The sequence below is a fragment of the Hypanus sabinus genome, chromosome 14 (genome assembly GCF_030144855.1).
Source record: "Hypanus sabinus isolate sHypSab1 chromosome 14, sHypSab1.hap1, whole genome shotgun sequence".
Lineage (NCBI taxonomy): Eukaryota > Metazoa > Chordata > Chondrichthyes > Myliobatiformes > Dasyatidae > Hypanus > Hypanus sabinus.
Genome location: NC_082719.1, coordinates 95,518,269 through 95,584,824, shown reverse-complemented (window position 1 = coordinate 95,584,824; position 66,556 = coordinate 95,518,269). Strand labels below are relative to the sequence as shown.

Sequence of the window (66,556 nt, the reverse complement as noted above, 5' to 3'; positions counted from 1 at the left end):
TATCCCTTCACGTCCTGACCAGGCAAGAATCTGTCAACCTCTGCCACCTCAATCTGTGTTGGTCGTTGATGCAAGGCAATAGATGTTGACGTACACATGACAAACTTTAACCTAGATGCTGCCTGACTTGCTCAGTTCATCCAGCATTTTGTGTGCATTGCTCAAGCCTGCATCCTCCTTTTCTAGTATATCTATTAGATTATGGTTAGCATACAGCCCTCCACAGAACATGCACTAAAGTGCTATTTGAAAAGGGGTTTATAAACTCCTCAAGACTAGATACGTGCTTTGGTGGAGAGCAGAGTTACATCAAAAAAGCTTCTGATCTGGGCTAAGTTTCTGATCCGTAGGTCAATGGCAGAGGACGTTCAGGAAAGAAGAGCAGACCAGGGAAAAAAAAAACTGCAAAGAAAATTCACAAGGATGTTGACAGCAATTGAGGACCTGGGAAAGGCTGAGTAGCTTGGTACTTTATTCCCTGGAGCTTTAGAGAATGAGGAGAGATTTGATAGAGCTATACAAAAATTATGAGGGGTATAGAAAGGGCAAATGCAAGTAGGCTTCTTTCCACTAAGATTGGGTGAAACTAGAACTAGAAGTCATGGGTTAAATGTTTAAAGGAGACATGAGGGGGAATTTCTTCAATAGACAATAGGTGCAGGAGTAGACCATTCGGCCCTTCAAGCCAGCACCACCATTCAATGTGATCATGGCTGATCATCCACAATCAGTACCCCGTTCCTGCCTTCTCCCCATATCCCTTGACTCCACTATCTTAAAGAGCTCTATCTAACTCTTTCTTGAAAGCATCCAGAGAATTGGCCTCCACTGCCTTCTGAGGCAGAGCATTCCATAGATCCACAACTCTCTGGGTGAAAAAGTTTTTCCTGAACTCCATTATAAATGGCCTACCCCTTATTCTTAAACTGTGGCCTCTGGTTCTGGAATCACCCCCCACGCCCCCCAACATCAGGAACATGGTTTCTGCTAGCGTGTCCAATCGCTTAATAATCTTATATGTTTCAACCAGATCCCCTCTCATTCTTCTAAATTCCAGTGTATACAAGCCCAGTCGCTCCAATTTTTCAACATATGACAGTCCTGCCATCCCGGGAATCAACCTCGTGAACCTACACTGCACTCCCTCCATAGCAAGAATGTCCTTCCCCTGATTTGGAGACCAAAACTGAACACAATACTCCAGGTGTGGTCTCACTCGAAAGGTAATGAGAATGTGGAATGGGCTGCCAGTGGAAGTGGTGGATACAGGTCCAATTTGAACATTAAGAGTACATTGATGGGAGGGGTATGGTCTGGGTGCAAGTCGATGGGACTAGTTCAGGATGGACTTGATGGGGCAAAGGGTCAGTTTCTGTGCTGTGGTGCTCTATGATTCCATGACTCTAAAATGGTTTGGTCGTGAATATCTGCTGATCTATAAGAAGGCTGTCAGGGTGATGTCATTATGGCCTAGCTGCTTACAGTTATACATGAACAGTTAGCACCCATGCTGGTGAAACTATGTCCCAAATGATGGCAACTTCAAGACTGTTATATAAGGTTGTAACATGTACAATCTGTCACCTGCATCCTTAAAGACAGCTGCCTGATGGATATAGAGCAACACATGCTGAACATACACTCAGTGGCCACTTTGTTATGTATGCCTATACTCCTGCTGGTTAATGCAAATATCTATATCAGCCAATCGAGTGGTGCCATCTCAAAGTATAAAAGCATGCAAGAGGTTCAGTTGCTGTTCAGACAAAACATCAGAAATGGGAAGAAATATGATGCAAGTGACTTTGACTGTGGAAGATCGTTGGTGCCAAACAGCGTGGTTCGAATATCTCAGAAACTGTGGATCTCGTGGGTGCATAACAGACTCTGGAGTTTACAGAGAATGGTACAATAAACGTAAAACAGCCAATGAGCGGCATTTCTGTGGGTGAAAATGCCTTGTTAATAAGAGAGATCAGAGGGGAACAGCCAGACTGGTTCAAGCTGACAGGAAGGTGACAGGAACCCAAATAACCACGTGTTTCAACGGTGGTGTGCAGAATGCACAGAATGCCGAACCTTGAGGTGGATGAGCTACAGCAGCAGAAGACCACAATCTCAGTAACTGCTGTACTGGGTATAGGTTCATTCATTGTGTGTTTTGTTGTATGACATGGACAATTATGGTCTTTCCATGACTGTGATTGTTCTTGACAAATTTTTCTGCAGAAGTGGTTTGCCATTGCCTTCATCTGGGCAGTGTCTTTACAAGACAGGAGACCTCAGCCATTAGCAATACTCTTCAGAGAATGTCTGCCTGGCGGCAGTGGTCACATGACCAGGACTTGTGTTTACTCTTTTTCATAGATGATGCCTGACCTGCTGAGTTTTTCCAGCATTGTGTGTGTGGTGTTTTGGATTTCCAGCATCCGAAGATTTTCTTGTATTTGTAAACAACATTCTAGTTTTTCTGAGGACTACCTCTGAGAGTACTAGATCAGTGAACATACATCCTTCTAGTTCTGAAGCATAATAACTTCACTTGCAGATTGGACTTAAGTGTTGCAATCTAAATTGGTGGGAGGGGATGCCACGGTTGTCTGCTTAGAACCCGCTCTCTCATCTTCAGATACCCAATCCCAATGACTTCATTGGAATATCGAACATAGAACACTACAGCACAGTACAGTCCCTTCAGCCCACAATGCCGTGCTGACCTTTTAACTTTCTAAGACAGGGGTTCCCAATCTTTATTGTGTCATGGAGCCTTACTATTAACCAAGGGGTCCATGGACCCCAGGTTGGAAACCCCTGCTGTAAGATCAATCTAACCCTTCCCTCCTACATCACTTTCCATTTTTCTTTCATCCACATGCCTGTCTAAGAGTTTATTAAATGTCCCTAATGTGTCAGTCTCTATCACCACCCTTAGCAGGGCATTCAAATAACCTCACCACTCTCTGTGTAAAGAACAATACCCCACCATACTTTCCTCCAATCATCTTCAAATAATGTTCTCTAATATTAACTATTTCCACCCTGGGAAAAAGTCTCTGCTATGCAGTCAATCTACGCCGCTTATCTTGTACACCTCTATCTAGTCACCTCTCATCCTCCTTCACACCAGAGAAGGACTCCAGCACACTCAACCTTTCCTCATACGACATGCCCTCTAATCCAGGCAGCACCCTGCTAACTCTCCTCTGCACCCTCTCTGAAGATTTCACATCCTTCCTATAATGGTGTGGTCAGATCTACAATTGCTACCAGTTCTTGCAAAGCTATATTGATTATATTTTAGTGAGTGCACCTCGTAATTTTATTTCCTTGCTTCATTAAGCTTATTTTATTCTACAGTACATCATAGATGTCCTAGACAGAGTATAGAGGAGCAGAATTAGCCCATTTAGCCCATTGATACTGCTCCGCCATTCCATCATGGCTGAACCTAATCATAGAGTCACAGAAAAGTGCAGAGCAAAAACAGGCCATTCGGCCCATCTAGTCTGTGCCAAACCATTTAAACTGCCTACTGCCATTGACCTGTGCCGGTACCATCGCCCTCAATACCCCTACCTTCCCTGTACCTTTTCAGACTTCTCTTAAATATTGAAGTCGAGTTTGCATGCACCACTTGCGCTGGCAGCTCGTTCCACACTCTCATGACCCTCTGAGTGAAGAAGTTTCCCCTCACGCTCCCCTTAAACTTTACACCTTTCACCCTTAACCCAGGACCTGAGTGGAAAAATCCTGCTTGCATTTGCCCTATTAATACCCCTCAGATCTCCTCTCAGTCTTCTACACCTAGTTATCTAGTCCTCTGCATCTAGTAGTTTGCTGCAAAGTTTTCAGATTTACACTCTCATCTGGTTTAGTTGGAAACACTGAAGCTGTTCCTTCATCGTCCGTGCTTCTTATTTATTCTAAAATAGTGATCTTGTTTCCAAGTGTAATCATTTCCTTCTCCTTCCTGATTTTAATTTGTATTCTTGATTTCTTGCAATATGGAACACCCTTGGATTTCTTCACCTTAAAAAGAGGGGCAAAATCAACCCAGCCCATGACCTAATGTAACAAAGTCAAAAAAAAAACAACAGATAGTAGAAAACAAAGAATACAAAATTTCACTGAAACATCTTAACTGGGGTTTGTTAACTGTTGTTTCTCACAGATGTGCTTGACCTGTTGTGTGTTTCTAGCATTTTTGTTTTTTATGCCAATTCTATGCCATCACAACCTGGTATGGAAGTTGTCCTGTCCAAGACCAGAAGAAGCTGCAGAAGATTGTGAACACAGTCCAGCGCATCACACAAACCAATCTTCCATCCTTGGACTCAGTTTACACCGCACGCTGTCGGAGCCGTGCTGCCAGGATAATCAAGGACAAGACCCACCCAGCCAACACACTTTTTGTCCCTCTTCCCTCCGGGAGAAGGTTCAGGAGCTTGAAGATTCATATGGCCAGATTTGGGAACAGCTTCTTTCCAACTGTGATAAGACTGCTGAACGGATCCTGACCCGGATCCGGGCCGTACCTTCCAAATATCCGGACCTGTCTTGGATTTTTTTGCACTACCTTACTTTCCCTTTTCTATTCTTTTAAATTTATGATTTATAATTTAAATTTTTATTATATTTACTATCGATTTGTACTCCAGGGAGCACGAAGCACAGAATTAAATATCGCTGTGATGATTGTAGGCTCTAGTATCAATTGTTTGGCAACAATAAAGTAAAGTAACAAGGGGGGGGGGGCAACTTAGCATAATGCTATTCCATTACCAGTGATGCAGGTTCAACTCCGTCGCTGTCTGTAAGGCATTTGTATGTTCTCCCTGTGATCATGTGGGTTTCCTCCCATATTTCAAAGATGTACAGGTTAGGAGGTTAACTGTTCACATGGCTGTAACTAGGTAGCACAGGATTATGCTGTATCTCAAAAAAAATAATTATTAGAGTCCATATATATAAATATTTTCCAATAGCAGTTATTAGCAAAAAGTAACTTGAACTATAAAATCTTAAACATTTGTTCATTTTATGGTAGGTAGTAGTGACATTCTTTTCATTATGTTGAGTTTATCTTATGGAATCCCATATTATAATTATAGAGAGAGATTCAAACGAAAACGAATTTCTGTCTTGCACGCACACACACACCTTCCTCACCTGCCAGCCTGGACCCCTTTCCTTATCCCACCTTCATATTCTGGCTTCTTCCCTCTTCCTTTCCTGTCCCAATGAAGGATCTTGGCCAAAAATGTCGACTTTTATTCCCCACCATAGATGCTGCCTGACCTGCTGAGTTCCTCCAACATTGTGTGTGTGTGTTGCTCTGGATTTCCAGCATCTGCAGAATTTCTTGTGTTTATTCTTCACACGAGTCTTTTCTCACCCCACGTCTCTTAGCCATAAGACTACAAGGTATTGGAGTAGAATTAAGCCATTTGGCCCATCAAGTCTGCTCTATCATTTTATCATGGCTGATCCAATTTTCCTCTCAGCCCCAATCTCCTGCCTTCTCCCTGTACTCCCTAATGCCCTGTCCAATCAAGAGTATATCAATCTCTGCCTTAAGTATAAACAATTACTTGGTCTCTACAGCTGCCTGTGGCAAAGAATTCCACAGATTTGCCACTCTGCCATCAAATTTCTGAACAGTCCACGTACTTTCACCCTGTAACCTCTGATGACATGTCCAGTCAAGAACCTATCAAGCTCTGCCTTAGATACACCCATCGACCTGGCCTCCACAGCTGCCTGTGGTAATAAATTACACAAATTCACCACCACACAGCAAAAGAAATTTCTCCATTCTCTGGCCAAAGAAATTCCTCCTCATCTCCATTCTAAAAGGATGCCCCTCTATTCTGGAGCTGTGTCCTCTAGTCTTAGACTTCCCCGCTATAGGAAACATCCTCTCCACATCCACTCTATCAAAGCCTTTCCCCATTTGATAGGTTTCAATGAGCTCACCCCTCATTCTTCTGAATTCCAGTAAATAGAAGCCAAATCTCTTCACATGACAAGCTATTCAATCCTGGAATCATTTTCATGAACCTCCTTTGAACCCCCTCCAGTGACAGCACATCCTTTCTAAGATAAGGGGCCCAGAAAACCCATAATCTTCTATTCCTTTTCAAATGTGGTCAGATCACTTTCCTTTGACTTGTATGTTGTTTACAGACACAAGAAAATCTTCAGATGCTGGAAATCCAAAAACAACACACACACAATGCTGGAGAAACTCAGCAGGTCAGGCAGCAGTCAACATTGCAGGCTGAGACCCTTCATCAGGACTGGAAAGGAATGGGATGGAGTCAGAGTCAGGTGGTGGGGGGAAGGGAATAAGAAGTACAAGATGACAGGTGATAGGTGAAAGTGGGAGAGGGAGAGGGATGAAGTAAAGGGCTGGCAAATTGATTGGAGGAAGAGATAAAGGGATGGAGGAGGGGAAATCTGATAGGAGAGGACAGAAGACCATGGGAGAAAGGGAAGGGGGAGGAGCAACAGAGGGAGGTTATGGCCAGATTAGATGCAAGAGGGAAACAGGAATGGGGAATGCTAGGGGTGTGGGGGGGGGGGGGAGAGGGGAGAGAGCCAACTACCAGAAGTTCAAGAAATCGATGTTCATGCCATCAGGTTGGAGGCTACACATATAGAATACTAGGGGTTGCTCTTCCAACCTGAGTGTGGCCTCATTGTGGCCGTAGAGGAGGCCACTGACTGACATGTCGGAATGGGAATAGGAAGTAGAATTGAAATGAGTGGCACATTTAACTTCTCTGCCTTGTGTTCCCAACGCTCATACTCTGGGATTGACATGTCAGTCAATGTTAGTTAGACATGTAAATTTTTTACTTGCTTTAATAAAATTGACAAAAAGCATTGTCGCTGAAAATTACGTACTTTATTACAATAATTAAAAGATACAAAGCTCAAAAGGAAGCAGAAATGAATGTTTCCAGGTTTTATAAATACTTTTGTATACTTCTGTCTCCAGGAATGCTTTTTGCCTGAGACGTAAAGTTCCTTACTGTGTTTGTTGGGCTCACTGGCATTTTCTGTGCTGAAGCTGGGGCTGCTCTTTTCAGTGGTGTCTTCATTGCTGGATTCCTCCTGGGCTTGTGTTGAGATAAGTTCAGAGATTTCAGACCCATAATTTTGCAGTATATATTACACTGATGTAGAGCTTTGAACTGATCAATAAAGGAAACGGAACAGTTTCCTTTAAATCCTTTGTACCTGGGAAAAAATAAACGTGATATTAGATTACGATTTATGGGGCCTGTCAATGATATCCTAAACTCTGCAGCCACACCAATCTCGATCTACTTTTTGCTTGGCTTTCATTTACCCAATTCCATACCTATACCTTCATAACAGATGTTATGCAGTGACCCGTCCATTCCAGCAGGTATGGAGGGGTCACTGCACAGAGTTGGAAAAACTTACAAAGGTGTGTAAACTCAGGCAGCTCCGCCATGAGCACAAGCCTTCCCACCATTGAGGACATCTTCAGGAGATGAGGTCTCAGCAACACGGTGTCCATCATTAAGGATCCTCACCATCCAGGACATGACTAATTATTTCTACCATCAGAGAGGAGGTACAGTAGTGTGAAGACACACACTCAATGATTTAGAAACAGCTTCTTCTCCTCAGCCAATAGATTTCTGAACAGGTAATAAACCCATCTCTATTTTTGCACTACTTATTTATTTTTTCTTTTTATCTGTTTTTATTACAATTTTAGTACATTTTATGTATTACACTCTACTGCAAAACAGCAAATTTGCAACATATGTCAGTGACAATTATCTAAAATATGTTTTGTTTTAAAATTACCTTTTATTATAGCTGATAAATCCTTGTCGTGTTGAGATGTGTACACCTGGAAACTTTTGAATTTATCAGATTGGGTCAGAAGCATTTGTCTTTCAGAAGACTTTCATTTTTAAAACTGTATTGCTCTACTTGTAATAGCATAGACTTGTCACTACGTGGCGCTGTTGCACTTTTCGTGAGCAGAGAACTTGCATAAATTATCCCTCAGAGAGTTTCACAAAAAAAGAGTCACATTTCCTTCCCAATCTGAACTCTGGATGGCCTTTGACAGCTATTCACCTGAGAGAATGGCATGTTCAGTTTTGCCCTTCTCCGGCAGAATTCAAAAGTTTAAAAACATCTACATTAATGAAGTCCTGATCTTGGATCTTAGCCTGAAAATTTGACTCTTTATTCCCCTCCGTTGATGATGCCTGGCCTGTTGAATTCTTCCAGCATTTTGGGTGTTGCTGAAGATTTGCAGCATCTGCAGAAACTCTTGAGTAATAGTACTCTGGAGGTGGTCTCACTAATGAGCCATGCCACTAAAGCATGATTTTATTATTTTTATATTAATTTCCCACAGTATTAATTAATAACAGTTATAGAGAAGTACAGCATAGAAATAGGCCCTCTGGCTCATCCGTACTGAACCACTTAAACTGCCTACTCCCATCATCCTGCCCTTGGACCATAGACCTCTATTTTCCTACCATCCTTATACCAATCCAAACTTCTCTTAAATGTCGATTGAGTTTGCATGCACCACTTGTGCTGGCAATGCGTTCCACATTCTCACCACCCTCTGAGCGAAGAAGTTTCCCCTCATGTTCCCCTTAACCTTCTCACCTTTAACCCCTAACTCATGACCTCTGGTTGTAGTCCCACCCAACCTCAGTAGAAAACACCTGCTTGCATTTACTCTATCTATACCCCTCGCAATTTTGTAATTCAGAACCAAGTTTAATATCATTGTCATTTGTCATTAAATTTGTTAACTTTGCAGCAGCAGTACAATGCAATACATGATAATAGAGAGAAAATACTGTGAATATATATATATATATATATAATAGTTAAATAAATAGTGCAAAAATAGAAAATAAAATGCAGAGGTAGTGTTCATGAGTTCAATGTTCACTCAGTAGTTGGATGGCAGAAGAGGGGAAGCCTCTATCTTTTGTTTGTATACATCTATCTTTACCGTATCTATACCTCTCATAATTTTGAATACCAGTCAGTTAGCTTTCCAAATTACTTGCTACACCTGCATGCTAGACTTTCCCAAGTCATGCACCAGGACCACCATTTCTGCCTAAATCTCAGAATTTTGTACCTGCTGATAATTTACATATAATATTTTTTCAAAGAAAATTTCTGCCAAGGAGGGAAACAACACATTTCCCACTGTATTCGCTGGATTTTGCCCCTTACCCAATCTCTTAGTAGCCTCTTCATGTCCACTTTACAACTTACTTTCCCACCTACCTTTGTGTAATCAGCAAATTTAGAAATCATGCCTTTGAATGCCTTTACTCAAGTTATTTACCAGAGATTATAGATGTTAATCCTCCAGAACAGATCCCCATGGCATACCACAGGTATCATTTTACCAAACAGAGAGAAGGCCAATTTAGGCCTACTTTCTGTTCGCTAGTTAATCTTTTATCATGATAATCTCTTGTACACCATGGACTTTTATTTTTTTTGGATTAATCTTTGAATTGACTCCTTTCAAATGCATTTTAGAAATCTATAGGGCAAACTATGTATTTTTTGTAAAGAAAGCTTTTGGCACATTGGCCTTCGTAAATCAAAGTATTGAGTACCGAGGATGGGATGTTACGTTGAAATCGCTTAAGGCGTTAGTGAGGCTTAATTTGGAGCTTTGGTCACCTACCTACAGGAAAGATGTAAATAAGATTGAAAAAATACAAAGAAAATCGACATGGATGTTGCCAGGAATGGAGGACCTGAGATATGAGGAAAGATTGAATAGGTGAGGACTTCTCTATGATTCTATGACTCCAGTTTTCCTTTATCCACAGGACTGTTATATCTTCAAAATATAAGATGGCCAAAGAGGATTTCCCTTCTGAAAACTTTGCTAAACCTGAGCTACTTTAAGTGCAAGTTATTTTAATATTAACCGGTAACTTGTGTGAGGTCAAGAGTCCAATTTTTTCACAGTAGGGAACCATTCAACAGTGGGGTAGAAGCTGCCCTAGAGCATGGTGGTATGTGCTTTCACTGATAAAATAACTGGAAAGTATCAATTCTGTGTGTCTGGAACATTGCAACTTTGTGAATTTTTCAGTTCACTTTGGCTATATCCGCTTCCATGCCCCTATCATTATTTATGTTTAAGTTTATTTTTTAATTAGTTTTTTAAATACATTTTACAGATTAAAAAACCCCAAATCACAATGAGGAACATTAATACGGTGCAAAATTAAGCATACAATGACAATATGATACAGAGAAAGAGAATTTTAGAAAAAGCACCTAAATTAAAGACAAGTAAACTTAGTGTCCTCCCCAAGCCCCACAACACAAAAAAAAAACAACTCCAGACCAACCACAACACAATATAGAGAATATAAATCAGGACAATCAAACTCCCAGACTGTGAATACACTTAGCAACAGAGGATAGTAATGCCTACTACCAGAAAAAAAAAGGAGCTGAAAGCAAGGGACCGAAAAGAAAAAAAACCCTAGTCAAGAGGAAGGTTATGAAAGTACTCGATAAAAGATCCCCAGACCTTATGGAACATTAGGTCCGAATTAAGAACTGAATAATGAATTTTTTTGAGGTCCAAGCAGGCCATAATGTCATTAAGCCATTGAGCATGAGTGTGCGGGGCAACATCTCTCCATCTAAGGAGGATCAAGCGTCTAGCCAAGAGAGAGGCAAAGGATAATATTCGGCATTTGGTCGGACCCAGACATAAATCTGTCTCGCCCCAGAAACCGAACAAAGCAATTAAGGGGTTTGGTTCTAGGTGCTGATTCAGAATATACGATAACGTAGTGAAGACATCTTTCCAAAATTTCTCCAAGCTAGGACAGAACCAGTACATATGAATGAGAGCGGCCTCGCCCCTCTTGCATTTATCACAGAGCAGACTAATGTCAGGGTAGAATCGAGATAGTTTAGATTTACACAAATGGGCTCTATGAACAATCTTAAACTGTAAAAGGCAATGGCGAGCACAAAGAGAGGTTGAGTTAACCGATTTGAGAATCGAGGTATGTTTAAGTTTAAACTACTAGTTTTGGACTAGTCCTCCCTCCGAAAGCTGAATGAAAAATTCCGTCGTATTTTGTTCACTGTAACCTAAGCATGCCTTCATGATGAGGTTAGTTATTAAACTTATCTTGTTGCACAATCCCTGGGCTCAAATAACAATCCCTCTGTTTAGCTCCATAAAGTGCCAATTCTAAGAAATTTATCCTGAAAACCTATGAACTCCTCATCTGGGCCAACTTTGCATTTGATCTTTCTGGACAATATTTAAACATCCTCCATGATTTCTATCTTTATACTTTGTCCCTTTTCCCAGGGTGGAAATGGTTAATACAAGGGGACATAACTTTAAGGCATTAAGTTTAGGGGAAAGGGGTGTATGGGGTATCCAGGGAGGGGTAGCATCTCTGGTTACACCATTTCAACGGCAAGTCTAAAACAGGTGAGGGTAGCCAGCAGCCTCATACCCCGGTGAGATAGGGACACGCCTATCCTAGCGTGCGAGGTGAGCTACAGCAGACAGAGTGAGTGAGACCTACAGTGAGGTCCAACGGCTGGGAAAGTGGCATTATAACACTCCACAGAGCATCTACTGCAACCAAGGAAGACCCCAATTTGTGACGCTAGTTTGTACCACTGGACCTGCACTTCTGAGGACGAGGGAGTGGAACTGCCCCTGTGCAATGCTTTTCCATTTTAAACCCCTACCCCCCACACAGGTTCCCAGCCAATGTTGGAAATTTTGGACAACAGCCACAGGGGAGATGTCAGAGGTAAGGTTTTTACACAGAGAGCAGTGCGTGTTTGAGACACACTGCCAGAGGTGGTGGTGAAGGCAGATACATTAACGATATTTAAGAGATTCTTAGATAGGCAATTGGATAAAAGAAAAACGGAGGTGTATGTGGGTGGGAAGGGTTAGATTGGTGTACGTAAAAGGGTCGGCACAACATTGTGGGCCAAAGGGTCTGTACAGTGATGTAATCTTCTATGTTCAGGGTTACTGTTAGCAGATGGATTTGTATACCACACCTACAAATTAATTCTTACCTAATTATTTATGTACTTACATCAATGTGTAAGATACAGGTTCCCTGGAGAGGCAGTACTGCACTTTGCAGAATGTTCCAATCTATATTTCTAACATTTTTTTAATGTCTGTTATATTATATGAATACATGAACTTCAAACATGTTAGAATTACTAGTTCAATTATTAAATGGTTCTATCTGGGCTGTAAGGAGGGGAAATTTTAATTAGAATTATAATCCTGTCATACAGTTCTGCACAGAAGCCTTAGGCATGTGTAAAAATATTCTGTAAAGCAAACAACAACACACACAAAATGCTGGTAGAACACAGCAGGCTAGGCAGCATCTATAGGGAGAAGCACTGTCGACGTTTCGTGTTTGGTCTGTAAAGCAAAGATGCTTACAAAAATACTGAAATGAAAAGTTTCTAAATATCGAAAAAATTACTACAAAGTGCAGTTAGTAGTTAAAAAAACTAAATCAAAACAATATTTGGTGTGACCACCTTTTGTCTTCAATTCTCTCAGGTATACTGTCCTGCAGTTTTTTAAGAAAATCTGCTGAACATACATAAGAACATAAGAAATGGGAGCAGGAGTAGGCCATCCGGCCCATCGAGCCTGCTCCGTCATTCAATAAGATCATGGCTGATCTGTCCAGAAACTCAGCTCCATCTACCGGCCTTTTCTCCATAACCCTTAATTCCCCTACAATGTAAAAATGAATCTAACTGTATCTTAAATATATTTAGTGAAGAAGTCTCATCTGCTTCCCTGGGCAGAGAATTCCACAGATTCACCACTCTCTGGGAGAAACCATTTCTCCTCATCTCTGTCCTAAACCTTCTCCCCTGAATCTTGAGGCAATGTCCCCTAGTCCCCTACCAATGGAAGCAACTTTCTTATTTCTATCTTATCTATCCCTTTCAAAATTTTGTATGTTTCTATAAGATCTCCTCTCATGCTTCTGAATTCCAGGAAGTATAGTCCAGGTGACTCAACCTTTCCTCATAGGTTAACCCCTTCATCCCTGGAATCAACCTGGTGAACCTCCTCTGCACTGCCTCCAAAGCCAGTATATCCTTCCTCAAGTATGGAGACCAGAACTGCACACAGTACTCCAGGTGCGGCCTCACCAGTACCCTGTATAGTTGCAGCATGACCTCCCTGCTCTTGAATTCAATCCCTCTACAGGGGCATATCTATGGAAAATAGTGCCTATGGCAAGCACTGAAACTGCGCCCCTGTCCAAACATCTGACATGCATCTTTTAGATAACTTTACCATAATATCAGCTTAAAAATACAAGTCAAGCTCGTTAATCTTTTAATTAACAAATTATGGCGCTACATGAAAATTCTAACTGCACCTTCCTTGCTTTCACTGATGCAAATTGGTCTATGATATGATCAAAGTCAGTTTTTTCAGTTTCTTCTCTTTCTACACTCAGCAGAGCAAGATCACAGAGTCTGCCTTGACCCATGGAGGCTCTCAAATACAAAAGTATTAGTTTAAACTTGCTGAATGATCTCTCACAGCTGGCGATGGAAACTGCGATGGTTAGCATTATCTGAATAGCAATGCGAAGATTGGGGAAGATGCTCTCATCTCCACCCTGAACAATAAATTCAAGAAGCTCTTCAGGTCTTGATATTTTCATGTTGACCCGCCTTGACAGCAACATTCTGCAATCCAAAATTTCTTCATATAGCTGCTGTCCATCAACAGCAGAGCTGCACAATTCGCCCAAATTTTCGCACTTCTTCTTTAGGTCATTGCTGTTGACGCCATAACACAATCCCTCTACATCGAGAAGGAACCGAAACTTGGCATCATTGTCATGCAAACGAGCGAACCTTTCATCCATTTCTCTGTGAAGATGGTCGAGTGTTCCCTTCATGACTCTTTCCATTTCCTCCTTAGCTGTTAACCCAGCATCTCTCAAGTTCTAATTAGTCATTTGTTTCTTTTGTCTCTAACGTCTTTCAACTTCAAAATTCCATTCTTGATAAAGACCAACTCCTTCTTCAAGTGACTCACTGACCAACACTTCTCTTTCATCATAAAAATGATCTCAGAGGGTTTTCAAATCCAGGGCAGCATCGTAGAAGTTCATGCTAAGGTCCTGTAGCCTCTTTGGAATACGGTCAATGCGAATGAGAACTTTGTTTCAAAATCTTAGCAAAATCAGAAAATCGTAACTCAACATGCAGTTGTACAGCTGCCTCGTGTCACTTCTTGATTCACTGGTCTTGTTTTCACTGTCTATCAAATCCTGGAGAGCTTGAAGTATCTCCTCAAGGTACTTGTTGACAGGCTTCACTGCTTCTGTCCTTGCACTCCACCTGGTTTCGGACTCCGACTTAACAACCACAGGCACGGCGTTTTTGAGTTTTTCCCAGTGCCGTGTTGAACGAGAGAAAAACACGTGGAGAGCTTTGGTGGTTCCAAAAAACGTGACCATCATTATATCATGCTTGGCTGCATGTACACCCACCAAGTTGTGTGCGTGATTGTCGCAATTCACAAACACCACCAGGTTGTTTTTCTCACTAATTCTTCGATGAACACCACTTCTGTGTCCAGCCATCACAGCAGCGTTGTCATAGCTCTGTGACCGACAATCTTGTAGCTCCATTTCGTCCTTCTCTAGCTGTTTCAAGATGTCTTCAACCAAGCTCTCAGCATCCTACTGGCTTATCTGGATAAAACCAAGGAAGGACTCTCTAACACGGACTGTTTTCCTCTCAAAATCAACTTCCACGTACCTCTCTACTTCTGACATCTGCTTGCCATGTGCCTGATCACGAGTCCAGTTAAACATTAGACTATAGTACTTGGCTTTACGAATGCTTCTCAGTAAACTCTGGGGAACACTGGATGCCATAACGTGGATGAATTTGTTCTGGACACCCAGTGAAAGATTAGACGTAGATCCAGAATGACTTTCCAAATGAGTGAGGTGTTCCTTTATGACAGGGTCAAAGATGGCCAGTAGTTTCAGTAAGCCAAGGAAATTTCCCACATTGTAATCATTGTCTAGCTGAAGTGACTCCCTGTGTCTTCACAAAGCCAGGTTCTGAGTTGCAAGGAATTTTATGCAGTGAAGGATTCTCATCAAGGTATCACACCACTTCTGCTTTTCCTTCTTAATCTGTGACTAAAATACCACATCAATAACTCTTCTGTTCCCAGCTAAATTTCTTTCCATTTCTTTCCACTGTGTGAAGCGTTCCCAATGATTCGACATTTTCATGAACACTGATCCTTTCAGGTGCTTTCCACTGGTTGAATCCACTTTCCTGCTCCAGTGAGGATTGATGGTCAGACTGGGATTAGAGAAGACAACAGATACAAATTGCAGACTTCTTAGAAGGGGAAATAGAACAGCCATGAGTGAGTCACTTCCTCACCATGACCATTTCCCAATTTCCTCTTGAACCAAGAGCGACAATCATTGAGTGGTTATTGGTTGGTAGGAAAAGCCCCTCACTGTTCTGGAAATACTTCAAACCCAGCTTTATTATTTCTGTTTTCAACACATCTGGCAGAATTGCTTCTCCAGTATCCTTATCGAACTTCAGAAGTCCAATGTCATGCTGTTTAATCATTTCTGGTATGACAGTTCGAGGCTCTTTGACACCATCCAGTTCACTAGGTTCAGTGTGATCAGGTTCAATCTTGTCAGGTAAAATCTTGTCAATAAACTCAACATCACCACCACCACCATTGTCTTCCCCTTCTGTCACGTCCACGTTCTCTGTGGCAGTCTCACTCTTAATCTCATCATACTCGGATTTATCTGTCTTGACTTCCTCCTCGGCTTGTGACGCATTTCTACTTGATCCACCTTCGGATTCAAACAAACTTTTAGCAGGTGCAGGCGACTCCATGGAATGTGTCGAACTACAGTACTTGATCCGGGCTTTTCAAAGAAGGGCATGAAGAACTTGCTCCACTTCTTGGCTTCCTCCACCACCAACTTTCATCTCTTCCGTCCTTCAGCTCCACTTTCCTTCTTCTTCCTGAAGAAATGTTTCATGGTCTTCTTACACCATGCTCTGAAATAAGGCCACCCTAGTGCTTCTCACTCATGATAATCAAAGACAGATCATACATCTGAAGAAAATTCTTTTTTCACTATCCGAAGATGGCTTGTCTGACTTTAACAGAAACTGCTCAGTGGCGCCCCCTGCAAGTGGTGCCCAGAGCACGTGCCATACCTGCTGTTCCTTAGATACACCACTGTCCCTCTAGCAATGAAGACCAACATTCCGTTTGCCTTCTTAATAACCTGTTGTACCTGCGAGCCAACTTCTTGCGATTCAAGCACAAGCACTCCCAAGGCTGATTAAATTGTTCCAAGCATCTTGGAGAACTTGTCACTGTTCTTCTGCAGACTTTGGCTATTTCGCTTGCTTCTATCTCTCCAGGTAAAACCAGACAGCCTTGATGATGTTGAGATCAGGGCTCTGTGGAGACCTTACCATCTGAAACTATATAAAAAATCTAGGGTGCCTAAATACTTTTGCGCAGTATTGCATATGCAAAAGAACTGCAGCTAAGTTGTACAAAATAAAATGAAAGCATGTGGAACTGTCAACATTTGAATCAGAATCAGATTTATTATCACTTGTTAACTTAGCAGCAGCAGTTCAATGCAATACATAATATAGAAGGATAAAAGCAAAGTAAAATAATTATAATAATAAACAACCAAATCAATTACAGTATATGTAGGTGGAATAGATTAAAAATTGTGCAAAAAACAGAAATACTATAGATTTAAAAGTGAGGTAGTGTGCAAGGGTTTAATGTCCATTTAGGAATCGAATGGCAGAGGGGAAGAAGCTGTTCCTGAATCGCTGAGTGTGTGCCTTCAGGCTTCTGTACCTCCTACCCGATGACAATAGCGAGAAAAGGGCATGCCCTGGGTGCTGGAGGTCCTTTGATTAGGTGACGTACCTATTTTTAGAGCTTTCCTCCAAACATGGGCAATGCTGGTAATCAATGTTTGCTGCCATCTTTCTTTGTAATGTTTAAGGGGAATATGAGGGGAAACTTCTTCACTCAGAGGATGGAGAGAGTTTGGAACGAACTGCCAGTGGAAGTGGTGGTTGTAGGTTCAATTTCAACCTTTGAGAGAAGCCTGGATACGTACATGAATGGGAGGGGTAAGGAAGGCTATGCTCAAGGGTGACGGTCGATGGGATTAGGCAGAATAATAATCCAGCATGGACTAGTAGGGCCAAAAGGCCTGTTTCTGTGCTGTAGTGTTCCCTGACTCTATGACTCTTAAGGAATTGACTTTGCAGGTGGAAGGTTTGTTAGGTTATTCTAAAATGTATCAAGGGTCAGACATCAAATATCAGGTATGGGATGACATGTGAATGATTGATAGCACTTTAGATCAGGTGGGAAGGGAGATTCTTTATTTTCCAGTGCATCAGTTAAGTTTTTAAAACAGTCCAGTAAGATTTCATAAAAATATTTTTTCTGATTACAGAAACATATCATTCAGTTTAGAAACAGCATTTGAGTTGTGTGTTCAAGGTCAACACACTACAATATGCCTGTGACAACTGTGCACCTATAAAAACAACCTTTTTTATGCCATGAGCCCCTACCAGGTTGGGAACCACTACTTGAAAGCAGAGGATTTCCTCAATGAATCTATACAAAAGAAGACTAAAACTTGAGAAGTTATTGTTTTTATTCTAATAACTAAAGGTTATAATTTACTAACTCAGGTTGAGACCTTCATCCCAAATTATACAGAGTAAAATTACTAGCTACACACATAAAATGCCGGAGGAACTCAGCAGGTTAGGCAGCGTCTATGGAGAGGAATAAACAGTTGACTTACCGAATTTCATGACACATGCCGGTAATATTAAACCTGATTCTGATTCTGACTGGTCCAGGGGTTCCCAACCTTTTTAATGCGATGGACCCTTACCATTAACCACGGAGTCCGTGGACCTCAGATTGGGAACCCCTGCTTGAGCTGAGACCATTCATCAGGAGTGCTGATGAAATGTCTCGGCCCGAGCATCGGCTCCCCTCTACAGATGCTGCCTGACCAGCGGAGTTCCTCCAGCATTTGATGTGTGTTGGTCATGCTCAAGATTCCCAGCATCTGCAGAATCTCTGATGATTACTGGCAATACTTTGTCTTTGCCTAGTGACAGAGAAAGGGTTATTGAAGCATCAGGAATCAGATACAGAGAATAAGCTGCTCTGTACAACAACCCTTTCTTTTCTTCACTTACCCCTTTTGACATGTTGCTACTCCAACATCAGTTAATTTCATTCCTACACCTACAGAAAAACAATTGAAAGAGCAACATTCTTTTACAAATTGCATCAAGCAAAAAAAAATAGAAACCATTAAATAATTGGTGAAATTAACAAAATGCTGGGGGGGGGGGGGGAAATTGATGATAATTCAAGTTGGTCTGAAACACAAAGACATGCCGATGTGAAGCTAGGAACTCGCACTGGAGCTCTGATCAGTGAAACTGGTGGCATTGAAGGAGCTATTTGACCAGTATATCCACTTGGAGCATTGTGAGCAGTCTTGGGCCTCTTATCTAAGAAAGATTGTGCTGACATTAGACAGGGTGTAACGGAGTTTCAGGAAATTTATTCCGGGATAGGAAGGCTTGTCATATGAGGAGCAGTGAGTACAGTGAGTCTGTACTCACTGGAATTCAGAAGAATGGGGGCAGGGGGGAGGGGAATCTCATTCAAACCTATCGAATGTTGAAAGGCCTCAAAAGAGTGGATGTGGAGAGGATGGTGGAGGGGGAGCCTAAGGCCAGAGGACATAGAATAGAGGGATGGCCATTTAGAATGGAGATGAGGAGTATTACCAGAAAGTGGTAAATCTGTGGAATTCATTGTCAAAGGCGGCTGTGCAGCCATTGGGTATATTTAAGCTAGAGGTTAATAGTTTTTTGAGTTGACAGGGCATGAAGGAACATGGGGGGAAGACAGGAGATTGGGGCTGCGAGGGAAATAAAACAGCCATGATGAAATGGCAGAGCAGACTCAATGGGCCAAATGGCACAATTCTGATCCTATATCTTATGGTCTTATGGTTTAAATCACTGAAACTCATGGCATTGAAGGACAGAACATAAGAACACGGAGGCTGTAGTCCATAGGGAATGATTGAATACGTTAAAACTCCAGGAAAGATATCAATAAGATCGAAAGCGTACAAAGGAATGGAATTATGTTGCCAGGACTTGAAGACATGAGTTACTGGGAAAGGTTGAATATGTTGGGACTTTACTCCCAAGAGTGTAGGAGAATAAGTGTTGATTTGATAGAGGTATACAAAATTATGAGTAGTGTAGATAGGTTAATTGCAAGCAGGCTTTATCCTCTGAGGTTGGGTGGGACTACAGTCAGAGGCCATGAGTTAAAGGTGAAAGGGGGAATATTTAAAGGGACCATGAAGGGGAACTTCTTCACTCAGAGGGTGGTGAGAGGGTGGAATGAATTGCCAGTGGAAGTGGTGGATGAAAGTTCAGTTGCAACGTTTAAGAGCAGTTTAGGAAAGTACATGGATGGTAGTGGTTTGGAAGGCTATCATCCAGGTGCGGCCTGATTGGACTAGGCAGAATAATAGTTCAGTTCAGACTAGATGGGCCAAAAGGCCTGTTTTTGTGCTCTACTTCTTACAGTTGGAGGACTGTTTGCATTTGTGGTAGCTATGTAACAGCATTTCGAGAGCATTGGATAAGTGTGTAGACAGGAAAGGTTCAGGTGGATATGGGCCAAATGGATCTAACAGGTCATCATGGAAGAGTGAGGTAAAGGGCCTATTTTGTGCTGTATGGCTCTACCACTCTAGGATGGTCAGTACTGCACTGAAGAGAATGCAGAGAAGATCTATAAGCATGTTGCCTAGAATGGAGCATCTCAGCCTTGCGGAGAGACCAGCCAGGCTGAGTTTGTTTTCTATGTGTCTAAAAAGATGGTGGTGGGGTGGGGGGGGGGGGGGGGGCAGGGGAACCTGACCGGAATATTCAAAACTATGAAGGGTAAATAGTGAGAAGCTTTCTCCCTCAGCGGGTGAGCCTGTGACCAAGGAGCATAGGCTTATAGTAAACGGAGAGGTTTCAGAGGGATTTGGAGAGGCAAAATAGTGTAGTAAGGAGGCATGGTAGTGTACTGGTTACTTATTTATTGATTTTTATTTAGAGATACAGTAACAGCAACATGTACTTCTGACCCAACGAGCCCATGCCACCCAATTACACCCATGTGACCAATTAACTTACTGATCTGTGTGTCTTGGAATGCTGGAGGAAACCAGAGTATCTGGAGGAAACCCACACAGTCACTGAGAAAAAATACAAACTCCTTACAGGCAGCAACGGGAATTGAACCCAGGTAGCCGGTGCTGTAACAGTGTTGTGTTAACAGCCAGCGTAGCACTTCATAGCAGCAGCGGTAAGATCAGGATTCAACGCCCGCTGTCTGTGAAGAGTTTGTACATATCATCCGTGACCACATTGGCTTCCACTCGGTGTTCTGGTTTCTTCCCATGTTCCAAAGGGTGAGGGTCAGTAAGCTGCAGGCGTGCTGCATTGGTGCCAGAAGCGGGAAAACTCTTGCAGGCAGCCTCCAGCTCATCTTCAGATTATGTCTTTCATTGTTGACACAACAATGTTTCAATGTACACGTGACAACTAAAGCTCATCTATGAAAGAAATTTTGTCACCATTAGAGCGGCTGAAATTTGGTACTCACTCTCCAAGCTGTTGGTGAAGGTAGATACTGTTACAAAACTTAAGAAATATTCAAATGAGACACTGTAGTATGGAAGGCTATGGGCTGAATACTGTGAAATATACTTTAGTGTAGGTAGATACTCAGAAACACAAAAGGTGATGGATCCAGCAATCTGCAGCAAAATAAAAACTACTGAAGGAACTCTTCAGTAGATGATGGAGCATCTACGGAAGGAGAGATTCAGGTTGTAATCCTTTCCCTGGGCTAGATGGATATTTGATGGCCAGAATGGATACAGTGGAACAAAAGGTCTGTTTTTGTGTTGTGTGACTCGATTCTGACCCTTCTCGCACACTGAAACTGTGTCACACCGACCAATATACATATTTATAACATGCACTTGTGTTGGTGGGTGGCCTAGTGGGCAAGGTATCAGACTAGTAACCTGAAGGTCACTGGTTCGAGCCTCAGCTGAGGCAGCGTGTTTGTGTCCTTGAGCAAGGCACTTAACAGCACATTGCTCTGCGACGTCACTGGTGCCAAGTTGCATGGGTCCCAGTGCCCTTCCCTTGGACAACATCGGTGGCATGGAGAGGAGAAGGCCTGCAGCTTGGGCAACTGCCGGTCTCCCATATAACCCCGGCCAGGCTTGCGCCCTGGAAACTCCAGGCGCAGATCCATGGTCTCTCGAGACTGAAAGATGCCACCACTAAACATGCACTTGTAACATGGGCAGCCACGGTAATGTAGGGGTTAGCATGATGCTATTACAGCTCAGGACATTTACAGCTCAGTTCAGAGTTCAAATCCAGTGCTGTCTGAAAGGATTTCATACATTCTCCCCAAGAACTGCATGGGTTACCTCTGGATGCTCCGGTTTCCTACCACATTGCAAAGACGTACTGTTAGTAGGTTAATAGTCATTGTCATTTGTCCTGTGATTAGGCTAGGGTTAAACAGGTGGGTTAAAGCAGCTTGCTGGTCCAGAAGGGCCTGTTCCTCACATTATCTCTAAACAACTGTGGAGTCTCTGTGGTTGGAAGTTAGGAACAGGAAGGGGTCAATAATTCTACTGGGTGTTTTTTCTTATAGACCACCCAATAGTAACAGGGACATCGAGGAGCAGATAAGGAGACAGATTCTGGAAAAGTGTAATAATAACAGGGTTGTTGTGGTGGGAGTTTTTAACTTCCCAAATATCAATTGGCATGTCCCTAGAGCGAGGGAGATGGGTGGAGTTTGTTAGGTGTGTTCAGGAGGGCCTCTTGACACAATATATAGATAAGCCTACAAGAAGAGAGGCTGTACTTAATCTGGTATTGGGAAATGAACCTGGTCAGGTGTCAGATCTCTCAGTGGGAGAGCATTTTGGAGATAATAATCACAATTCTATCTCCTTTACCATAGCATTGGAGAGGGATAGGAACAGACAAGTTAGGAAAGCATTTAATTGGAGTAAGGGGAATTATGAGGCTATCAGGCAGGAACTTGGAAGCATAAATTGGGAACAGATATTCTCAGGGAAATGTTTGCAAGAAATGTCGCAAATGTTCAGGGGATATTTACATGGGGTTCTGCATAGATACATTCCAATGAGACAGAAAGGATGGTCGGGTACATAAACCGTGGTGTACAAAGGCTGTTGTAATTCTAGGCAAGAAGAAAAGAAGAGCTTATGAAAGGTTCAAAAAACTAGGTAATGATAGAGATGTAGATAATTATAAGGCTAGCAGGAAGGAACTTAAGAAAGAAATCAGGAAAGCCAGAAGGGGCCATGAGGAGGCCTTGGCAGACAGGATTAAGGAAAACCCCAAGGCATTCTACAAGTATGTGAAGAGCAAGAGGATAAGATGTGAGAGAATAGGACCAAACAAGTGTGACAGTGGAAAAGTGTGTATGGAACCAGAGGAGATAGCAGAGGTATTTAATGAGTACTTTGCTTCAGTATTCACTACGGAAAAGTATCTTGGTGACTATACAGATGACTTACAGCTGACAGAAAAGCTTGAGCATGTAGATATTAAGAAAGAGGTTGTGCTGGGGCTTTTAGAAAGCATCAAGTTGGATAAGTCACTGGGACCAGTCAAGATGTGCCTCAGGCTACTGTGGGAGGTGAGGGAGGAGATTGCTGAGCCTCTGGCAATGATCTTTGCATCATCAATGAGGATGGGAGAAGATCCGGAGGATTGGAGGGTTGTGGATGTTGATCCCCTATTCAAGAAAGGGAGTAGAGATAGCCCAGGAAATTATAGACCAGTGAGTCTTACTTCAGTGTTTGGTAAGCTGATGGAGAAGATCCTGAGAGGCAGGATTTATGAACATTTGGAGAGGCATAATATGATTAGGAATAGTCAGCAAGGCTTCGTGAAAGGCAGGTCGTGCCTTACAAGCCTGATTGAATTTTCCGAGGATGTGACTAAACACATTGATGATGGTAGAGCAGTAGGTGTAGTGTATATGGATTTCAGCAAGCATTTGACAAGGTACCCATGCAAGGCTTTTTGAGAAAGTAAGAAGGCATGGGATCCAAGGGGGCCTTGCTTTGTGGATCCAGAACTGACTTGCCCATCAAAGGCAAAGAGTGGTTGTAGATATTCTGCGTGGAGGTCAGTGACCAGTGGTGTGCCTCAGGGATCTGTTCTGGGAGCCTTACTCTTCATGATTTTTTATTGATCTGGATGAGGAAGTGGAGGGATGGGTTAGTAAATTTGCTGATGACACAAAGGTTTTGTGTCATTACGTTCATCGTAGATATTGGCATGTTTTACCTAATTGAAACTCCCAATTGGCAGTGTTCATTAATTAAAAACATTATTGTGGATATTCTAATCAAGACTAATGAGTAATCTTTAGGAACATAAAATCTAGAGTGAGGATTTGGCTAATCATAGATTTATATCAGGCTATTCGCTCTCATAACATTTGTTGATCTTAAACCATAAGACCACAAGATAGAGGAGCAGAATTAGGCCATTTGGTCTATCAAGGTTAGAGGTGTTGTGTATAGTGTGGAGGGCTGTCAGAGGTTACAGCGGGACATTGATAGGATGCAAAACTGGGCTCAGAGGTGGCAGATGGAGTTCAACCCAGATAAGTGTGAGGTGATTCATTTTTGTAGGTCAAATATGATGAGAGAATATATTGGTAAGAATATGGCAGACTCTTGGCAGTGTGGAGGATCAGAGGGATCTTGGCGTTTGAGTCCATAGGACACTCAATGCTGCTGCGCAGGTTGACTCTGTGGTTAAGAAGGCATACGGTGCATTGGCCTTCATCAATCATGGGACTGTGTTTCAGAGCTGAAAGGTAACGTTGACCTAGGTTGATCCAGGTCAGACCCCACTCGGAGTACGGTGCTCAGTTCTGGTCGCCTCACTACAGGAAGGATGCAGAAACCATAGAAAGGGTGCAGAGGAGACTTACAAGGGTGTTGCCTGGATTGGAGAGTGTGCCTTATGAGAGTAGATTGAGTGAACTCAGCCTTTTCTCCTTGGAGTGACAGAGGATGAGAGGTGACTTGATAGAGGTATATAAAATGATGAGAGACATTGATCGTGTGGATAGTCAGAGGCTTTTTCCCAGGGCTGAAATGGCTAGCATGAGAGGGTACAGTTTTAAGGTGCTTGGAAGAAGGTACAGAGGAGATGCCAGGGGTAAGTATTTTTACGCAGAGTGGTGAATGCGTGGAATGGGCTGTCAGTGATGGTGGTGGAGGCAGATACGATACGGTCTTTTAAGAGTCTTCTGCATAGGTACACAGAGCTCAGAAAAATAGATGGCTATGGGTAGCCCTAGGTAATTTCTAAGTTAAGGACATGTTCGACACAGCTTTGTGGACCAAAGGACCTGTATTGTGCTGTAGGTTTTCTATGTTTCTATAAAATAAATAGTATCATTCAGAGCATCATCTTTTAATAGAAAGCTACTGTGCTTACCTTGCAAGTCTGTTACAAGGAGGTTTCCTTCTGTCCACTCATATACCCAGTGCTGGAATGTACAGCATTTCTGACCCACTTCAGATTCCTTCCTACCAACGTTCATCTCTCTGCCATCCTTCACTGAATACTTCACAAAGTCCCCGATTAGTTCCTCTTCTACTGTGGCATAAGGGATGCTGTTTGCTGGGCGATGTATAAGATATATGGGAATGATCCTAAAGAAAGAAAAAAAATAATCACGTTACAATTGAAGGGCCTAGGTAGAATGGACGCACAGAAGATGTGGAAGCTATGGAGAGGGTGCAGAGGAGATTTACCGGGATGATGCCTGGTTTGGAGAACAAGTCATATGAAGCAAGGTTAGCAGAGCTGGGACTTTTCTTTTTGGAGCATAGAAGAATGAGAGGGGACTTGATAGAGGCCTACAAGATTATGAGAGGCATAGATAGGGTGGATAGTCAGTACCTGTTTCCCAGGGCACCAACAGCAAACACCAGAGGGCATATGTACAAAATTAAGGGAGGGAAGTTCAGGGGAGACATCAGGGGCAAGTTTTTTTACACAGAGGGTTGTGGGTGCCTGGAATGACTTGTCAGGGATGGTGGTGGAGGCTAAAATATTAGGGGTATTTAAGAGCCTCTTGGGCAAGCACATGGATGAAAGAAAAATGGAGGGTTATGGGGTAGTGTGGGTTTAGTACATTTTTTAAGGATTATATGGGTTGGCACAACATGGAGGGCTGAAGGGCCTGTACTGTGCTGTAGTGTTCTATGGTTCTATGGTTTCCTATAGTGGGAGAGTCTGGGACTACAAGGCACAGTCTCAGAATACAATACCCTTTCGAACAGAGATAAGGAGGAATTTCTTTAGCCAGACGATGGTGAATCGGTGGAATTGATATGTTTACTTATTACTAAGGTACAGTGTGGAATAGGCCCTTTCAGTCCTTCGAGCTGCACCGCCTAGCATCCCTCAATTTAATATTAGCCTAATCAATTTACAAAGACCAATTAAACTACCGATTGGACTATGGAAGGAAACCAGTTCTCATGGAGGAAACCCATGTGATCATGGGGACACTATACAAACTCTTTACAGACAGAGGCGGGAAAAGATCCCAGATCGCTGGTACTGTAAAGTGTTGTGCTAACCACTACGCTACCATGCCACCGCAGATGGCTGTGGAGGCCAAGCCACTGGGTATATTTAAAGCAGAAGTTGATAGGTTCTTGATCAGTAAGGGCCTCAAAGGTTATGGGGAGAGGTTAGGAGAATGAGTTTGAGACAGAAAACAAATCAGCCATGATGGAATGGCAGAGCAGAATCAATGGGCCGAATGGTCTCATTCTTCTCCTATATCTTATGGTCTTATGAATTGATTTTCACCTCTGCTGCTCAGTAATAAATTAGTTAGTTAGAAGAAGACTACAGAATCATGATTAATGAAGAAACATGGACCACATGTTACTCCCATCCATTTAAACCCTGGTCTTTGGTGATAGAGGTTACAGATCTGGGATAGGATGTCAGCAGAGCTGACGTGAGAAACTGCAGTGCAGTTTGTAGAGAGCATGCACACGAGGCCACAACAAGCAAAGTACACAGTTACTTACTCAGGAGCTTCCCCGAATCCTTCTACCGAGGTGCCCGCTGCGGAAAACATGTTGCTATACTGCCGAGCAGCATTCTGTACGTGGCATTCCTAAAAAATTAACAATCCCTTTTTTGTACTTCACTGGACTGAAAACAGACACTTGTAATACTTGTGCAATAGTTATGACAGTTATGTCACCCAGAATATGCCCTCTTCTCACTGCTACCATCAGGGAGGAAGTACAGGAGCCTGAAGGCAGACGCTCCATGATTCAGTTTCTTCCCCTCTGCCATCTGGTTCCTGAATAGACATTGAACCCATAAATGGGTTCCTACCACACTACTTTATTTATATATATATATATCTTACTGTAATTTACAGTTTTTATTATTGTGTATTACAATGTACTGCTGCTGCATAACAACATATTTCACAACACATGCCGGTGATATTAAACCTGATTCTGATATTCATCACAATTAATGGCATTTTAACATGCCGCACCAAAATGTACATATAGAACATAGAGCTGAACAGCACAGTACACGTACTTTGGTCCACAATGTTATGCTGACTTTTTAACCTACTCCAATCTAATTAACCTAATTACTCCAATCTAATTAGGTATTATTAATCTAATACCTCCTTCCTACATAGCCCTCCAGTTTTCATTTCATCCACGTGCCTATCTGAGAGTCTTTTAAATATCTCTATCTTATTTTTGTCTCACTCCCATCAGTGTCCATGCCAGGATCACTAGACTCAAAAAGAGTTACCTTCGCCAAACAATAAGACTGACAAACACGTCCACCCACTAACTCTGCCACTGCTTTACTATTTTCTGACAGTCACCTTACATGTCCTGGGATAAAACTGCTGGCTTTCCACTCTATCAATGCCTTGTTATCATCTTGTACATCTCTATCATCAACTCTTAACCTCATCCTCTCCATACAGTGAAATTCCATCACAAAAGGAAGCCATTGAGCAAACCTATGCAAATCTACATTTAATCTTGTTGCGAGATATAATTCTAATTACATTCACAAATCTTGTTATCAAATCCTTTCATTTCTGCTTCCGACCTAAACCTGAATGTTTACATTGTTTCATCCACTGAATCACTTGAACTGGGTATAATTTCTTCAGTATCATAGTTCTTCCATCATTTCCCTCTCATTTTTATTTTACAGCTGCACGGACCAGCCATTGTTCTGAGCAGGAAGTTTTTAAACAGCCTTAAAACTTTAATAAAACATTTCATTCCAGCTGGGTGGCAACAAAGGCAACGTGCACGGGAGCTTTTCAGTTACTGCACAGTCGTGCACGGGAGCTTTTCAGTTACTGCACAGTCGTGCACGGGAGCTTTTCAGTTACTGCACAGTCGTGCACGGGAGCTTTTCAGTTACTGCACAGTCGTGCACGGGAGCTTTTCAGTTACTGCACAGTCGTGCACGGGAGCTTTTCAGTTACTGCACAGTCGTGCACGGGAGCTTTTCAGTTACTGCACAGTCGTGCACGGGAGCTTTTCAGTTACTGCACAGTCGTGCACGGGAGCTTTTCAGTTACTGCACAGTCGTGCACGGGAGCTTTTCAGTTAATGCACAGTCGTGCACGGGAGCTTTTCAGTTAATGCACAGTCGTGCACGGGAGCTTTTCAGTTAATGCACAGTCGTGCACGGGAGCTTTTCAGTTACTGCACAGTCGTGCATGGGAGCTTTTCAGTTAATGCACAGTCGTGCACCTGCACAGCTTAGAGGGAACAGTGGTTCTGTCAACAAAGTTCCACTTGTAATTGTTTTTACAGTTTAGGTGTGTTAAACTCTCTCTTACTGGCTATCTTTTCTATATTATTAAGACTATCATGCACCACTGATTGAGGTTCAATGTCTGTGTATTACAGATTTTGAATCATTTCTTTGCTTTTAGATTTTATACCTTTTTAGTTCAAAGGAGCATAATTTTCGATGGGACACAAAAATATACCCGATCCAATTCCAACTGGTTATTGCTGTTAGGATGTATTCAGGAGTTATGGTATATAGCAAATACTAATTTCAACAGCAACCAGTCTTGAGACCTGAATGTGGATGGTAGATTGAGTCTGAATTGTACCCAGAAGAATGGTGTTCTTGGCACTAGATACTAGACACTAGAATACCACAGCACAGTACAGGCCCTTTGGCCCTCAATGTTCTGCTGACCCATATATTCCTTCCCTTAACTTTGTACATATGCCCTCTGGTGTTTGCTATTGGTGCCCTGGGAAACAGGTACTGGCTATCCACCCTATCTATGCCTCTCATAATCTTGTAGACCTCTATCAAGTCCCCTCTCATCCTTCTACGCTCCAAAGAGAAAAGTCCCAGCTCTGCTAACCTTGCTTCATATGACATGTTCTCCAAACCAGGCAACATCCTGGTAAATCTCCTCTGCACCCTCTCCTTAGCTTCCACATCCTTCCTATAATGAGGTGACCAGAATTGAACACAATACTCTTAAGTGTGGACTCACCAGAGATTTGTAGAGTTGCAACATGACCTCTCTACTTTTGAACTCAATCCCCCTGTTAATGAAGCCGAGCAACCCATAGGCCTTCTCAACCTGTCCTTCCAAAATGCATCACCTCACACTTATCCGGATTGAACTCCATCCGCCAGCTTTCTGCCCAACTCTGCAGCCTGTCTATATCCTCTTGTAACCTTTGACAACCTCCAGCTCCATCCACAACTCCTCTAATCTTTATGCCATCCACAAACTTACTGACCCATCCTTCCACCTCTTCATCCAGGTCATTTATAAAAATCACAAAGAGCAGGGGTCCCAGGACAGATCTTTGCACAGTCCACTAGTCACCGACCTCCAGGCAGAATACTTTCCTTCCACTACTACCCTCTTCTTTCTTCCTGTAAGCCAGTTTTTTATCCAAACAGCCAAGGTTCCACTTGGAGATGCAGGCCGAGATCGATTGCAAATAAAAAACACTCCACTTGACCTCAGGAGCCAGCATATGCATTGAATGTGGCCCAGAGTCAGTGGAGAGTAACATTTACTTGGGTGTCTGGAGTGTGGGTGTGAAGAAGGAGGTGTTTGAAAACTATGTGTAATTCAAAGGAAGCATTATAGATACATTGTAAATATATAATTGTTCCGCTGTTGCCTTTGACCTTTAGCATATAAAAATGCCATTTAATATTGGATTGAGCAGGCCTCTCCTTCCAAGGGTGTCTCAATATGATGCCTTTTGCTTGTTTTGCTGCATGAAGTCGTCTATATCCACCAGCTTCTGGTGATTTTGTTCACAGTCACAACAATTGGGTTAAAATCAGGATTATAGTATAGACTGAACCTCAATGTTAGCACTGTTTTTTTGCCATAACAACTCAGTCACATAACTCTTCACTCACGCATAGATTTAATTATCTAGATATGCTGTACAGTTGTTCCAAATTCAAAATCAGTTAGGCTGCAATGTTGGTTCCCCAAGGTATCAGATTCCTTCTCCCATGGACCTCTCTCCTCTCCTATCAGATTCCTTCTTCTTCAGCTCCTTAACTTTTCTATCACCTCCCAGGTTCTCACTTCATTCCCCATTCCTTCACCCACTCAACTTCCCCCTCACCTGGTTTCACCTATGACCTGCCAGCTTACATTCCTTCCTCTCTGTCCACCTTCTTATTCTGGCTTCTTCCCCTCCTTCCTTTCCAGTCCTGTTGAAGGGTCTCGGACCGAAATATAAGCTGTCTATCCCCCTCCTTAGATGCTGCCTGACCTGTTGAATTCCTCCAAAATTTTGTGTATGTGTGCCCCCCGAGATAAGGTCCAGTAATGCTTTTCCTGACGTCGTTCAGAGCCACATCTTGAATGCATTAAGTAGCTGGAGACATCTGATTATTGACAAGCATGAATAAAGTTGAGAAAACACACATGAACTGAACTAATTGTAGAAAATGAAAAATTAAGTCTTAATGTTAGAATGCATAGTCAGTCATTTTTAATTGGAGGCTAAAGACGATTGAAGCATGATTCATATACAAGGAGGTCTGTATATTTTACCTGTACAGCCAGTATGTAGTTCCGTTGTATGAGCTCATTCTTTGTTTTTGTCCCATATGAAATGGCGTTGTGAATTTTTAATACACAGCTGTGTCCAGGATCAAACAAAGGCACAAGGCCATAAATGACCTTAGTCCGAAATGCCTTTCTGTGCAACCCTTCACCAAAATGTGTTTCTTCTGTGGCAATGCTGCCGTATATCTTGGGCTGAAAGGTGCACTCACTTGCCAGCTCCTTTTCAATGATGGGCTGTAGTAACTCAATTTTCTCTCCTTAAACAGGTAGACAAAATAACATGGACACAAGAGAGGAGGAGAAAATGCTATTGACTATGAATTATTTTTTTTTGCTTTCAACAAGATAATATACTAGGCTGCTGTAAGTTTGGGGTTCGATTCCCACTGCTGCCTGTAAGGAATTTAAATTTTCTCCTGCACAGCTGGAGTGACCTTTTCCAGGAGCACACTCTGAAACATCACATCCAACTGCCTCAAGATGCATAAAAGGCCACAAACAATGAACATATAAGCACTTGCCCAAACCTGACTTTCTGCAGCTGATTCTTGGGGAGTCGAGCAGCAGAGGACACAGCCTCAGAATACAAAGATGACCCTTCAGAACAGAGATTAGGCGGAATGTCTTTAGACAGGGGGTGGCGAATCTGTGGAATGCATTGCCACAGAAGGCTGTGGAGGCCAAGTGATTGGGTATCTTTAAAGCAGAGGTTGATCAGAGAATAGGAGGAATTCCTTTAAACAGAGAGTGGAGAATCTGTGGAATTCATTGCCAAAGATGGCTATGGAGGCCAAGTGATCGGGTATCTTTAAAGCAGAGGTTGATATGTTCTTGATTAGTAAGGGAATCAAGGTTACAGGGAGAAGGCAGGAGAATGGGGTTGAGAGGGGTAATTAATCAGCTGTGATTGAACGGCAGAACAGATTCAATGGGCCAAATGGCGTAATCCTGTTCCTATGCTTTACGGTCCTCCAAGCAGATCACACACTTGCTGTAGGCGTTTGAGGCTTGTGTGCCTCCATCAAAGGGTAAATGTCAGTATGAGTTGCCATGTAACTGTGTCATTAAATGACAGAGTGTTTATCATGTCCAGCACAGAATAATTTTGGGAATGCACTTGTGTGCACCCAGTGCCCACCTTATTAGGGACAACTGTATACCTATTTCTTAATGTAACTACCTACTCAGCAACTCAGTGTATTAAAAGCATGCAGACATGGTCCAGAGGTTCAGCTGTCCTTCAGACAAAATATCAGAATGAGGAAAGAGATGTGATCTAAGTGACTTTCACTGTGGAATCATTGTTGGTGCTAGACAGGGTAGTTTGAGTATCTCAGAAACTGCTGATCTCCTGGGATTTTCATGCACAACAGTCTCTAGATTATACAGAGAATGGTGCAAAGAGAAAAAAGAAAGCATTTGGTGAGCAGCAGCCTTGTGGGTGAAAATGCCTTGTTAATGATAAAGGTCAGAATGGCCAGACTAGTTCAAGCTAACAGGAAGGCGACAGCAGCTCGAATAACCACATGTTATAACAGTTGAGTGTCCAGAAGAGCATCTCTAAATGCACAACATGTTGAAGTGGGTGGGCCACAGCAGCAGACGACCACAAATGTACACTCAGTGACCACTTTATTAGGCAATTCATAGTGGCCAATGAATGTATGTAATGGTGATTTATGTTGTTTAGTATATATTCCAGGAGATGATCCTGATAATAGCAGAATGATTGTCAAGGATTTAAGCCCTTGCTTGCAGTTTCCCGTTGACCCAGTGAGTCAGAAGGAGCTGATATCCTTATAACCAACTTTAAGTCTTTAAGCATGCCAGCTTTAAGTCTCTGCCAAACCCTTGCCAGTGTCACCATTGGCGATGTTTCCTTGAGGAATCATGTTTGGCAACAAGAACACAGACTATGCTCATAGATAGGATTTGGAGGCTGGCATTAATTCTACAATACTGTAAACTTGTTGGGATTAACGATTCTGACAAGAGAGTTAATGAAAAGCTTACCTTGTATTCCCATTGATAAATCACTTGATTTTAATTGATTAAACTCTGGTGCATCTGGTACAGAGTCCTGGGGAGTTCCTAGACTTGAATCTTCCCATCTGCTTAAGGTTTCTGGATTGAGAAGGAACAGAAATATCCTTACTGAGATAGCTTAGCAACAAAATAACTCTGAACCAAAGCTAAAGATTTAACACCTGAGGTGAAAATGAGATAGTACATCTTTATATCTTCACCTAATTACAGGAAGGATATTAATAAGGTTGAAAGAGTGCAGAGAAGGTTTACACAGATGTTGCCAGGACTTGAGAAACTGAGTTACAGAGAAAGGTTGAATAGGTTAGGAGTTTATTCCCTGGAGCGTAGAAGAATAAGGGGTGATTTGATAGAGGTATATAAAATTATGATGGGTATAGATAGTGAATGCAAGCAGGCTCTTTTCCACGGAGGCCAGGGAAGAAAAAAACACGAGGTCATGGGTTAAGGGTGAAGGGGGAAAAGTTTAAAGGCAACATTGGGGGGGGGGGCTTCTTCACGCAGAGAGTGGTGGGAGTGTGGAATGAGCTGCCAGATGAAGTGGTGAATGCAGGCATTTTGACATTTAAGAAAAACTTGGACAGGTATATGGATGAGAGGGGTTTGGAGGGATATGGCCCATGTGCAGGTCAGTGGGACTAGGCAGAAAAATAGTTTGGCACAGCCAAGAAGGGCTAAAAGGCCTGTTTCTGTGCTGTAATGTTCTATGGTTCTATATCAGTTCTATTTTTGACCCCAGCTCCCTTGAAGTACACGATAGGTAAACCAAACAAAATTTAGACTTCCTTCTGAGAAAATTATAATGTACTGTAGCTAATTTGAAAATGTTTCTTTGAAACATGGGTAATCACAGAAAAGGAAATAATTTCCCACAAAAGGCATTGTAGAATAGCGGTTAGCACAATGTTTTGTGGCACCAGGCATCACCAATCAGGATTCAATACCCACCACTCTCTATAAGAAGCTTGTATGTTCTACTCTTGACTACGCAGGTTGCCTCCCGAGACATCTGCTTCCTCCCACATTCCAAAGTAAAACATAGGGTTAGGATTCTGGTCAGTAAGTTGCGAGCATGCTATATTGGTGCCAGAGGCTTGGGAGCACTAGTGGGCTGCCCCCCGCATATCTTCAGACTGCGTTGGTTGAAATAACGCATTTCACTGTATGTTTCAATGATTTGATATACATATACATGACAAATATGGCTAAATCTTTTGATCTTTTTTAATCTTTTGTGCCATTACGTTCATCATAGATATTGGCATGTTTTACCTAATTGAAACTCCCAATTGGTAGTGTTCATTAATTAAAAACATTATTGTGGATATTCTAATCAAGACTAATGAGTAATCTTTAGGAACATAAAATCTAGAGTGAGGATTTGGCTAATCATAGATTTATATCAGGCTATTCCCTCTCACAACATTTGTAGATCTTAAGCCATAAGACCAAAAGATATGGGAGCAGAATTAGGCCATTTGGTCTATCAAGGTTAGAGGTGCTGTGGATAGTGTGGAGGGCTGTCAGAGGTTACAGTGGGACATTGATAGGATGCAAAACTGGGCTGAGAAGTGGCAGATGGATTTTAACCCAGATAAGTGTGAGGTGGTTCATTTTGGTAGGTCAAATATGATGACAGGATATAGCATTAATGGTAAGACCCTTGGCAGTGTGGAGGATCAGAGGGATCTTGGGGTCCGAGCCCATAGGACACTCAAAGCTGCTGCGCAGGTTCACTCTGTGGTTAAAAAAGCATATGGTGTATTGGTCTTCATCAATCATGGGATTGAGTTTAGGAACCAAGAGGTAACGTTGCAGCTATATAGGACCATGGTCAGACCCCACTTGGAGTAGTGTGCTCAGTTCTGGTCACCTCAGTTTAGGAAGGATGTGGAAATCATAGAAAAGGTGCAGAGGAGATTTACAAGGATGTTGCCTGGATTGGGGAGCATGCCTTATGAGAACAGGTTGAGTGAACAGGATGAGAGGTGACCTGATAGAGGTATATAAGATGATGAGAGGCATTAATTGTGTGGATAATCAGAGGCATTTTTTTCCCAAGGCTGAAATAGCTGACACAAGAGAGCACAGTGTTAAGGTGCTTGGAAGTAGGTACAGTGGAGATATCAGGGGTAAGTTTTTTTTACGCAGAGAGTGGTGAGTGCATGGAATGGGCTGCCGGCAATAGTGGTGCAAGTGGATAAGGTAGGGTCTTTTAAGAGACTCCTGGACAGGTATATGGAGCTCAGAAAAATAGAGGCTTACGGGTAACTAGGTAATTTCTCCGTTAAGGACATGTTCAGCACAGCTTTGTGGGCCGATGGCCTCTATTGTGCTGTAGGTTTTCCATGTTTCTATGAGTCAGGTCTGCCATTTTATCACGGCTGATCCATCTTCCCTTTCAGCCCCAATCTTTGCCTTCTCCCCATATCCCTTCATTTCCTGACAAATCAAGAATCTATCAACATCTGTCTTAAATATACTCAATGACTTGGCCTCCATGGTGGCCTGCAGCAATGAATTCCACAGATTCACCATTCTTTGGCTAAAACAATCCCTTCTCCTCTCCATTCCAAAAGCACACCCCTCTACCAACAGTCAATAGGTTTCAATGAGGTTACCCCTCATCTTCCGCATCAAAGAACAATGAACTCAATACAATGAACTTTAGAGACAGAGGATAAATTTCTGAAGCTTCTTTATGGCACCTTATGTACTGCTGATCATGGCAAAATTTCGAGGACATCATCTCTGTTCTTCTATTTCTCAGGGAGAACCAGAGATGTTCTCCGGCGTGGCATGGTAACTTAGTTGTTAGCATAATGCTTTACCGTGCCAGCAACCTGGGTTCAATTCCCACCGCTCCCTGTAAGTTCTCCCCATGACTGTGTAGGTTTCTGCTGGGTGCTCAGGTTTACTCATCTCCACATTTCAAAGACATATGGGTTGGTAGATTAATTTGTCTTGGGTGTATTTGGGCCACGCAGCTTCTTAAGGCCGGAAGGGCCTGTTACCATGCTGTATCTCTAAAAAAAATGGTGCGGATAGCCCAGCGCATCTCTAGATGTGAACTTCCCGCTATTCAGGACTTTTACAAAGACAAGTGTGTAAAAAGAGCCCGAAGGATTATTGGGGACCTGAGTCACCCCAACCACAAACTGTTCCAGGTGCTACCATCAGGAAATGGTACCACAGCATAAAAGCCAGGACCAACAAGCTCCAGGACAGCTTCTTCCACCAGACCATCAGACTTGATTAATTCATGCTGACACAACTGCATTTCTATGTTATATTGACTATCCTGTTGTACATACTATTTATTATAAATTACTATAAATTGCACATTTAGACAGAGATGTAATGTAAAGAATTTTACTCCTCATGCTATTTGAAGGATGTAAGTAATGAAGTCAATTCAATTTGATTGTTGTCTCTAAGGCTTTGATTACACCAGTTTAACAAATACAAAATTCATTCTAAGTTAAAAACTAGCTTGTAGAATATCTTGATTTGTCACATGTTCATCAAATGTGTCGTTTGAGTCAAGTCAAATCAAATCAATGAGGATTGTGCTGGGCAACCTGCAAGTATCACCATGCTACCGGTTCCAACAGCATGCCCACAACTCACTAACCACGCATCTATTTTTTTGGAATTTGGGAGGAAACTGGGACATCTGGAGGAAATCTGCACAGTCACGGCAGAATCCTGCCATACAACAGGGATTGAGCTTGGATCATTGAACACTATTGCCGTAAAATGATGTGCTAAATGCTTCATTACCATGACACTCTAATTTCAGAGAAAGTAACTTCTCTGCGTTTGGCTGTTGGCAGAAGGAGCTATCAGTCTGTTCTTAAACTGTTGCATGAGCAAAGGAATACAGTACTATGCTAACCCAGTCTTACATGAGATCTTACAACGGGCTCACTTTGTTGTAGGTTTCCACAGTTTACACATAGTTCCACTTCATCTAATTTGAGTAATGCGACAAGAATGCAAAGAATTGCTAATGTGATATTGGTCTCAGAGACTATCATTAATTCCATTTGCAATTACAAATATGTGAATGGTGTAACTCAGGTGGCATCCGTTAAGTCTCGTGAGACCATGGATCTGCACCCGCTGCAGAGCGTCAGCCTGGGCAAGGTTGTATGGAAGACCAGCAGTTGCCCACACTGCAAGTCTCCCCTCTCCATGACCCTGATGTTGTCCAAGGGAAGGGCAAGGGCCGATACAGTTTGGCACCAGTGACGTCGCAGGAGTTGCCAGAACGAGGTTGAAGACAACGTCGGACTGCCTTAGGGACCCCAGCTCTGGATTTGTCCTCAGGGTTTACTCCCAAAGCCTTTCCCATGAGTGGGTATGGCCGCAAGGCAGTGGAGATTTGAAATCAGAATTTTCCCTCTCTTAGCTGGACTGCCTTCCCAGGCTGATGAGCTCCACCTACCGATACAGTGTAACCAAGCAATAATGAAAAATAATGTGAAATAATGATGCAATATATTTTACTTGGTATACTAAAAGCTGAACAATGGCAACTACAAAAGATTCTGCTGGTAATCTACAGCAACACACACACAAAATGCTAGAGGAACTCAGTAGGTCAGGCAGCATCTATCGAGAGGAATAAACAGTTGACGTTTCAGGCAGAGACCCTTCATCAGGACTGGAAAGGCGGGGGAGGGAAAACCAGATGAGGGGAGAAGGTGGGTGGGTAGGGAGGGGGAAACGAAGTAAGAAGCTGGAAGGTGATAAGTGGAAAAGATAAAGATGGAATCTGATAGTGGGGATCAGAGGAACACAGGAGAAAAGGGAGGAGGAGGGCCACCCGTAGGATGTGATAGGTAGGTGTGGAGAAGGGATAAGAGGGAAACCAGAATGGGAGATGGGAAAAGGGAGAAGGGGGAGGGGGCAGAAATTACTGGAAGTTAGAGAAATCAATGTCAATGCCATCAAGTTGGAGGCCACCCAGGCAGATTATGAGGTGTTGCTTTTCCAGCCTGAGAGGGGCCGGAAATCAAATAACAGTTGAAGTGCAGGGACAGATTCAGGTCATCCATGAAGTACTTTATGAAGAAATTTTCCCAGTCAACAGTTGAGGAATACAGATTGCCCACTTTCTTTCAGACTATGTAAACAATTAGTTGTACATTTTTTTGCGTGCTGTTATCAGAAAACCACCACAGCATTCTTTAGTGCACCACCAAAATTAACTTGCAATGACATTCAATGCTTACCATTAAAACAAACGTCCCATTGTGCTCCACAGGAGAGTTATCATATGTAAGCGAACCTGTCACTAAATTACATATTGCAACAGATGTGTTTGATTATAATAAGCAGTTTAAAAGAGGAGAAGGAGACAGAGATGTAAGGAGGCTTAGGAAAGCACCCACCATGCTCTGTCCTCACTGCTCCCATCCAGAAGGAGGTACAGGAGCCTTAGGTCCCACATACCATGTTCAGGAACAGCTATTATCCCTCAACCATCAGGCTTCTGAACCATCGTGTGTAGCTTCATTCACCTCAACTTTGAACTGATTCCACAACCTATGGACTCACTTTCAATAACTTTACAAATCATACTCTCATAATTATTTACTACTTATTTATTATTATTTGTATTATTTTGAGCACCTTCTCCCTTGCAATAGTAACTGCACTCACTTCTTTTCCCTCACACTCTTCAACACCTGGCACACTGCCAGTGTCTTCCACAGTGAAGACTGATGCAAAATACCCATTTAGTTCACATTGACACGAGAGAGTTTTTTCTTTGATCAGTGTATAAAAAATGCCAAATTAAATCCACTCTGATTCAATGTTGTAAAACAATAAAACAAGTTAACTTCCAAGGGGGTGTGAATACTTTTTATAGACACTAGTATTTTCACTCTTAAAGTGTGGTATCTTACACTTTCAATATCACTAGAATTATAGCTATTAAAAGATTTTAATGTTTTTGAATATTTTGCACAGCATAGAAGTACATTTGATCATAATATATCCCAATATAAAGCCCTTGACATTAGCTAATTGCATCTGATTTAATAGTAATGAGATTTAGTTTTGATTAAAATATGAAGTGTCCTCCTCAAGTGGCTCAATAATCAAACATAGATGAGAAAAAAGGCATTAAAATATAAAGTGTGAAACCTTGATAGCCAGTGCCTATGTTACTCGACCAACTTTGCAAAGGCTAACAAGCCAGAGAGAGCATGAACAATTTCTATGGATGGTAATTGAGAGAATTCGATACTTAAACATAAAATTGGAAATTTAACAGCCATTATCAATAAAAGTGGTTGAAATTAACTGACTGCTGTAAAAGCTCAGAGTACCACATACAAAATCTAGAAGAACTCAGCAGTTCATGCAGCATCTACGGAAACGACTAAACTGTTGACGATTCTGGCCGACATCCTTCATCAGGACTGGAAGGGAAGGGGGAGGAAGCCAGAATAGGAAGACCTAATGGGGTCTTTTTTTTCTCTCACTTTTTTCTTGCTTTAGTAGGGTTTTTTTTCTTTACTTCTCTTTTTTTGTGTCACCGTATTTTTTAATCCCTAATATTGTTTTTTTTTCCCTTTTGAGACATTGTAAGTGTTACTTACTTTGATGTACTCGTGTTATTTTGGATAATAATAATAATAATAAAAAGATTTGAAAAGAAAGAATAGGAAGGTGAGTGGAGGGGAAAGAGTAGAAGCTGCCAGGTGATAGGTGGAAGAGCTAAAGGTGTGAAAAGCAGGAAACTGATCAGAGAGGACAGTGGACCATAGAAGAAATGGAAGGAGAAGGGGCACCAGAGACAGATGAGGTGAGACAGATAGGCAGGTGAGGAGAAAAGAAGGGGTAAGAGGGGATCCTGAATGGAAAATGGACAGACAAAAGGGGGAGAGGGAAGAAATTACCAGAAGTTATAGAGATCAATGTTCATGCTGTCAGGGTGGAGGGGAGCTATACAAAATCTCAGGTGTTGCTCCTCCAACCTGAGAATAGCCTCATTGTGACAGAGAGGTAGTCATTGAACTCCATGGCAGAATTAGAATGGGAAATTGAATGGTAAGACTTCTACAAGTTTGTTAATAGTGTCTCTGAATGAAACACTCCATCCTTACCTGGTCCAGTTTATGTGATTCCACAATTACAATAACTGTGGCATAAAATAACTGTAACGTCCAGTTTATATGAAAAGGATGGGCAATAGATGTTTTCTTTGCCAGTGGAATCCACAACTCCAGAGATCATAATTTGGTTGATAGTTTGGCCTCAAATTTGTACTAAGTCAGCTTTTAATTTGGTACTGGACATTTAGAAATCCGATACCAATGCAGGGACAAAACGTTTCTAAAATTTCAGCAGGCCAGGCAGTATCTGTGGAGGGAAATAAACAGTCACCGTTTCGGGCTAACAGTGTTCATCTCAGCCCAAAGCGTTAGCTGTTCATTTCCCTTCAATGATGGTGCCTGACTTCTTCCAATATTTTGTCTGTGTTGCTCCAGATTTCCAGAATGTGCACAGTCTCCTGTGTCTCCATACTTACACTAGTTCCAGTTTTGAGCGTGGGCTGAAGTAGAGCATGAGAGAGGCAGGTATGGGGTTGCTGGGGTTCAGGTTGCTGAAAAAGTGAGAGACTTGCATTTAAGTAGCACCTTTTCTCTTCTCAGGTTGCCTTAAATCTTTTGACAGGCAATGAATTACTTTACATGCCACTGCCCCTAAGGTGACATTGGATTGGGTGGAGGTAGAAAGATTGGCTGGGGGCATTCAGCACTTTTTGCATGCAAGCTTCCTGAGGAGACATTGAATTCCTCATAATTAGGCACTTGATATGGCCCAATAAAAAGATGTTAAGTTTAAGTGGAGCAGCCATTGTGTGAGTGGGCCAGTGTAGACTGGGGAGTTGAGGCTTTGGCTCATCCAGGCTCCTGCGAGGAGAGGTGTAGGCCATAGGTAGATTTTTTTTCATAATTTATTCTTTCTTTTTTTCTTACTGTATACTTAGAGCATTGGGAGTGCCAGGCAGGATAGTGGAATGCTCCTCTTGCGGGATGTGGGAAGGCAGGGAGACCTCCAGTGTCCCTGCTGACTACATCTGTGAGAAGTGCATCTAGCTGCAGCTTCCAGTTGACTGTGTTAAGGAGCTGGAGCTGGAAATGGATGAACTCCAGATCATTCAGGCGGCAGAGAAATTGATAGACAGAACATAGAGGGAGGTAGTTGCACCCACAGTGCAGGACACAGGTAACTAGGTGACCATCAGGAGGGGCAAAGGGGATAGGCAGTTAATGCAGAATACCGCACGTGGCTGTTTCCCTCAATTGGTATACTACTGTGGATACTGTGTTGTGGGGGGGGGGGGGGAAATGACCTAGCAGAGGGAGGTCACAGCTGTCAGGTCGTTGGCATTCAGTCTGGCTCTGTGACTCAGAAGACAAGGGTGGAGAAGGGTTGAGCTGTAGTGATAGGAGATTCATTGGTTAGAGGAACAGAAAGAAGGTTCTGTGGACAAGAGCAAGATTCCCGGAAGGTATGTTACCTTCTGCGTGCCAGGGTCAAGGTTATCTTGGAGCTAGCCCACATCATTTTTAACTGTGAGGATGAGCAGCCGGAGGTTGTGGTCCAAATCGGCACCAATGACATGTGTAGGAAAGGTAACGAGGTTCTGCAAAGTGAGTTCAGAGAGTTAGGTGCTAGGTCAAAGGACAGGACATCCAAGGTTATGATCTCAGGACTGCTGCCCATGCTACGTGCAAGTGAGACCAGAAACAGGAAGATCATACAGTCTAATATGTGGAGAAGTAGACAGTACAGTATTTGGATCATTGTGTTTTCTTCCATGGAAGGTGGGACCTATACAGTTGGCACATGGTTGGCACTTGAAATGGAGGGGACTAATATTCAAGTGGGAAGGAAGTTTGCTATTGATGCACGGGGTGGGGGGGGGGGGGAATTTAAACTGGACTTACAGGGTGAACAAGGATGCCAGAACAGACAGAGGAGAAGTTGTGAAGACAGATGTCGTTAAGCCCACATACAAAGTCAGGAATGTAAAGATTGACCATGGTGGGACTGATGTTCTGAACTGCCTATATTTCAGTGCAAGGAGTATTGTAGGAAAGGCAGATGAGCTTAGGGTATGAATATTGTGGAATTATGATATTGTGGCCATTAGTGAGACTTGGTCGCAGGAGGGGGTAGGACAGGCAGCTCCGTGTTCTGAGGTTTTATTGTTTTAGACATCATAGCGTAGGAGGGATTAGAGAATGGCATTATTAGTCAATTTTTCAAAAGTTATTGAGGCCCTGGTTAAGAAAAACAAAGTGCATTGCACTTTGGAACTAATGAGGTTCTTGAGGAGTGTAAGAAATGTCACGGCAGTGCTCAGTTAGGTTAGACTGGAGAACTCATTTAGTGAGACTTTCTGGGTAGGCAGGGGAATAAGAAAAAGATAACCATGTTAATGGGATTATATGATAGACCACTCAAAAGTCCATTGGATTTTGAGGAGGAAAATTTGAAAACAGATCTCAGGCTGTTGCAAGAAATATAAGGTACTGATGGTAGATGATTTTAACTTTCCACACATTGGCTGGGATTCCCATACTGTAAAAGGGCTAGATTGGAAAGAAAGTTAATTACGTTTGTTCAGGAAAGTTTCCTTAATTAGTACAAAGAAGTTCCAACTAGAGAGATTGCAATACTTGACCTCTTATTAGGGAATGAGATAGGACAGGTGACATAAGTTTGTGTGGGGAACTTTGCATCTATTGATCATAACATTATTAGTTTCCAGGTGATTACAGAAAAAGGATAGGTCTGGTCCACAGGTTGAGATTCTAAATTGGAGAAAGGCCAATTTTGATGGTATCAGAAAGGACCTGTCAAGTGTAGATTGGGACAGGTTATTTTCTGACAAATGTGTACTTGGTAAGAAGGGTGCCTTCAAAAGTCAAATTTTGAGAGTAGAGTTTGCATGTCAGAATTAAAGGTAGAGATAACAGGATTGGGAACCTTGGTTTTCAAGAGATATTGAGGCCCTGGTTAAGAAAAACAAGGTGCACAGCAGGTATTGGCAGACAGAAACAAATAAGGTACTTAAGTGTAGGACTCTCAGTACCAGTAATAGTGGTGTTAACTGTTCAGGCTAACAAAATGGCTTCTCTGTAACGCTGTAATGGGTTTCTGTGCCTGGTATGTTTGGGTTATGACTACCGATAAGGGGGAAAATAACCAATGGGGAAGTGTTATGCTATCTTGTAAGTGTAAGCTGAGCAGCAGTTTGCGGTCTTTTTCGGGAGGAGAGCGAGGAGGACGGACGCGTGAGGAGTGGACAGCGGTTCCAGAGTGACGGATACTGGGCGTCGGCAGTTCAGACGGTGGCCGAAGGCTCGGAAGGTCAGTGTGGATGGAACTGGAGGTGTGAGCTCTAACGTATTAAAATACTATGTGCACAAACTGATAAATTTATTTATTTGATGCCTTTAGATTATCCGTTTTTTCTAACCCATCACCAAGAGATAACTATAAAGTTGCAATTATTTACTCCCTTTTGGGTGTATTGTTTGGCATTCATATTGTGAGCGAGTACTGGGGGGGCATTACTCTGTATTTACACCGAAGTATTGCACTATTGGTGGGGCAATGGAGGTTTACCCTCGGCGAACGGGGGGCCAACTGGGGGCACGGAGGCTATATAAGGAGTATAAGAAATACAAGGGAACATTTAAGAAGGAAATCAAGATGGTAAGAAGAGGACATGAGGTTGCTCTAGCAGAGGTGGTGAAGGAGAATTCTAAAGGCTTCTACAAATATACTAAGAGCAAAAGAGCAAGGGACAAAATTGGTCCTCTGGAAAAGCAGACTGCATGGAGCCAAAAGAGATAGGGAGATCTTAAATGGGTATTCTGCATCTGTATTTACTTGGAAGATGGGCACAGAGTCCATAGATGTGAGGCAAAGCGGCAGCGAGTTCATGGCAGCGTATACAGATTACAGAGGAGGAGGTGTTTGCCGTCTTGTGGCAAATTAGGATGGATAAATCCCCAGGGCCAGACAAGATGACCCCTTGGATTATGTGGGACACTAGTGCAGAAATTGCAGGGACCCTAGCAGAGACATTTCAAACATCCTTAGCCACAGGTGAGATGCGGAAGGATTGGATATCAGCTAAAGTCGTTGCATTGTTTTAGAAATGCCCTAAGAATGAGGCAGGAAACGATAGGTCCGTGAGCACGCTATCAGTAGTGGGAAAGCTATTGGAAGATATTCTATCAGAATCAGAATCAAGTTTAATATTACCGGCATATGTCGTGAGATTTGTTGTCTTTGCAGCAGCAGGACAATATAAAACATAGTAATAGAGAAAAAACTGAATTACTGTAAATATATATAATAGTTAAATTAAATATGTAGTGCAAAAATAGAAATTAAAAGTGATGAGTTAGTGTTCATGGGTTCAATGGCCATTCAGAAATCAGATGGAAGAGGGGAAGAAGCTGTTCTTGATTGAATGACTGTGTGTCTTCAAGCTCCTGCACCTCCTTTCTGATGGTAGCAAATAGCAGAGGTATAGCCTGGGTGATTGGGTACTTACTTATGTTAATAGGTGAGGAATTGTACTGTGTCTTTATAGCTTACAACAGAAAACACTATTATTACACTCAGAATTGGCAGACCAAAACAGACATTTTCAAAACCCAGGATTATTACATAAATCAACACCTTCATCCACTAACTACACCCCTCACCACCACTACTTTATCATTTCCTGTCAGTCATCATATGTAAGGACACGCCTTGCCTGGTGTCACATATAATCTATGCATATTAGCAATCTTATATATTTATATTTATCGTTTTTTATTATTGTGTTCTTAGTGTGTTTTTTATATGCTGCCTCAGATCCAGGGTAATAACTACTTCATTCTCCTTTATGCTTATACTTGGGTTGTTACCTCTGGTGCATCAGAGGCTGAGTGGAGATCTGAAAAAGGTTTTCAAGATTATGAATGGCATAGATATTGGACAGAGAGTATCTGTTCCGCAGGGTTGAAATGTCCAATGTTGAAGGGGGATGTGAGGGGTAAGTTTTTCTACTTGGAGAGCCACAGATGCCTGGAATGCAAATACATTAGAGGCTTTTAAGAGGCATTTGGATACACACATGGATATAAAGAAGATGGTGGGATATGGCCATTGTGTAGGTAGGAGGGATTAATGTTTGAGTATTTTTGACTAGCATTTTCCCTGGTTTGGAACAAAATAGTGGGCTGAATGGGCTCTTGTATTTTCTATGTTCTACTTGTGTACTGCAAATGACATTAAGTGATCTTGAATATGATGATTGAATATACTTCATAATTTAGATTTAACTATTTCTTTGCAATAAAATGTTTCTTATCAGAAATCCTGAATATGTTAGTCTCTATAACTGAAAAAAATTGAACAACTTTAATTTCATTATCTAATGTTATTTTATAGTCTCTTCTGAGATGCTCCTGCTCTGCTGCCCGTGAGATGGGAATTCCATTCAGATTAATTAAGTGGTTTCATTTGCACTCATGGCTCACCTGAGCACTCAGTAAAGTCCTGGTTGTAGAGTTAGATTGAATGCATTAACATGATGGTTTTCAAAGGTGAACTCTGCCATTGACGGTCCCAAGCCCAGCTGTGAAAGGGGGAGGGCAGGGCAAGGGGCTGTTAGCCCCATCCTGTAAGAACGCAGTGTTACAGAAATGCTAACAGAAGCACCAAAGACCTTATCCCTGGAAGAGGAGGTTACACCAAGAAAATGGGCTACACCTGGAGACAACGTTAAAGACTGACCCAGAGTAGAGGACTCTGGTGAGCTACTGTAGGCTCTTTATGCTCCAATAGGGGTGATCGGTTCAAGTAACTATTCTGGGGGAAATACCAGATGGATAATGGGCAATAACCATTCAACAACTTACCTCCTTTCCCTCTTAGTTAATATCTTATGATATTAATATCTTATGATTATGATAGAATCTGCATGAATAGACAGAGTGGACAGCCAGCGCCTCTTCCCCAGAGCACCACTGCTCAGTACAAGAGGACATGGCTTTAAGCTAAGGGGAGGGAAGTTCAAGGGGGATATTAGAGGAAGGTTTTTCACTCAGAGAGTGGTTGGTGCGTGGAATGCAGTGCCTGAGTCAGTGGTGGAGGCAGACACACTAGTGAAGTTTAAGAGACTACTAGACAAGTATATGGAGGAATTTAAGGTGGGGGGTTATATGGGCGGCAGGGTTTGAGGGTCGGCACAACATTGTGGGCTGAAGGGCCTGTAATGTGCTGTACTATTCTATGTTCTATTTTCTAATATCTCCAAACAGGCACCACAGTTTAACTTTTCCTGGAACATCTGGAAGCATTTCTGCATGGATCTTTTGAATCAGTTTTGGAGCTGAGATGGTGTCCAGTTCTTCAACTGGCATATTGCAAAATATCAAACTATTTATGGATTAAATTATTTTCCCAGCAGTTTTGTAAATGCATCATAAGATGCAAATATTAAAATCTTAGATTTAAAACTAAGATTGTTACTTGAACTAAGTCAAACAATCAATTCCTTCATAGCAGTTTCCAAAATATGATTTGATTTCCAAAAGGCATGTAAACTTTTTATATAGGATTATATACACTCTTGTTGTGTCTCTACCAAAGGAGGTGTATGGTGCTCCTTCCCTCCATTAGGCTGCAGGCCACTCTTGGACAAGGTGTACCATCTGCTTAGCCCCTCTGATCAGGGTCACGTGAAGCCATGTGAGCAGGTGGTGTATATCATGTCCTGGTTTTGTGACCACTGACGCCAGGCATGATAATGGCTGGGATCACCCATCTTGCAAAGACAATGGCAAACCACCTCTGTACAAACTTTTGCCAATAACAATCATTGTCATAAGATCATGGTCACCAATGTCATACAACACAGTACGTAATGACGATAATTGGTATACATTAAATGGCCACTTTATCAGGTATACCTGCTTGTTAATGCAAATATCTAATCAGCCAATCATGGGGCAGTACCTCATTGAATAACAGTCTCTAGAGTTCACAGAGAATGGTGCGAGGAACAAAAATCATCCATTGGGCAGCAGTTCGTTGTGCAAAAATACTTTCTTAATGAGACAGTTCAGAGGAGAATGACCAGACTGGCTTAACCTGACAGGATGGCAACAGTAGCTCAAATAACCACATGTTACAACAGTGGTGTGCAGAAGAGCATCTCTGATGGCATAACATTTTGAACCTTGAACTGGATGGGCTACAGCAACAGAAAGCCACACTAGGTTCTACCCTTGTCCCTAATAAAGTGGCCACCAAGTGTATAGCATTGATTTAGCTATGCCGCCCCTCATGAGCTATTGGAATCAAAGGTTATATTTCCTTTATAATAGTTGTACATTTGAATTGAGATCTTGGTTTATTCAAATAGGAGGGTAAGGAAGATGTATTGTGTCTGTCTATTTGTTAGTATAAGCAGGTAAGAATATAAAATAAGACTAAGTTTTACCTTTATGTTCCTCCTTTTGAAGGTCCTTCACTTTTTCCACCTCCTGCTCCTTTTTGATGACTGCTTTTTCCACTGCCCCATGAAATATTCTTTTAATTACAGTCTTAGTTTTATTAAGATTCTCCTTTCCTGCTGAAGATGGTTGCATTTGCTGTTTTCTATCTAATGTGAACTTTGTTTTCTCAGCTGACAGCATGTGTGTAACTTCTTCATTCTTCTGCTGCTCGCTCTGAGAAGAAAACAAATCCCCACACTCCGAGGCAACATCACTTGATGAATTTGATCTTTTCCATGCACCAGAGTTCGTCAGCTCCTTAACTGGTTCTACTAGTGTAAGTTGTTTAGTCCTCACAGCTGCACTGTGTGATTCTGCAGGTGGAATCCTCTTCTTGGACAAAGATTGGTTTTGCAAGGAGATGGGGAATTCTTGTCCTGTAGTTCTCTGCTGACCCTCATCCAATGATGTAGTTATTGTCTGAGTGATTGTGATCTTTGCCTGATTATCATTTTTATTTGGCCTGACCTTTTCAATTTTGGACACGGTAGAAGTCTTTTGATTAGTTTTGCTGGGCGCTAGAGACATTTGGCAAATGTCTGACTTTTGGGCTGAGTCGTGATGAAGGATTTCAGCCCGAAATGTCAGTTCTTTGTCCCCTTCCATAGATGCAGCCTGACCTGTTGAGTTCCTCCAGCATTTTGAGTGTGTTACTCTTGACATTTGGCAAATCTTTCCTTTACTTTCATCACCTGTGTTCATTTTGATATATTCTAGTGGGTGATCTGGGGCATTGGACTTCTTTATATTATTTTTATGACATTCCATGTAATTTTCAGGAGCAGTAGAATCAACATTCATTAGCTGACCTGTCACTTGTTGAGTAATTATACTTGATCCTTCATTGCTAATAGATGGTAAGTGAAAGGAATCATTTTGTTGAATAGTTTGATTATTATCTTCTTTGTCCCTACTGTTGTCAAGTTGTCCTTCTCCTTGTGATTCCAGCATTTTATCATTATTAGCAACAGATTTCAATTTTTCACTTAGATTTGTCACATGCACAGGTTTAGCATTTTGACTGTCTTCATTCAAATCTGTTGCTGTTGATTCACTAATTAGACCCCTAACCTGTTCAGTTTTTGATGGAACATTCATTATTGGACTGACTGAAACTTCAGCAAGCGGCATATTCTCTGTTGAAATTGTCTTATCATTGACAAAATCATGACTTAATTCATTGTCACGTTCTATAAAGGGTATGTTGTGATTCACTGTACTCTTTTCAGCTTGGCTATCTGTGCTCTGTGAAAGACTTATATCAACATGTGATGAAAGTTTCACTACAGACTTAAAGCTTCCAGATGGATTAATGATGGTTTCATTCTCTGGAGCTTTAATTTTGTCTGGTACTTGTATTGACAAACATCGAACATGGCTCTCATCATTAAATGCAGCTGGATTTATTTCTGTTAGACTATTCATTGGGTCATTTATTATTTCTCCATGCTCATCATCCATCTCAACCTCAACTACATATTCCAATGAGTTTTGAACTGGTCCTGGTATTTGCTGATGACCAATAGATTGTTCTACTACAACTGGTTCGACAACAGTTGACTTTTGTTCTTTTTGAGTTGGGTCTTCATAATACTTGGTTTCACTTATACCATTTTCCCTATCAGTATTGATCATTCTTTGTTGAGTTGTTTCTAATGAGGGAGAAATAGTTTGGTCTACATCTACTAGCTCAGGCACAGATAATTTCAGGTTATCTAATGCAACAACTTCAAATTCATTGCTGTTCTCATGTCCAACATAACGTTTTGAAGGAAGCATAGTTTCAGAACCTTGCCCAGTTCTCAACTGAAGATTGAAGTATTCATCTTCATTTGTAGGGACAATAACAGGACATTTAGAAACATGTTTGTATACAAGTTCATGATCATTTCCTTGTTGATTCTTATCCATGTCAGTTCCCATTTTATAAACATCATCCTTTTCAAAAGATCTAGCACTTGAAATTCCCTCATTATCATTACTTTTAGTTTTGTCACAACAAGGACTTTCTAAAAGGGATGGCTCATTATATCGCATTTTCTCACAATCTGTAAGCATTGGCGAATGAGCCTCTTTAAGATAAGCTATTAACGGTCTAGCAAGAACTCTGTCCTCTGAAGAATAACCTGATCCATTAGTTTCGCTATCAAAGGCTACATGTTTAGATACTAGTTGATTTGATAAAAGAGCTAAATTGCTTTCTAGTAATGGCTCAACTGGTAGTTCATCATCACGTTGAAAAGCTGCTGATTTATTAGCCCCTGGAACACCTTCATTACTGTGATGAGAACATGAACAATTTCTTGTAAGTTCATTTTCTGTGATCTGCCCATACTGGATCGACCAACATGTTGGTAGATTGTCTTTGTGCACTTCACTTTCTGAAGCATTTAAAGGGCAAAGAATCTTTGCTTCGATGGGAGGTGGGCAATGGCTCTTAGGATCATCTTTTTGATTCTCCAGAACAGATTCTTCAAAGTGACCAGTTAGATCTTTGTCAGTGACTTGAAGAGTGATTTCATCATGTCTGGCTCCATTATTGCTGTTAGCGTATGAAGAGAGATTTGGTTCCTTATCAAACTCTTCAATGTCCTGGAACTTATCAGAGCTAATATTTCCTAACTCAGAAGTATCTGTAATTTGGGTAGGTTTGGTGGAACATGGTGAAGTATTCAGAGCTGGACCTACGCTTCCATATTTGCCTACTTTCTTCACCACCTCTTTGTTTGAATCTTTAGATTCACAACTTTCAGAAGACTGATGATCTGTATGCTCATTATAAATATATAATCCAGGTGATATTTTTGAAGGCTCTAGTTTATTGTTACAAATGAAAGTGTTCTCACTGAAATCTGATTTCATACTTTCTATGTAACTATCTCTTTTTAAACAGTCAGTGAAGTGCCTTGTGTGTTCAATTGTTGCTTCAAAAGTAGTACCTTGATTTTCTTTACATGTGCAGATTAATTCAGTGTCTCTTGAAATAGGATTTGATATATTTTCCTGTAAAACCTGAACTTGGTGCTTATCTTTAAACTTGCTGTGTTGTGAAATAGCACTGTCTAGAACAGGAGGAACACTAAAAATTTGGAAGTCTTCTTTGAGTCTAGGATGAGTATCTTCTTGGTCTTGACTGTACTTTATTGATGGAAGTGTTGTATGTCTATCCAGAGGCAAAAGATTTGTCCTTTTTTCATGACAAACAATGTGATCATCTTCAGAGTTTGAAACTGTGATGATTTCAGTAAAGCTTGTTCCTTCATCTTTTAAAAGTAAAGGTTGTGTTTTAGCCTGACAAACGAAAAAAAAAACAATAATAAATTTATTGAGAATGATTATAACATGATGGAGGTAACTCTCTTTGTTTCTATTTTGCACTTACCTTGTTAGTCTGTACTGATTTTTTTAAATTCCCAATCCCCCACCAACCTATCTTTTCTTTCATCTATCACTTGCCAGCTTGTGGTCCTTCCTCTCCACCACCTTATCTAGGCTTCTGTCCCCTTCCTTTCCAGCCAAAAATATGGGCTCTTTATTCTTCTCCACAGATGCTGCCTGACATGCTGAGTTCATCCAGCATTTTGAGTGTGCTCCTCTGGATTTCCAGCATCTGCGGTATCTCTTGTGTTTATGTACTTATTTATTACTTGTAAGAAACAATATTTATTGTTTTACATTCTTATATTGCTCAGATCCTTCTACTTATTCGAGATGTTATGTTATGGAATAAACTCTGCAACTAGATCTTACAGAGGACCAATTTTTATCCCATGCTCTTAACATATCTGTAATATCTCTTAGGATTCTCCTTCACTAGTCTGCACTAGTCTGCTAGTGCAAACTCATGCCTTCTTTTAGCCTTCCTGACTTCTTTCCTAAGTGTTCTTTTGCATTTCGTTTATTCCATAAGCATTTATTCCTACCTGCCTACAGCTGCTATGTACCTCTTTTTAACTGGGACCTCAATATCTCTTAAAAACCAAGGTTCCTTAAAACTGTTATCTTTACCATTTATTCTAACAGGTATATATAAGCTTTATATTCTCAAAATCTCACTCCTGAAGACCTTCCAGTTACCAAGTACATCTTTACTAGAAAACAGCCTTCCTGATACCATCAGAATTGGTCTTTCTCCAATTTAGAATATCAACCTGTGGACCAGACCTATCTTTTTGCATAGTTGCATTGAAACTAATGGCATTCTGATCACTAGATGCAAAGTGTTCCCCTACACAAACTTGTCACCTGCCCTGTTTCATTCCCTAATAGCAGATCAAGTATTGCACATTCTCTCGCTGGGACTTCTATGTACTGATTAAGAAAATTTTCCTGAATACAGTTGCCAAACTCTATCCCATCTAGTCCTTTTACAGAATGGCAGTCCCAGTCAATATATGGAAAGTTAAAATCACCTACTATAACAACTTCATGTTTCTTGCAACATTTGGTGACCTCTCTATAAATTTGTTCCTCTCAGTCCCACGACTGATGGCTGTTCGATAATACAGCCACATTAATGTGCTCATACTTTTATTATTCCTCAGTTCCACCCACAAAAAGTCTCACTAGACGAGTTCCCCAGTCTGTCCTGATGGAGCACTGTCATGATATTTTCCCTGACTAGCAACACCACCCCTCCTCCTTTAATCCCTCCCACTCTGCCACATCTAAAACAGTGGAACACTGAAATATTGAGCTGTAGTCCTGCCCCTCTTGCAACCAAGTCTTATTAATGGCTACAATATCATAATTCCCTGTGTTGATCCATGCACTGAGCTTATTGGCCTTTCCTACAATACTTCTTGAATTGAAATATTCACAGCTAGAATGTGAGTCACTCCATGTTCAACCTCATGATTCCTGACTTTCTCTGAGGTCTGAACAACATCTATCTCCACAACCCCACCACTATCTGTTCTGGCCCTATAGTTCCCATCCCCCTGCAAGTCTAGTTCCAATCCCACCATGCAGCATTAGCAAACCTTCACGCTAGGATACATTCCCTTCCAGTTCAGGTGCAAACCATCTCTTCTGTAGAGGTCCCACCTTCCTTGGAAGAGAGCCCAATGATCCAAAAATCTGAAGCCCTCCCTCCTACACCAGCTTCTTAGCTCAAAAAGCTGAAAGACCTAAAGGTAACCAAGTCACCCAGACCAGATGAATGGCACTCTAGGGTTCTGAAAGAGGTAGCATTAGAGATCGTGGCAGCATTAGCAACAATCCTTCAAAAATCATTGGACTCTGGCATGGTGCCAGAGGACTGGAAATTTGCAAATGTCACTTCACTCTTTAAGAAAGGAAGACAGCAGAAAGGAAATCATAGATAAGTTAGCTTGACCTCAGTGGTTGTGAAGATTTTAGAGTCAATTATTAAGGATGAGGTGATGGAGCACTTGGTGACACAGGACAAGATAGTACAAGGGCAGCATGGTTTATTTAAGGGAAAATCCTGCCCAACAAATCAATTGGAATTCTTTGAGGAGAATACAAGTAGGATAGATACAGGGGATGCAATGGATGTTGTATATTTGGATTTTCAGAAGACCTTTGACAGGGTGCCACGCATGAGGCTGCTTACTAAGTTAAGAGCCCATGGTATTACAGGAAAGTTAATGGCATGGTTAGAGCATTGGCTGATTGGTAGGAGGCAGCAAGTGGAAATAAAAGAATCCTTGTCTGGTTGGCTGCCAGTGACTAGAGGTGTTCCGCAGGGGTTGGTGTTGGGACCACTTCTTTTTATGCTGTATGTAAATGATTTAAATGATGGAATAGATGGCTTTGTTGCCATGTTTGCAGATGATACGAAGATTGGTGGAGGAGCAGGTACTGTTGAGGAAAGAGGTAGGATGCAGAAGGGCTTAGACAGATTAAGAGTATGGGTAGGAAAGTGGCTAATGAAATACAATGTTGCAAATGCATGGTTATGCAATTTAGTAGTAGAAATAAATGTGCAGACTATTTTCTAAATGGGGAGAAAATCCAAAAAACTTAGAGGGTCCAGAGGAGACTCACAAGGATGATTCCAGGAACGAAAGGTACATTTGATGGGTCTGGGTCTGTACTTACTGGAACTTAGAAGGATGAGGGGGGATGTCATTGAAACCCTTCAAATTTTGTAAGGCCTAGACAGAATAGATGTGGACAGTATGTTTCCCATGGTGGGAGAGGCTAGGACTAAAGGGCACAGCCTCAGGATAGAGGGGCGTCCATTCAAAACAGAGATGCAGAGAGATGTCTTTAGCCACAGGGTGGTGAATTAGTGGAATTTGTTGCCACATGCAACTGTGGAGGCCAGGTCACTGGGTGTACTTAAGGCATAGATTGATAGGTTCTTGACAGGACATGGCATCAACGGTTATGGGGAGAAGGCCGGGAACTGGGGTTGAGGAGAAAAAATAAGGATCAGTCATGATTAAATGGAGGAGCAGACCCAATAGGCCAACTGGTCTAATTCTGCTCCTATGTCTTATGATCATTAAAGCTGTTACGACTTAATTACTCATGCCCCATCTCTAATTGAGTCATCAGATCGATATTGATTCTCTCTTTTAATAAATATAGAAATAAATGAATTCATTTTGGTACATATTGCACTTCAGGAATACTAGGATAGGAAACAGCTTTCTCCCCCTCCCCCCCCCAGGCCAAGAGACTACTGAACTCTCTGTCATCACCCAGGCCTTATCATATATGAAGCATCAGTAGTGTTGTGTTATACAGTTTTCTTTGTGTCGTAAATGCACCTGATGCTAAAGGTCAACCTTCTGAAATAGATTTTATTATTTGTTAATTACATTTTGTGTTGTGTGTGAGTTATATGCACCTTGGTCCAGACGAACATTGCTTCATTTGGCAGTATACATGTGTATGGTTGAATGACAACAACTTGAACTTGACTAATTAGGTACTAAAGAACTGCTAGCACAATTCAAACCTGAGCTCTGATGCTGTTTTTGTGGAGTTTGCATGTTCCACTTTTGACCACTTGGATTTCCTTTGCATTCTCTGACTTCTTCCCACAATTGAGTTAGTAGCTTGGTGGGGTTAGGTCAAAATTGTTCCATTTTACTTTAAATATATCTTATCTTCCTGATCGCCGTTCTCCACATAGCATGCTTATGATTACAATTCACTTTCTGGAGATTTACTCTCTAGGCAATTTTTCACAAATCAAAGTCTTATGACACCGTACTTTCTGCTTTTCAGAGACTAATAGAGAATAATTAACCATGGAATGGAGTTAATTAGTAATCCACCTCTCAATCAGACTTTCTGACCTCACAATCCTAAAAAAAAGAAAATCAGATAGTAATGGAAACACTCAGGAAGGCAGGCAGCACCTGAAAGAGAAACAGAATTGTTTTTCACCTAAAACATGAACTTTTCTTCCCTTTCCACAAATGCTGTATGACCCGCAGAGTATTTCCAGCATCTCTGACAAATCCCTCTCCTTTCTTGATCTCTCTGTCTCCATCTCTGGAGACAAACTGTCTACCTCCATATTTTACAAACCTACCAATTCCCACAACTATCTTGACTGTACCTCTTCTCACTGCCACCTGTAAAAATGCTATTCCTCTTTTCAGTTCCCTCATCTCTGCTACACCTGTTCCCAAAAAGAGGCTTTCCTTTCCAGGACATCAGAGATGTCCTCTTTCTTCAAAATACAGGGTTTCCTTTCCTCCACAACCAACGTTGCCCTCACCTATGGCTCTTCTATTTTCTGGATATCTGCGCTGCCCCCTTCTTCCCACCACTTTAACAGGGTTAGAGTTCCTCTTATCCTCACCTAGAATCCCATGAGGCTCCATATTCAACAAATTATTTGCCTTGACATCCACCATCTTCAGTGCAATCCTACCACAAACACATCTTTACCTCCCTCCTCACCACTCTGTTTTCTGCAGGGATGACTTACTCGGTAATTCCCTTGTCGATTCGTCTCTCCCCACTAATCTCACTCCTGACACATACCCCTGCAAGTGAATGAAATGCTACACCTGACAAAGGGTCTCGGCCCGAAATGCCGACAGTGCTTCTCCTTATAGATGCTGCCTGGCCTGCTGTGTTCCACCAGTATTTTGTGTGTGTTGTTTGAATTGCTACACCTCCCCATTTGCCTCCGTACAGGCCCCAAACATTGCTTCCAGGCGAGGCAGCTCGTCACCTTCAAATCTGTTGGGGTCACCTACTGTATTTGCTGCCCCCCAAAAGCAACCTCCTCTACATTGATGAAACCCATTGTAAATTCTAGGACTGCTGTGTTGAGCACCTCTGCTCCATCCATCAAAAGCAGAAATTCCTGGTGGATAATCATTTTAATTCCTATTTCTGTTTCTGTTCCAACAAGTCAGTCCATGGCCTCCTCTTGTACCACGATGCAAACCATTGAAAGTTTAAAAAGGCAAGGAATCTTCAATAGCTTTTGATTTGGAGCAAGAAGGCTGTGAGTGAATGGCTAGTTTTTCAGAGCGAAGGGAGTTTTTTATTAAGGTAAAAGAGAGGCGAGACTGGCAGACGTGTGACATCAGCCAGTAGAGCGCAGAAGGTTTAAAAAGAAGACTGCCGTATCCAGCAGGCAGCACAGTGATAGGGCTTTGGCTCAACGGGCTTAGCTGGTAACGGGACAAGGCGAGGTAGGTTTAACTGTGTTAACTGCAGTAAGGAACAACACACACAAAATGCTGGTGGAATGCAACAGGCCAGGCATCTATAGGAAGAAGCACTGTCGACGATTCGGGCCGAGACCCTTCGTCAGGACTAACTGAAAGAAAAGATAGTAAGTGATTTGAAAGTAGGAGGGGGAAGGGGAAATGCAAAATGATAGGAGAAGACCAGAGAGGGTGGGGTGAAGCTGAGAGATGGAAAGGTGATTGGCAAAAGGGAGACAGAGCTGGAGAAGGGAAAGGATCATGGGACGGGAGGCCTCGGGAGAAAAGAAGAGGGAGGGGAGCAACAGAGGGAGATGGAGAACAGGCAGAGTGATGGGCAAAGAGAGAGAAAAAAAGAGGGGGGAGAAAACTAAATATAGCAGGGATGAGGTAAGAAGGGGAGAAGGGGCATTAACGGAAGTTAGAGAAGTCAATGTTTATGCCATCAGGTTGGAGGCTACCCAGACAGTATAGAAGGTGTTGTCCCTCCAACCTGAGTGTGGCTTCATCTTGACAGTAGAGGAGGCCACGGATAGACATATCAGAATGGGAATGGGACATGGAATTAAAATGTGTGGCCACTGGGAGATCCTGCTTTCTCTGGCTGACAGAGCATAAGTGTTCAGCGAAACGGTCTCCCAGGCTGCGTCGGGTCTCACCAATTTAAAAAAGGCCGCACCGGGAGCACCGGACGCAGTATACCACACCAGCTGACTCACAGGTGAAGTGTCGCCTCACCTGGAAGGACTGTCTGGGGCCCTGAATGGTGGTGAGGGAGGAAGTGTAAGGGCAGGTGTAGCACTTGTTCTGCTTACAAGGATAAGTGCCAGGAAGGAGATCGGTGGGAAGGGATGGGGGGACGAGTGGACAAGGGAGTCGCGTAGGGAGTGATCCCTGCGGAGAGCAGAAAGGGGGGGGGGGGGAGGGAAAGATGTGCTTGGTAGTGGGATCCCGTTGGAGGTGGCGGAAGTTATGAAGAATTACACGTTGGACCAGGAGGCTGGTGGGGTGGTAGGTGAGGACAAGGGGAACCCTATCCAGAGGGGGGTAGCGGGAGGATGGGGTGAGGGCAGATGTGCGGGAAATGGGAGAGATGTGTTTGAGAGCAAAGTTGATGGTGGAGGAAGGGAAGCCTCTTTGTTTAAAAAAGGAAGACATCTCCTCTGTTCTGAAATGAAAAGCCTCATCCTGAGAGCAGATGCGGCGGAGACGGAGGAATTGCGAGAAGGGGATGGGTTGCTTGAATTTCCAGCATCTGCAGATTTCTTCGATTATGTGTGTGAGGTCAGTTTTCTGTGCTTGGTGTCAGATGTGGGGGGTCCTGGAGGCTCCCAGAGCCTCCCAGACAGACAAAACTGCACCCGATGTGTCGAGCTGCAGCTCCTGAGGGACCGAGTTAGGGAAGTGGAGATGCAGCTCGATGACCTTCGCCTGGTCAGGGAGAGCGAGGAAGTGATAGAGAACAGTTACAGGCTGGTGGTCACACCAAGGGCCACGGGAGACAGACAAGTGAGTCACAGTCAGGAGGGGGAAGGGGAAGAGTCAGGTACTAGAGAGTACCCCTGTGGCTGTACCTATTGACGATAAGTACTCCTGTTTGAGTACTGTTGGGGGGGGGGGGGGGAACAGTCTACCTGGGGGAAGCGACAGTGGCTGTGCCTCTGGCACAGTGTCTGGTCCTGTGGCTCAGATGGGTAGGGAAGGGAAGAGGAAGGCAGTAGTGATAGGGGACTCTATAGTTAGGGGGTCAGACAAGTGATTCTGTGGACTCAGAAAAGAAACTCAGATGGTATTTTGTCTCCCGGGTGCCAGGGTCCGGGATATCTGATCGCGTCCATGATATCCTGCAGTGGGAGGGAGAACAGCCGGAGGTCGTGGTACATATTGGTATCAATGACATAGGAGGGAAAATGGAAGAGGTCCTGAAAAAAGACTACAGGGAGTTAGGAAGCAAGTTGAGAAACAGTACCACAAAGGTAGTAATCTTGGGATTACTGCCTGTGCCACGTGACAGTGAGAATAGGAAAAAGGAGGTGGAGGACAAATGTGTGGCTGAGGGATTGGAGCAGGGGGCAGGGATTCAGATTTCAGATTGGGGCAGGTGTGACCTGTACAAAAAGGATGGGTTGCACTTGAATCCGAAGGCAACCATTATCCTGGCGGGGAGGTTTGCTCAGACTACTGGGCAGAGTTTAAACTAGAATTGTTGGGGGGTGGGAACCCAACTGAAGAGACTAGGGAAGAGGTGGTTGGCTCACAAATAGAGAAAGCTTGTACACAGTGCGAGAGGGAGGATAGGCACATGATAGAGAAGGGACGAGTTCAGACTGAAGGTTTGAGATGTATCTATTTTAACACAAGGAGCGTTGTGAACAAAGCGGATGAGCTTAGAGCGTGGATCAGTACTTGGAGATATAATGTGGTGGCCATTACAGAGACTTAGATGGCTCAGGGACAGGAATGGTTACTTCAAGTGCCGGGTTTTAGATCTTTCAGAAAGGACAGGGAGGGAGGCAAAAGAGGTGGGGGCAAGGCACTGTTGATCAGAAATGGTGTCATGGCTGCAGAAAAGGTGGACACCATGGAGGGATTGTCTACAGAGTCTCTGACGGAGGAGGTTAGTAACAGGATGGGGTCAATAACTTTACTGGGTGTTTTTTATAGGCCGCCCGAGGAGCAGATAGGGAAACAGATCCTGGAAAGGTGTAATAATAACAGAGTTGTCATAATGGGAGATATTAATTTCCCAAATATCAATTGGCATCTCCCTAGAGCAAGGGGTTTAGATGGGGTGGAGTTTGTTAGGTGTGTTCAGGAAGGTTTCTTGACACAGTATGTAGATAAGCCTACAAGAGGAGAGGCTGTGCTTGATTTGGTATTGGGAAATGAACCCGGTCAGGTGTCAGATCTCTCAGTGGGAGAGCATTCTGGAGATAGTGATCATCATGCTGTCTCCTTTACAATAGCATTGGAGAGAGAAAGGAACAGACAGTTAGAAAAGTGTTCAATTGGAGTAAGGGGAATTATGAGGCTATCAGGCAGGAAATTGGAAACCGATGTTTTCAGGTAAAAGTACGGAAGAAATGTGGCAAATATTCAGTGGTTATTTGTGTGGAATTCTGCATAGGTACATTCCAATGAGACAGGGAATTTGTAGAAGGGTACAGGAACTGTGGTGTACAAAGGCTGTAATAAATCTAGTCAAGAAGAAAAGAAAAGCTTATAAAAGGTTCAGAGAGCTAGGTAATGTTAGAGATCTGGAAGATTATATGACTAATAGAAAGGAGTTTAAGAAGGAAATTAGGAGAGCCAGAAGGGGCCATGAGAAGGCATTGGCAGTCAGGATTAAGGAAAACCACAAGGCATTCTACAAGTCTGTGAAGAGCAAGAGGATGATGTAAAATAATAGGACCTATCAAGTGTGACAGTGGGAAAGTATGTATGGAACCAGATGAAATAGCAGAGGTACTTAATGAATACTTTACTTCAGTATTCACTATGGAAAAGGATCTTGGTGACTTTCAGCAGACTGAAAAGCTTGAGCATGCAGATGTTAAGAAAGAGGATGTGCTGAAGCTTTTGGAAAGCATCAAGTTGGATAAGTCACCAGGACTGGATAAGATGTAGCCCAGGCTACAGTGGGAGGCAAGGGAAGAGATTGCTGAGCCTCTGGCGATGCTCTTTGCATCATCAATGTGGACAGGAGAGGATCCGGAGGATTGGAGGGTTGCGAATGTTGTTCCTTATTCAAGAAAGGGAGTAGAGATAGCCAGGAAATTACAGACCAGTGAGTCTTACCTCAGTGGTTGGTAAATTGATGGAGAAGATCCCGAGAGGCAGGATTGATGAACATTTGGAGAGGTATAATATGATTAGGAGTAGTCAGCATGACTTTGTAAAGGGCAGGTCGTGCCTTACGAGCCTGATTGAAATTTTTGAGGATGTGACTAAACATATTGATGAAGGAAGGGCAATAGATGTAGTGTATATAGATTTCAGCAAGGCATTTGATAAGGTACCCCACGCAAGGCTTATTGAGAAAGTAAAGAGGTATGGGATCCAAGGGGACATTGCTTTGTGGATCCAGACCTGGTTTGCTCACAGAAGGCAAAGAGTGGCTATAGACTGGTCATGTTCTGCATGGAGCTCGGTCATCAGTGCAGTGCCTCAGGGATCTGTTCTGGGACCCTTACTATTTGTGATTTTTATAAATGACCTGGATGAGGAAGTGGAGGGGTGGGTTAGTAAATTTGCTGATGGCACAAAGGTTGAGGGAGTTGTGGATAGTGTGGAGGGCTGTCAGAGGTTACAGCGGGACATTGATAGGATGAAAAACTGGGCTGAGAAGTGGCAGATGGAGTTCAACCCAAATAACCATATAACAATTACAGAAACAGGCCATCTCGGCCCTTCTAGTCTGTGCCGACACTTATACTCATCTAGTCCCACTGGCCAGTGTGAAGTGGTTCATCTTGGTACAGTCAAATACGATGGCAGAATATAGTATTAATACTAAGACTCTTGGCAGTGTGGAAAATCAGAGGGATCTTGGAGTCTGAGTCCATTGGACGCTCAAAGCAGCTGCACAAGTTGATTCTGTGGTTAAGAAGGCATACGGTGCATTGGTCATCAATCATGGAATTTGAATGGAGGAGCTGAGAGGTAATGTTGCAACTATATCTGACCCTGGTCAGACCCCACTTGGAGTTTTGTGCTCAGTTCTGGTCACCTCACTACAGGAAGGATGTAGAAGCCATAGCAAGGGTGCAGAGGAGATTTACAAGGATGTTGCCTAGATTGAGGAGCATGAATTATGACAATAGTTTTGAGTGAACTCAGCCTTTTCTCCTTGGAGCGAAGGAGGATGAGAGGTGACCTGATAGAGGTGTACAAGATGATGAGAGGCATTGATCATGTGGATAGTCAGAGGCTTTTCCCCAGGGCTGAAATGGTTGCCACAAGAGGACACAGGTATATCGTGCTGTGGAGTAGGTACAGAGGAGATGTCAGGGGTAAGCTTGTTTACTCAGAGAGTAGTGAATGCATGGAACGGGCTGCCAGCAACAGTGGTTGAGGCAGATACGATAGGGTCTTTTAAAAAGACTTTTAGATAGCTACATGGAGCTTAGTAAAATAGAGGGCTATATGTAAGCCCAGTAATTTCTAAGATAGGGACATGTTCAGCACAACTTTATGGGCTGAAGGGCCTCTATTGTGCTGTAGGTTTTCTATGTTTCTCTGTGTTTTCTAAACCACTGAGGGTGGAAGAGAAACATTTCATATTCCATCTCTGTAGCTTCCAACCTGATGGTATGAACATCAATTTCTCCTTCCGGTTAAAAAAATCCCTCCCACTTCACTCTTCTTCTATTCCCCACTCTGGCCTCTTATCTCTTTCCACCTGCCTATCACCTCCTCCTGGGTGCCCCACCTCCTTCCCTTTCTCCCATGGTCCAATCTCAACTCCTATCAGCTACCTTCCTCTCCAGCCCTGGACCTTTCCCACCCACCTGGATTCAACTATCACCTTCTAGCTACCTCTGTACCCTCCCTCCACCTTTTGATTCTGGCATCTTCCCCCTTCCTGAAGAAAGGTCACGACCTGAAAAGTCGACCCCCCCCCCATTCATTTCCATAGATGCTGCCTGACCTGCTGAGTTCCTCCAGCATTTTGTCTGTGTTGCTCTGGATTTTCAGCATTTTCTGTTTTTCTTTTAGATTTCCAGTACTGCAATTTTGCGAGTTTGACTCAGTTTTACGAGACAAATAGTGATTTTAATGGCCAGAATTTACATATATTGGAATTTACTCAATACTTGGAGTGGTGTATGCAGTCTTGGGCTCCTTATTTTAGAAAGGATATACTGACATTGGCGAGTGTTCAGAGAAGATTGATGAGAATGATTCCAGGAATGAAAGGGTTATTGTATGAGGAACGTCTGGCAGCTCTTGTACTAAATTCCCTGGAGTTCAGGAGAACGAGGGGGATCTCATAGAAACATTCTGAATGTTAAAAGGCCTGAACGATTAGATATAGCAAAGTTATTTCCCTTGGTAGAGGAATCTAGGACAAGAGAGCACTACTTCAGGATTGAAGGGCGTCCATTTAGAATAGAGATGCAGAGAAATTGCTTTAGTCAGAGGGTGGTAAATCTGTGGAATTTGTTGCCTCAAGTGGCTGTGGAGGCCAAGTCATTGGGCAGAGATAGATAGATTCTTGATTAGCCAGGGCATCAAAGTATTTGGGGTGAAAGCAGGGTAATGAAGATGACTGGAAGAATTGGATCAGCCCGTGATTGAATGGTGGAGCAGATTCAATGGGCCGAATGGTCTACTTCTGCTATGTCTTATGGTCTTATACCTGTCCTTCGTTCAAAGTATTTTTATCTTGAACATACATTGTCAAACTTTCAGATTCCTCCACTCATTAAACAGACCCTTATTTCAGATTATAGCATGTAAATGCTGTTGCTAAGATGTTATGTGTCTGTGATGCTGCTAAAGGTAGGTATTTCATTGAAACTCAAAATCAGATTCAAGTTCAATATCACTGACGTATGTCATGAAATTTGTTGTTTTGCGGCGCATACATACATAGTACTGTGTTAAAGTCTTAGATATATATAGCTAGCACACCTGAGACTTCCGTATAGTAATTTTATGTATTGCATTGTACTGCTACCACAAGCACCGGATTCTTTTTCAAAAGCAAATTTCATGACACATGAGAGGTGTGATAAACCTTATTCTGATACGGGTGTCTTGTGGGCTAAGACTGGAAAAGGGCCAGGGAGAGAGGAATCATGGTTGGGAAAAGGGGAAGGGAGAGGGGAGGGATTGCAAAGCACCAGAGGGACATCATGTAATGATCAATAAACCAATTGTTTGGAATCAAATTTGCTTGCCTGGTGTCTCAGGGCTGGCGTGTTTGCACCTGCGCCACTCCGCGCCCCTGGCACTCCTGTGCCACCTGTCCCATGCCCACCCACACAGCACTCCACTCTCACCATTCCCAACATCCTTTGCTCCCGCCAGATTTACAAACTTACTCTCCACTCCATGTTGACAAATTCAGTACTGTGCAAAAGGCATCTAGTGATATTTATGTGGCTAAGACATACATACTGTACAGTGAGTGTGTGTATGTATACACACTATATATAAAATTAAATTAGTGAAGAACAAGAGTAAAAAAGTGAGGAGATGTTCATAGGTTCAAGTGTTCACCGATGTATACATGCTCTTTGGCAGATGACAAGACACTCAACTTTAAACTCACAATTCAATGAACTATTTGTTTGGAATCAGAAGTTCCATCTGCCTGCAACAAAATGGTGACTTAGTGTAGTCATATATAGTTACTTGTTAGATGGATTGAAAACTCTGATTACATGGGAAGAATGGGGAGTCAAGGAAACTCTCATTTACCTATACTGTACATATAACCATATAACAATCACTGCACGGAAACAGGCCATCTCAGCCATCCTAGTCCATGCCGAACTCTTAATCTCACCTAGTCCCACCTACCCGCACTCAGCCCATAACCCTCCACTCCTTTCCTGTCCATATACCTATCCAATTTTACCTTAAATGACACAACTGAACTGGCCTCTACTACTTCTACAGGAAGCTCATTCCACACAGCTATCACTCTCTGAGTAAAGAAATACCCCCTCATGTTTCCCTTAAACTTCTGCCCCCTAACTCTCAAATCATGTCCTCTCGTTTGAATCTCCCCTACTCTCAATGGAAACAGCCTATTCACGTCAACTCTATAACATTGTTATAGAGGATAACATTGTTATCCTCTGACATAAACGTCAATAGTTTGAAATTTTCAAACATTTCACCACCAAATAAAAAGGATGTTGAGCTGAATCAATCAATATTTAGCCTACTTGTATATAATTGTTCTGAGGTCTGACAACCACATTGAGGTGTGGTGCCAATTAGAGAGCTCATGTACAAAACTTAGTAAAATGGTACTTTGTTCAGAATAATAAAGTAAGTCTGATTCAGATATAGAAGCATCCATAGTAATTGTAAGCAGTTGTATCAGTGTTTTGTTAAGAATATATGAACATAAGGAATAAGAGCAGGAGAAAGCCACTCGGCTCATCAAGCCTGCTCCATACAAAAAGATTTGCAAAGAACCTAAGTTTGCGATACTAGGTGATTTCAGCATTCCACATATTCTGGGGTAGCATAGTAATGTAGTGGTTAGCACAAACTTTACAGTACAGGTGAACGGGTTCAATGCCCACCACCGCCTATAAGGAGTTCGTATGTTCTCTCTGTGATCATGTAGATTTCCTCCAGGTGATCTGGTTTCCTCTTACAGTCCAAAGGCACGCTGTTTGGTAGGTTAATTGGTCATTGCAGAATTGTCCCATGGTTAGGCTAGCAATAAAATGGGAGGGGTGCAACAAGAGAGTATGTAATACCTGATCTTCTAAAGGGAATGAGACAGGTCCAGTGACAGAGGTTTGCAACTAGTGATCATAATGCCATTAGTTTCCAGGTTATCATAGAAAATGATGGGTCTGGTCCTTGGGTTGGGACTCTAAATGGGAGAAAGGCCAATATTGATGGTATCGGAAAGCATATGGTAGGTGTGGATTGAGACGGGCTGTTTTCTCGCCAAGCTGTACTTGATAAATGGGAGGCCTTCAAAAGAAAATTGAGAGTAGAAAGCCTGTCAAGATAAAAGACAAGGACAACAGGTTCAGGGAACCTTGGTTTTTGAGAGATATTGAGGCCCTGGTTAAAAAAATAAAGGAAGTGCATTGCAGGTAAAGGCAGGTATGGACAAATGAGGAGTATAAGAAGTGTAAGAGAACAGTTCAGAAATAAATCAGGAGGGCTCAAAGAAGACATGAGGCTTTTCTATCAGGCAAGGAGAATGAGAATCATAATGTCTTCTATAGATGTGTTAAGAGCAAAAGGATTGCAAGGGTCAAAATTGGTCAGAGTAATAATCTATACCGGAGCCAGAAGTGATTGGGGAGACCTTAAATGGATTTTTTGCAGTTGTATTTATTTGGGCGATGGACACAGAGTCTATAGGCATGAAACAAAGCAACAGTGATGTCAAAAACCCTATACAGATTATTAGATTACAGAGGAGGAAATATTTGCTGCCTTGAGGTAAACTAGGGTGAAAACAATCCCCAGGTCCTAACAAAGTGTTCCTTGGATCCTGTGGGAAGCAAGCTCAGGAATTGCAGAGTCCCGAGCAGACATATTTAAATCATCCTTAGCAACAGGTGAGGTTACGGAGGATGGGAAGATAACTAATGTTGTTCTGCTGTTTAAAAAAAAGGGCCTATGAACAGGTCGGGAAATTATAGGTGGGCAAACCAGACATCAGTAGAGGGAAAGTAATTCGACCATATTCTGAGCGACCAGATATACAAGTATTTGGAAAGAAATGAACTGATTGGGGATTGTCAGCATGGCTTTGTGCATGGTAGGTTGTGTCTAACCAACTTTAAGAGCTTTTCAATGTTACCAGGAATGACCAGAAAACCTCAAGACATAGGAGTAGAATTAGGCCATTCAGCCCATCATGTCTGTTCTGCCATTCTATCATGGCTGATCTCAGATCCCACTCAACCCAATGGACTTGCAAAATGGACTGCAAGAAGTGCATCCAGCTGCAGCTCCTGACAAACCGAGTTAGGGAATTGGAGCAGGAGCTGGATGAACTACGGATCATTCGGGAGGCAGAGGCACAGATAGATAAGAGTTATCGGGAGGTAGTCACACCGAAAAGTCAGGAGGTAGGCAAATGGGTGACAGTCAAGAGAGGCAGGGGGAGCCGACAGAGAGAGCAGAGCACCCATGTGGCTGTTCCCATCAACAATAAGTATACCGTTTTGGATACTGTTGGTGGGGACGACCTACCAGGAACAAGTTGCAGTGGTCCTGTCTCTGGCACTGAGTTTGGACCCTCGACTAGGAAGGGGAGGAGGGAAGAGAAGAGAGCGGTAGTGATAGGGGATTCTATAGTCAGGGGGGTGGATAGGAGATTTTGTGGGGAAGATCGTGAGTCTCGGATGGTATGTTGCCTCCCAGGTGCTGGGGTCCGGGACATCTCAGATCGGGTGCAGGTTATTCTCGAGAGGGAGGGCAAGAACCCAGATGTTGTGGTCCATGTAGGGACCAACAACGTGGGTAGGATGAGTGAGGGGGTCCTGCGTAGTGAGTTCAGGGAGTTAGGTGTGAAGCTGAAGGGCAGGACCTCCAGGGTAACAATCTCAGGATTGCTACCTGTGCCAGGTGTGAGTGAGGCAAGGAACAGAAGGATTATACAGATTAATACGTGGTTGAGAGGATGGTGCAGGAGGGAGGGCTTCAGGTTTTTAGATAATTGGGCTTTGTTCCAGGGAAGGTGGGATCTGTTCCGACAGGACGGTTTACACCTGAACTGGAGTGATACTAGCATTCTTGCAGGAAAGTTTGCTAGTGCTTCTCGGTGGGGGTTTAAACTAAATTTGCAGGGGGCAGGGATCCAGAATGCGAGAGAGGATAGCGAGATGAAGAATAAAGGACAGGTGGGGACTACACGGTTCTGGAATATTAAGTGTGTAGTAGAGAAAGGTGAGGCGGAACAAGTGATGAGGAGGACATGTGTACAGAGGGATGGTCTGACGGAACATGGAGTTAAATGTGCTGAAAGAATAAGTAAATTTAGAAAGGACAACAAAATTCAAGGGGCATATAGCCCAAAGGGATTTTGGGCAGCTGGATTAAGCACAATAGGCAGTGATTTAAACAGAGAGAGGAGAAATGGGCTA

At 42.5% G+C, this 66,556-nt stretch overlaps 1 protein-coding gene across 1 annotated transcript; it reads right to left on the bottom strand.

Moving 5' to 3' along the window:
* Positions 1 to 6,239: 6,239 nt before the first annotated feature.
* alpk2 (alpha-kinase 2) lies at positions 6,240 to 47,967 on the bottom strand. Its single transcript, XM_059989667.1, has 7 exons — positions 47,049 to 47,967; positions 32,471 to 32,581; positions 30,443 to 30,714; positions 26,406 to 26,494; positions 24,790 to 25,007; positions 18,379 to 18,427; positions 6,240 to 7,245 (listed from the first exon to the last, which is right to left on the bottom strand). Exons 1-7 carry the CDS (start codon positions 47,902 to 47,904, stop codon positions 6,972 to 6,974), a joined length of 1,869 nt encoding a protein of 622 aa, XP_059845650.1. The 5' UTR covers positions 47,905 to 47,967; the 3' UTR covers positions 6,240 to 6,971.
* Between the last annotated feature and the right edge of the window lie 18,589 nt (positions 47,968 to 66,556).

Bases quoted from the DNA above. Each gene is read 5' to 3' on its own strand.
- alpk2 (XM_059989667.1), bottom strand. From the start codon at position 47,904: ATGAATGTTGATTCTACTGCTCCTGAAAATTACATGGAATGTCATAAA. The intron at 32,582-47,048 runs GTAAAACTTAGT...TTCTCAATCCAG, and splicing joins TCAAAAGGAGGAACATAAAG to AAACCTTAAGCAGATGGGAA. The intron at 18,428-24,789 runs GTAAGCACAGTA...GTTTTTCTGTAG, and splicing joins CCTTGTAACAGACTTGCAAG to GTGTAGGAATGAAATTAACT.